This window comes from Elephas maximus, chromosome 11 (assembly GCF_024166365.1).
Source record: "Elephas maximus indicus isolate mEleMax1 chromosome 11, mEleMax1 primary haplotype, whole genome shotgun sequence".
NCBI classification, from domain to species: Eukaryota; Metazoa; Chordata; class Mammalia; order Proboscidea; family Elephantidae; genus Elephas; species Elephas maximus.
In genome coordinates, this window is record NC_064829.1 from 94776494 (window position 1) to 94848582 (window position 72089).

The 72089-nt window shown below is 40.2% G+C and overlaps 1 protein-coding gene and 2 pseudogenes across 1 annotated transcript; all 3 read right to left on the reverse strand.

Annotated features, from left to right (window-relative positions):
* Window positions 1-9558: 9558 nt before the first annotated feature.
* Window positions 9559-10464, reverse strand: LOC126086220 (vomeronasal type-1 receptor 4-like; annotated as a pseudogene).
* A 20412-nt stretch (window positions 10465-30876) lies between these two features.
* On the reverse strand, window positions 30877-40828 carry LOC126086221 (vomeronasal type-1 receptor 4-like; annotated as a pseudogene).
* Window positions 40829-51405: 10577 nt separating this feature from the next.
* On the reverse strand, window positions 51406-52209 carry LOC126085984 (vomeronasal type-1 receptor 4-like). The gene has a single exon (XM_049901900.1). The coding sequence runs from the start codon at window positions 52207-52209 to the stop codon at window positions 51406-51408; it is 804 nt and encodes a 267-aa protein (XP_049757857.1).
* Between the last annotated feature and the right edge of the window lie 19880 nt (window positions 52210-72089).

Genomic DNA, 72089 nt, shown 5'->3' on the forward strand with positions numbered 1-72089 from the left:
AATAAGCAACATCATGATAAATGGAGAAAAGATTGAAATTGTCAAGGATTTCATTTTCCTTGGATCCACAATCAACCCCCATGGAAGCAGCAGTCAAGAAATAAAAAAAGACGCATTGCATTGGGCAAATCTGCTGCAAAGGACCTCTTCAAAGTGTTGAAGAGCAAAGATCTCACCCTGAAGACTAAGGTGTGCCTGACCCAAGCCATGGTGTTTTCAATTACATCATATGCATGTGAAAGCTGGACAATGAATAAGGAAGATGGAAGAAGAGTTGATGCCTTTGAATTGTGGTGTTGGTGAAGAATATTGAATATACCATGGACTGCCAAAACAACGAACAAATCTGTCTTGGAAGAATTGTAGCCAGAATGCTCCTTAGAGGCAAGGACGGCGAGACTGTGTCTTACATACTTTGGACATGTCGTCAGGAGGGATCAGTCCCTGAGAAGGACATCATGCTTGGCAGAGTACAGGGTCAGCGGAAAAGAGGAAGACCCTCAACGAGGTGGATTGACACAGTGGCTGCAACAATGAGCTCAAGCATAACAATGATTGTAAGGATGTCTCAGGACTGGGCAGTGTTTCGTTCTGTTGTGCATAGGGTTGCTATGAGCCGGAACCAACTTGACGGCACGTAACAACAACAACAATCAAGGAACTGCCCTTCAGGTACAGATCTGAGCAGGATTCAATGATTCCCGTAGCTTTAGCTGACTCTTCTTTGCAAGCACGGAGGCATTATTACAAACAAAAGTCTAGAAATCCTGAAAATTTGGTCTATGAATCCCATAGGATAACTTGAACAGCACACTGATTCTAGAACTATAGTCATTAACCACATTAAAAATCAGGTTTCCTTATCACTTGGATTAAACCCAACAGTCACAGTCAGTGAGGATTCCATAAAAGCATGTTAGGAGCCATGGGGAAGTAGTGTAGCATCTAGGACCCCCATCTCTCTTTGCCAGCTCACCTTATACCTCATGAAATATTCCTCCTTCATGTGTGGCTTTGACACTAGGCCAGCTGCAAACTCAGAAGAATGCCTTTTTCTGACGTGGTCACTTATCCAGACTCCTGATACACCTCCTTCCTTCACAGCCTCTGTCTCCCAGATTGAAATAGAAAATACTCATCGACTCCTTCCCACTGTGTTGACGGTGGACTTAGTGTGACGATCACAGCAGACAGTACGTGTGTGCGAGGAAGGTAGCCAGACCCTGAGATATGGGTTAGTGACTCTGTGACCTCACCTTTCCACAGAACCACAATTATCATTTCACCAGAATTACAATGGCAGCTCAGACTTGGGGACCAGAGAATAGTCCTGAAAATGTTTTCTCCTGGCTGCTAATCACCAAAAACAAAAGTTTCTAGATAGAATCTCCGAAGGACCATTGGAGTGTTTTGGAGACTCTTCATTTTCCATGATCTCTGGAGGTAGACAGGGTCTCACATGGATGGAGTAGGAAATGCTGAGGTCTTACATGTGAGGGACTGGCAGCGAGATATGTGTGTCTCCCTGGAGCTCTCCTTTCCTGAGAAGTTCTATTACACATAATATGATGTTTTTTGCTGTTAAGACAATTCTGACTAATGGTGAGTAGAACTTCTCCATAGAGTTTTCAAGAATACGACCTTCCGTAAGTGTAAAAACACAGGCCTTTCTCTCGCAGTGCCTCTGGGTGGACTGAAACCTCCAACTCTTTTTAGCAGCCAAGCTCTTTGATCATTTGGACCACCCACCGACTCCAAAATACCCCTAACCAAAAAATACCATTAAGAGCTCCTTAAATGGAACATACAGTAGAGAAGAGCAGCTTAAAGTTGGGGTGAACACTCGGCAGTTATTTCTCCATTCATTTGGGATACTATGTGTCACAGACTGCCTTGTGTCCTCCCAAAATATGTGTTGGGATGCTAAGGCCTATAGCTATGGATGTAATCCCAGCTGGGAATAGTGTTTTCTTTGTTAAGTTAGTGAGACCCTACAGATGAAGGATGCTTCTTAAACCTATATGGTCTCATTAACCCAGCATGATTTTTAGATATAGAAAGAGATGATGAGACACAGAGAGAAGCAAGCTAGGGCAAGTGGTGGAAGATAGATGCCACATAAAGATTGATGTAATCTCGCATGTGACCTGGTCTGATTTCAAGAGGAGGGATGATACTCAAGATCAGCATAAAGTGATTCTTTTGAGGTGGAGGTCAGAGATACCTCCAACTGTCCAACTACTTCACTATTTCTGACACCGGCTGTTGCCCTTCATGGCACTCTCTACCTCTCTGTTGGGTACAATAATTTGTTGTTATGGCCACGTGTAACACACAGACCATACTCACAATTATGTGGTTTATTATGGAAGTAACAGGATACAACTCAGGAGAGAGGATACAATTCTTCAATCAGGACAGCTTCCAACCAAGACAGATCTCAACTACTTCTGGGCTGTGCCGATCATTTAGTCTTCTTTGGCTGGGCCTGCCGCAGGGCCTTCTCTCAGCTGTACCCCTTACCATGACTTCCCTTGGCTGTGCCCGCTACTGGGGCTTTTCTAGGCTGCACTGACTGCTTGGTCTGCTCTTGGCTGTACTAACTGCTGGACCTGCTCTCAGCTATAGTCATTGCTGGGCTTTCTCTCAGTCTCTGCCCTGCTCAGGTACGTGTATCAGCACTTTAGATTCACTGACAAGTGTTCAGAGGCACCCTACTCTACAAGCAAGTCTCCTTCCTGAAGGCGCTCAGCTTTCTCTCACTCTGTGGATCAGCAAGCTTACTGCAGCTGCCTCACACCAGCCTCCTGGTTCCCTCTGCCATTTCTCTGCTGCTGGGCAATGCTGTAGTTGCCACTGTTTCTCACTGTCTCACCCATCTCCTGTGTTACAGCTCTTTCCCTGTTGTATCTACGAGGTTCTCAGTGTGAGAACCCTGAACACGAAGGACTCACTCTGCTCCAGGCTCTTCCTGATTTTAGTCAGGTTCTCTTCAGTCTCTGTGATATTTGTCTTTATGTTCAATTCAAGGCATGGTTCTTCTACCAGGACTACTGTGGTCCAGGGAATTACTATAATGGCCCTTTTACCCATAGTCTTTGTAACTCCCACCAAATGGCTGGATGGGATTATGCAAATAAGATGCTTGTGGCCTGGGTAGGGGATTGGATAGTTTGCTAATAATGTAAATATGTTGAATGACACCATTGTGGGGGTGGGACCATGCCAATAAGATGCATGGAACACTAACAAGAGTTTTTGCCACCCCATTAGGCTTAAAGAAGACATGGGGACTGAGAGAGAGTAACTGTAACATGGAAGACAGAAAAGATGGTGGACTGCAGTAGCAACAGCAGTAGTAGCAGGAGATGGAACACGGAGACTGGTGTGAGATGGCTACTGTGGAGCTTGCTGACCAACGAAGCTAAGAGTTTTAACAGTGGCCCAAGAGGCCCCAAGCAGCGACCGGTGACAGAAAGCCTCCAGCAGGGCTTGGCTGCAGCAAGTTCCCAGCAGGGCCTGGAGCAGGGAGGTTAGAAGAAGCTGTCCTGATCAAGGAACTGTGTCCTAGTCATTCCTGTTACATCAAAGTTGGCCCCAGTCATGAGTATTATGCCATTACTTCCTGTCATGGATAGAATTGTGTCCCCAGAAATGTCTTCCAAGATGGCTAGGCCATTATTCCCAGTATTGTGTGATTGTCCACTGTGTTGGAATCCAATGTGATTTTCCTATGTGTTGTTAATCCTATTTCTATGATGTTAATGAAATGGAATTAATGTAGTTCTGTTAATGAGGCAGGCTCAACCTACAAGATTAGGTTGTGTCTTAAGCCGATCTCTTTGAGATATAAAAGAGAGAATCAAACAGAGAAACAGAGAGATCTCATACCACCAAGAAACAAGATCCAGAAGAACAGAGTGTCCTTTGGACCCCGGGTGCCTGGGCTGAGAAGCTCATCCACCGGGGGAGATTGATGACAAGGAACTTCCCCCAGAGCTGACAGAGAAAGCCTTCCCCTTGGAGGTGGCACCCTGAATCAGACTTCTAGCCTCCCAGACTATGAGAGAATAAATTTCTCTTTGTTAAAGCCATCCACGTGTGGTATTTCTGTTAGACCAGCACTAGGTGACCAAGATATTCCCTAAAACACCACTTAACTGTAAGTGTGGTTAGTGAGTTCTGTAAGATGTTGCAGCCAATTACTGAACCCCAAGATGGGAGGGAGAGTACTGAGGGGAGGAAGAGTAGTTGATTGTAGAGATGGTAGAGTGGCACAGAAGTTTGCATAACTTGGACGTTTAGGACATCTTTAACCTCTGTCTCATGGGAACTTTTTATGCTGATCTTTAAAAAAAAAGGATTCATTTAACCACTAATCAACGCTTGGTAGTACACAGTCACTTCGTTTCCATAGTAAATGACCAATTCTGAAAGGTCAGTTAATCCTATTGGGTGGTTTTACACACCCAACTTGCATAGTAGACCAGTGAATTCTTTGCAAGATTATAACCTAGCCAATCATTTTGACAGAATGATAAGCTCAAGGTCAAAAAGGCCATGTATAAGGAGACACCCATTGCCCCACAATTGTCAAGGAATCAAGGACCAGAAGCTGAAAGAGACACAATTAGCTTCCTCCACAGCTGATAGACAGCCTTTCCCTAGAGCTGGTGCCCTGAATTTGGACATTTAGGCTGCTGAAATTTAAGAAAATATATTTTTGTTTCTAAAAACCACCCATTTGTGGTATTTCTATTACAGCATGCTAGAAAACTAAAACACCAGGTATAGGATGCGACTATAGTGCATCTGGCAGGAGAGGCTATTTACTGGTATCCGGTGTTCAGTGTCAGAAAGAAGAGCCAGTCCAGCACCTTCCCCAGCATTGCTAATGTATCGATGACCTTTCGTGCCTGAAAGAAAATTTATGCTTCAAGACTGACATGAAGAAAACACTGTACCTTTATTGTTGTGTATCTAAAATACAACACAAGCTTTAGTATAAGATAATAAAACATAACAAGACCCTTGAAATTTTAAGGATATTTATTTCTCCTTGCTTCCTCCTAATAAAAAATCATCACAAGGGGTAACCAGTGGTAATAGATTTCTAGACATATTCACAATGTTTAAAATAATATTTTCTGTGTTTTGGTGAAGTTTTACACAGCTGTTTAGGTTCCCATTCAACAACTTCTACACAAATTTTTCAGTGACATTGGGTACATTCACATTCTCAATATTTCCCTTCTTCTTGTTCCATTTCCATTAATCTAGTTTCCTTGACCTCTTACATTCTCATCTGTGTTTTAAAGTAATTATTGACTGTTGGTTCTGATATAGATGCATTTTTGAAGGAGCACAGTACTCACAGGTGATATTCTTTATTTTATGAGCCCATCTGTTATTCAGGTAAAACGTGAGCTCAGGGGCTAATTGCAGTTCAAGGATTCAAGAGTATCTCAGGACAATACTCTCCGCGAGCCTTCCAGTCTAAGTGGGTCCAGCAAGTCTAGACTTTTTAGGAATTTGAGTTCTGTTGCCTATTTTTCTCGTGTGCTATTAGGGTCCATCTACTGTGGTCCTGATCAGAACAGTTGGTGGTGAAGAGCCAAGCACCATCTAGTTTCTTTGATCTCAGGGTAGATGAGACCATGGCTCTTGTAGCCTATTAGTTCTGTAGTCTAGTCACTTCTGTGAGTCTTGTTTCTTTCTTGTTTAGTCCTGTTTTATGCTGGGCTCTCTACAGAAGCAAAACCATTGATGTGTATTATATATACAGAGAGAGGGAGACAAACACAGAGTAAGAGAGATTTATATCAAACAAATTGCCGTGTGGTTGTAGAGATTGGAAAGTTCCAAGTCCATGGGTCAGGCTGGGGCTTCTCCTGATTCACATAGTTACAGGGCTGCTGAACCTAAGATCGGAAGGTAAGATGGCAGGTGCTGGCTTACTTGCTTCAGAGGCTGATGAATCTGAAGATTGGTAGGTAAGATGGCAGAAACTGGTTCACAGCTGTGGAGGCTGATGAATCCAAGACAGGCAGGTAAGCTGCTAGCTCCTGGTTCCAAGAACCAGGGGTCAGATGCAGGTTCCAGAGCGAGCAAAAGCCAGTGAGCTTTGCCAGAAAGCCTACATATATTGGATGCAGGCCAAACCCCCAAGGAAACTCCCTTTCAACTGATTGGCTGATCATAAAACTTCTCATCATGGAGTTGATTACATTATATCAAATCTCATTATGGGGTGATTAGATCATTATATAACTGCCAAACTGTATCATAACTGCCTAACTACTGAGAATCATGTCCCAATCAAGTTGATACACAACATCAACCACCCCGGTTCCAAACAAGTAGAGACGGATAGTTGTTTATTACAAGGCTGCTTGCATGCTTTTTAGACCCCAGATACTACTCACCAAACTGGGATGCAGAACATAAACTTTACGAACTCCCTTGCAATAAACTGAACAATTTTATGCATGTCAAACCTGAGTATCTCTCTGTTAATTTTCTGAGATGAAATCTGTCAGAACAATTGATGTAGTTGGTAGGATTTGTCTATAATCTAATATAGGTTAACAAAAATAGGAGCCATCAGCAATTGTTATCAGTGATTACTGGTAATATCACAATTGTCACAGTCTGCTATTCTCAGTGATGAACAAATGACATAGACAAATTACTGATTATTGTTAAATTAATATATGCTTGTGTTCATGGCAATACCTAGACTATCTAAATTTCAACAACAATGGGTGTTTAATTTGAAAATGTGATATTGGTCAGTCATACTTTCAAACTAGTATATGACTGACCAAGACTCTCTCAAGCATGGCCTTTAATTATTCTTTGACTATAATTAATATTAGGCTACTTGGTGGCATGATGGTTAAGAACTTACCTGCTACAAAAAAGGTCAGTAGTTTGACTCCACCAGCTGCTCCCTGGAAATGCTGTAGGGTGATTCTATTCTGTCCTATAGGGTCGCTATGAGTCGGAATTGACTCAACAGCAACGGGTATGGATTTTTTTTCTTTTTCAGCACACCTAACGTTGATACGGAGCCCTAGTGGAGCAGTGGCTAAACATTAATATATATAATACCATCTTAATTTTGAACAAGGGACATACTTACATGAGAGTAGTAGGGATCCTATAGGACCAAGTACTTCTGCTTTGAGGTACTTAAAACTCTCCTGTTACTTATTGTCACTTAGATCACTGTCTTCTTCCAAGCCGAGGCTCCACATGCACAGGAATCAAGTGAGTTTGATTCGTACTCTTTTCACACCTAATACATCATTGTGGTTGTTAGCTTCCATGGAGCTGACTCTGACTCATGGCCACCTTATGCACAACAGAACAAAACAGTTGCTCTGTCCTGTGTCATCCTCACAATTGCTGGTATGTTTGAGCCTATTGTTGTGACTATTGTGTCAATGTGTCCCATCGAGGGTCTACCTTTTCCTTTTTTGGAACATTGCCTCACCAAACATGATGGTTCCTCTATGGGTTAATCTCTCCGGATGGTATGTCCAAAGCAAACAATTGGTACACTATTCTATTGTGATCCATAGGGTTTACATTAGCTAATTTGTTGTCGTAGATTGCCAGGACTTTCTTCCTAGTCTATTTTAATCTGGTAACTTCACTGAAACCTGTCCATCTTGGGTGACCTTGCTGGTGTTTGAAATACTCATGGCATAGCTTCCTGCATCACAGGAACATACACGCCACCACAGTGCAACAAATGACAGAGAGATGGTAGTATGTCTGGGCAATCAGAGATGAACTTATCCTTCTCATTACACTTGTCAGCAAAACCTTGGCTCTGAGACTCTAAGATACCCTGCTCAGCATGGTGCCTTTTGCCTTCAGGCAGGTGGTCATGCAGGAGTATCTGATTCCATGTACTCCTAAATGGTGAGGTTTGCCATGACAGGACACAAACTCTGAAAGGATGTCACTTTAATGATTTACATTTGAGGAACTACTTATTCTTAAAAATCTAGCTCAAGTGCTAACTCCTCTTTAAATACTCCTTTATCACCTATCACCTTATACATTTTGTATATTTCTTTGCTTATTGTTGGTCTTCCTTTCTAGGACATAAGGGTAGGGACACTTTTTCTTCACTCAATCCCCAGAGTCTCCATCCTTGAATGTTGTCACATGGAAACATAGGCACCTCATAACTACATGGTGGATACTAAGAGCTTCCATCCCAGAGAAACTAAACACTTTCCATGTAGAGAGCCCACCTGAGATTCACACAAAAGCTTGACTTCATTCAGGGTCTCCCTTTTCTTTCCCAAATTCAATGCTGTCCCCCCATATATTAAGGCAACTGAGCATCCTAAAAGTCTGTACTAGATGACATTTACTCAAATAGTTGTGTAACCAGAAGGTATTCTGACAACAGTACTTATGTGTTTCTAAATATCATAAAATAAGTATTTTAGGCCTTTTTTTTTTTATATATTGAATGTAGGAAGACATAGATATGATTTTTGTGGTACAATCTTCCCAGGGTTTACGCCTTAAATTTGGCCTCATTATTATAGAATGTATCTTATGTAGGTAAGACTCTTGCTTTTGCCATGTTCCAACTTTACACTTCTCTGTCCATTTGAAACTTGTCAAAATTAAAAAAAACTTGATAGATTTCACTTGCTGTATGATATTGCATTTTGTATTTCAACTGTCATTATTACATACCCAATTCTCGAATACACAAAATCATTTGGTGTAATATTCTCAGCGATATAAACCCTACATAGACACCTTTCAGATTATTCATGGCTGTTTCTATGAATATGTACTTTCTTTCACCATTTAACAGCTTTTTATGCAGTGAATACCCCTATGTTAAATATTTTCGATAGGATTTTCAAAGAGTAGGGAATCCTGACATTTGTTACTACCGTTCTTTTAAGGAAACATGCTTTCCCAAGTTCATTAAAAGAAAAATTCTAGTACTAGGGCTATGAAAGTTTGACTTTACCCATGAAAAATAACCTCTAAAGCCTGCTGCCAGTTTCAGCCAACCAAAATGAGGGATTCTATATATTTTCTTTAAAATTTGTGCATTTAGTGAATTGAATATATAAAAATCTAATCATTTGTTTGTAGAAGGAGGAGGGAGAAATTAATAGGCTGAAATCTGGGGCAGGGGGAGATAATATTTTCCTTTTAAATATTGGGATGGTACTCTGTCTATTAAGCCCCTTTTAGTTGAAAACACTGTATGGGGAAATGAATAGACACTCTTTTAAGTCACCAAAGTGATTTTGCTAATTGCAGTGAACTACCTTTTCTCTTCGAATACCTGAGTGGCACCAATGGTTAAATTCCAAACACATCATTCCGTACCATCTCCTTTACCGTTGTTACACTTTATTGTTTCCTTCGGAGCAGAAGCTCAGCTCTTGCAATGCAACCCTTTCATAACTGTGCATCAAATGATGAGGGGAAGATGATCGAGGGAACAACTGAACATTGCCAAAATACATACCTTTTACATGTCTCCCAAAGGTGAGGGGATTTTGTCTATCTTATCCAAGCAAAACGCAACCTGAAGATGCTGGAAACATGGCTCATGAGAATGAAGGGGCTGACCGTTGGGAAACATGCGTGGATTAGTGCAGCTGTGTTTTCTAGCCACCAACTAGGCTTATCAGCAAGAGCCAAAAAACAGTGAAAGATGGCAGAGAAGGTGTAAAAATACACAAAGGTGCTCACCAGGAGAAGGATAGTTTTGGTAGCTCTGGACTCAGGAGAAGATCTGGAGGAGATGGTGTTCCTATGAATGTGTTGGACCTGCTTCTTGTGTTTGTACAGGATGAAGACCATGGAGGCACTGGTCCAGATCATGAACCCCAAACATACAACATCAGGGACAAATAATGCTGCATACAAGGAGTCTCTGGTTTTGTAGTGATGAACAGAAGTACAGTATCCGAAATCTTTTCTGGATGTGATATTTGTGTTGTTCCATTTGCTAATCACAAACATAGGAAAAAAGATATTTACCAGCATTTGTGTTATCCAGCACATGAAAATAGAGGGGCCAATGTGCTTGGGAGTTTTTCCCTTAAGCCCTGCCTACCTGGAGTTCCTGGGGCTGATGGTGGTGGCCTGGAAGATACTTAAGAGACAGGTGCTGGCAAGGGACACGCCCCGGCCCACTTTGGAAGTATAGGCGAAAAGCTTGCATGCAATATCATTGAAAAAACCTTTCCACCCAAAAGATACCATTGTCTGGGGGATTCCTCTAGAGAGGATGACCATGGAATTGGCTACAAATAGGTGCATGAGAATCAGTTCTGTGGGCCGTAACCTGCACCCCGTGAAGTAAAGGAAGACATAATGATAAAGAAGAGAGAAATTCCCCAGGGCTCCAACTATAGTCTGGAATAAGAAGGCAGTTCCCATTGCCAAATCCCTGACATCCATTCTGATGGTTCTCAGCGACTAATATTTGCCTTCTGAGTCAGAGAGTCCTGTATGGGAATATGAGGTGTGGGCCACATGTATCATGTCAACTGAAATCCAATATTCTCCACTTACCAGTAATTCCCACTTAGAAATAATTACTTAAAGTTCTTCCTCCATTAGGAGGCTTAAGAGCAGAATATATAACCAATAAAAATCACTTACGATATTAAAATCACTGCAATGAAGGATCTACAGGTGATTTCTTCATTTTTCACAAATTTATGGGGCAGAAAATACAACAACTTCTTTTTATAAAGGCGAGGAGAATGTAGGCACAGACCAGTTAAGTTTTTTTTGAGACCCCAAGGTGGCTGGGCTGGTAACAAAAATCGTGCATTGAACCACCATGCTGTATTAAAATGCTATATAGGTGTGTTCTTCAAATAAAACAGGTCTAAATTTAGTTTAATTTTTACATCCTACATTTCATTTTAGATTGCTGGGATTTTTAAACAATCTCAGATGTTTCATAATTTAATGTTTTGTGTGATAATTTATTATATAGTTCAATATCAATTACGAATTAAGCTTTAGATCTCTTCATGAAATGTAGATGCACCGACTGCAATATAATGCCATGACAAACTTGGCTCCTGACCAATTTGACTTAATGAACACAAGAACGGGTACATATTAGAACAAAACAAAAAGATTCATTTGCAATTTCTCCAGGAACAAAAGGTCGTTTTCACCTATAACAGTAATTAATGACCAATCTCATAAAATTCCCCAAACCATGGGACATGAAGCCCAAATACGTGATGAAATAGCGTAGTGTAGAAACGAAATTACTAAAAAATCTCAGATCATACACTTGCCTAATTATTAGTAGTTAAGTTAAAACAAAAAAAAAAAATCAAACCCGTTCCTGTGGAGTAGATTCCGACTCTCAGGGACACTACAGGACAGGGTATAATTTCCCCATGGAGTTTCCAAGGAGCGCTTGGTGGATCCCAACTGCCGACTTTTTGATTAGCAGTGGTACTTTTGTGAGACATATTAAAATATTACGGACCCATGCAACCTGAAGTCTGAAGGTAAAAAAGTTTGTATATTGTATGAATTAAAATAGGAAATGTTTGAATTAATGTCAGACTATTTTGAATCAGCGCAAATATCAATAGATACATTTCTGGCTGACAACTGTTGTGTGAAACTTATAAAGTTACCTTTCCTGAAATGCTACTTCCCTCCTTTGAAGAAGGAAAACAGTTTCACCATAATCAACACATCATGGATGTTTCTATCAAAGATAAAATTACTGTCTCCATTAAGTACTTCATACCCCCAGAGTTCGAGAGAACATTTGCATTTCAGGAACTACCATTCAGGTACAAATCTGAGCAGAATTTCATGATGCCTGTAGCTTTATCAGAGGCTTAATTGCAAGCACAGAGTTCTTACAGGCACAAGTCTGGAAATCCTGAAAATTCGGTCTATGATTCCTATAGGGTAACCTGAACAACACATTAATTCTAGAACTACGGCCATTAAGTACCTTAAAAATCAGATTTACTTCTCACTTGGGTTAAACCCAACAATCACTGTCAGTGAGGATTCCATTAAATCACATTAGGAGCGGTGGGGAAGTAGTGTAGGATCTAGGACCCCCATCTCTCTTTGCCAGCTCAGCTTATGCCTCATGAAATATTCCCCCTTCTTGTGTGTCTTTGACACTAGGCCAGCAGCAAACTCAGAAGAATGCCTTTTTCTGATGCAGTCACTTAACCAGGCTCCTGATACTTCTCCTTCCTTCACAGCCTCTGTCTCCCAGATTGAAATAGAAAATACTCACTGACTCCTTCCCATTGTGTTGACGGTGGACTTAGTGTGATGATCACGGCAGATAGTACATGTGTGGGAGGGAGGCACCCAGAACCTGAGATATGGATAAGTGATTCTGTGACCTCATCTACCCACAGAACTGCAATTATCATTTCACCAGTATTAGCAATGGCAGCTCAGACTTGGGGACCAGAGATAGTCCTGAAAAAGCTTTTTACTGGCTGCGAATTACCAAAATAATTAAAAGTTTCTAGATAGTATCTCCAAAGGGATCCTTGGAGTGTTTTGGAGACTCTTCATTTTCTAAGATCTCTGGAGGCAAGCAGGGTCTCACATGGATGGAGCAGGAAATGCTGAGGTCTGGCACATGAGGGACTGGCAGTGAGGTATGTGTGTCTCCCTGGAGCTCTCCTTCCCTGAGAAGTTCTATTACACATAATATGATGTTTTTTGCCGTTGAGACAATTCCAACAAATGGTGAGTAGAACTACTCCACAAAGTTTTCAAGGATATCACCTTCCATAAGTAGAAAGACAGGCCTTTCTTTCAAGGTCTCTCTGGATGGACAAAACCTCCAATTTTTTGTAAGCAGTCAAGCGCTTTGATAATGTAGATGACCCACGCACTCCAAATAATCTGAGAAACTGGACTATATGAAGAAGATCAGTGCATCAGAATCGGAGAAGGACTGATTAAAAACCTGCAATACTCAGGTGACACAACCTTGCTTGCTGAAAGTAAAGAGAAATTGAAGCATTTTCTGATGAAGATCAAAGACCACAGCCTTCAATATGGATTATATTTAAATGTAAAGAAAACAAAAATCTTCACAACTGGACCAATAAGCAATATCAAACCAAAACTACAAGAAATATTAAAGGACGTCCTCTGGTTAGAAAATCAATAACATCAGATAACAACCCTAGACTAGAACACAGGAAGAGCAACAAGCTACCAACCCAGATACTGAAATCACAAAAATGAATCAAAGCTAAAATGCTCAAAACAGGGAAACAGAGACATCCTTATGCAGAAGACGACAACATTAAAACAAAAAAAAAAAGACTAAAAAATTTAGTCATACATCTTTCATATGGAGAGGAAGTCAAGGTGATATAAAGAAATAAAAGATTGGTTTAAACTTAGGAAAATAGGGGTAAACATTAAGGTAACCACAAAGAATCTAACAATCCTACACATCAAAAAAAAAAACAAGAAAAACATAAAGGCTCAGCAAACGCAAAATCAACAATAAAAAAGAGGAAAAGAATGTATATGTATAAAGAAAAATGACACAGTATAGAAAATAAAGCAGAACAAAGAAACCATCATGAACACACACGCACACACAAAAACCCACATCAAAATGACAGCACTAAACTCATAAAATACCTACCAATAATTATGCTTAATGTAAATGGATTAAATGCACCAATAAAGAGAGAGAGTGTGTCAGAATAGATTAAAAAAAAAAAGCAAGATCCATTTATACGCTTCCTAAAAAAAAAAAAAAAAAAAATTTTTTTTTTTTTTTTTTACAAGAGACACACCTTAGACTTAAAGACACAAACAAACTAAAACTCAAAGGATGGGAAAAAAATATATCAAGCAAACAAGAATCAAAAAAGAACAAGAGGGGCAATACTAATTTCTGACAAAATAGACTTTAAAGTAAAATTCACCACAAAGGATAAGGAAGGATACTACGTAATGATTAAAGGGTCAATACATCAGGAGGACATAACCATAATAAATATTTACATACCCAATGACAGGACTCCAAAATACATAAAACAAACTCTAACAGCATTGAAAAGTGTGATAGACGGCACCACAATAATAGTAGAAGACTTCAACACACCACTATCACTGAAGGACAGAACATCCAGAAAGAAGCTCAATAAAGACTCAGAAGATGTAAATGCCACAGTCAATCAACTTGACCTCATAGACATTTACAGAACAGTCCTCTCACCAGCAGCCAAGTGTACTTTCTTTTCCAATGCACGTGGAACATTGTCCAGAACAGACCACATATTAGGCCATAAATCAAGAATTAATAGAATCCAAAACATTAAAATACTACAAAACATCTTTTCTGACCACAGAGCCATAGAAGTAGAAATCAATAACAGAAAAAGCAAGGAAAAAAAAAAAAAAAAAACATGGAAACTGAACAACACCTTGCTCAAAAACTACTTGGTTATATAGGAAATTAAGGATGGAATAAAGAAATTCATAGAATCAAATGAGAACGAAAGCACTTCCGATCAGAATCTTTGGGACACAGCTAAAGCGGTACTCAGAGGTCAATTTATAGCAATAAATGCACACATCCAAAAAGAAGAAATGGCCAAAATCAAAGCACTAACCCTACAACTCAAACAAATAGAGAGTAGCAAAAAAAGCCCTCAGGCACCAAAAAAGCAAATAATAAAAATTAGAGCAGAATTCAATGAAATACAGAAAAACAAATGAAAGAGTTAACAAGGCCAAAAGATTGTTCTTTGAAAAGATCAACAAAATTGATAAACCATTTGCCAAACTGACAAAATTGAACAGGAGGGGAAGCAAATAAACCAAAGAAGAAATGAGATGGGCAATATCACAACAGACCCAACTGAAATTAAAAGAATCATAGCAGAATACTATGAAAAATTGTACTCTAACAAATTTGAAAGCTTAGAGGAAATGGACATATTCCTACAAACACAGTACTTACCTAAACTAACACAAACAGAGGTAGAAAACACAAAAAGAGATTGAAAAGCTAATTAAAAAAAAAACAGACCTCGCCCTGATGACTTCACTGGAGAATTCTACCAAACTTTCAGAAAAAAGTTAACACCACTACTTCTAAAGGTACCTCAGAGCACAGAAAACGATAGAATACTCCCAAACTCATTCTGTGAAGGCAGCATAACCCTGATACCAAAACCAGATAAAGACACCACAAAAAAGAAAATTACACAGCAATATCCCTCAAGAACTCAGACTCAAAAACCCTCAACAAAATTTTGGTCAATAGAATTCAACAACATATCAAAAAAATAATTCACCACGGCCAGGTAGAATTCATACTAGGTATGCGAAAAAAAATATATATATATTTTTTTTTATTACTAAGGGATGGTTCAACATTAGAAAAACAATCAATGTAATCCATCTCATAAATAAAACAAAAGACAAGAACCACATGATCTTATCAATTGGTGCAGAAAAGGCATTCGACAAAGTCCAACACCCATTCATGATAAAAAACTCTCAGCAAAATAGGAATAGAAGGGAAATTTCTCAACATAATAAAGGGCACCTATACAAAGCCACCCCCACGTGTCTGTCAGTTTGTCATACTGTGGGGGCTTGAGTGTTGCTGTCATGCTGGAAGGTATGGCACTGGTATTCAGATACAAGCAGGGTCGCCCATGGAGGACAGGTTTCAGCTGAGCTTCCAGACTGAGACAGACTAGGAAGAAGGACCCGGCAGTCTACTTCTGAAAAGCATTAGCCAGTGAAAACCTTATGAATAGCAGCTGAACATTTTCTGATATAGTCTGGAAGATGAGCCCCTCAGGTTGGAAGGCACTCAAAAGATGGCCTCCTAAAAGTAGAGTCGACCTTAATGACGCAGATGGTGCAAGCTTTCGGGACCTTCATTTGCTGATGTAGCACAACTCAAAACGAGAAGAAACAGCTGCAAACATCCATTAATAATCGGAACCTGGAATGTATGAAGTACGAATCTAGGAAAACTGGAAATCGTCAAAAATGAAATGGAGCACATAAACATAGATATCCTAAGCATTAGTGAGCTGACATGGACTGTATTGGCCATTTTGAATCAGACAATCATATAGTCTACTATGCTGGGAATGACAACTTGAAGAGGAATGGTGTTGCATTCATCGTCAAAAAGAACATTTCAAGATCTATCCTGACGTACAACACTGTCAGTGATAGGACAATATCTATACGCCTAAAAGAAGACCAGTTAATATGACTATTATTCAAATTTACACACTAACCACTAGGGCCAAAGATGAAGAAACAGAAAATTTTTATCAGCTGCTGCAGTCCGAAATTGATTGAACATGCAATCAAGATGCATTGATAATGGCTGGTGATTGGAATATGAAATTTGGAAACAAAGAAGAAGGATCGGTTGTTGGAAAACATGGCCTTGGTGATAGAAACAATCCCGGAGATCAAATGATAGAATTTTGCAAGACCAACGACTTCTTCATTGCAAATACCTTCTTTCACCAGCATAAACGGCGACTATACACATTTTTTTTTTTTTACACATGGACCTCACCAGATGGAACACACAGAAATCAAACTGACTACATCTGTGGAAAGAGACAATGGAAAGGCTCAATATCATCAGTCAGAACAAAGCCAGGGGCCGACTGTGGAACAGACCATCAATTGCTCATATGCAAGTTCAAGCTGAAACTGAAGAAAATCAGATCAAGTCCACGAGAGCCAAACTATGACCTAGAATACATCCCACCGGAATTTAGAGACCATCTCAAGAATAGATTTGACTCATTGAACACTAGTGACCGAAGACTAGACGAGTTGTGGAATGACATCAAGGACATCATCCATGAAGAAAGCAAGAGGTCACTGAAAAGACAGGAAAAAAAGAAAAGACCAAGATGGATGTCAGAGGAGACTCTGAAACTTGCTCTTGAGCATCGAGCAGCTAAAGCAAAAGGAAGAATTCATGAAGTAAAAGAACTGAAGATTTCAAAGGGCCTCTCGAGAAGGCAAAGTATTATAATGACATGTGCAAAGAGCTGGAGACGGAAAACCAAAAGGGAAGAACACGCTCAGCGTTTCTCAAGCTGAAAGAACTGAAGAAAAAATTCAAGCTTCGAGCTGCAATAGTGAAGGATTCCATGCGGAAAATATTAAACGACGCAGGAAGCATCAAAAGAAGATGGAAGGAATACACAGAGTCATTATACCAAAAAGAATCAGTCGATGTTCAACCATTTCAAAAGTTAGCATAAGATCAGGAACTGATGGTACTGAAGGAAGAATTCATAGCTGCTCTGAAGGCATGGGCGAAAAACAAGGCTCCAGGAATTGACAGAATATCAATTGAGATGTTTCAACAAACAGATGCAGTGCTGGAGGTGCTCACTTGTCTATGCCAAGAAATATGGAAGACAGCTTCCTGGCCAACTGACTGGAAGAGATCTATATTTATGCCTATTCCCAAGAAAGGTGATAAAACCGAATGTGGAAATTATAGAACAATATCACTAATATCACACGCAAGCAAAATTCTGCTGAAGATCATTCAAAAACGGCTGCAGCAGCATATCAACAGCGAACTGCCAGAAATTCAGGCCGGTTTCAGAAGAGGATGTGGAACCAGGGATATCATTTCTGATGTCCGATGGATCCTGGCTGAAAGCAGAGAATACCAGAAGGATGTTTACCTGTGTTATATTGACTATGCAAAGGCATTCGACTGTGTGGATGATAACGAATTGTGGATAACATTTCGAAGAATGGGAATTCCAGAACACTTAATTGTGCTCATGAGGAACCTTTACATAGATCGAGAGACAGTTGTTCGGACAGAACAAGGGGGTACTGGTTGGTTTAAAGTCAGGAAAGGTGTGCGCCAGGGTTGTATTCTTTCACCATACCTATTCAATCTGTATGCTGAGCAAATAATCCGAGAAGCTGGACTATACGAAGAAGAACTGGGCATCAGGATTGGAGGAAGACTCATTAACAACCTGCGTTATGCAGATGACAGAACCTTGCTTGCTGAAAGTGAAAAGGACTTGAAGCGCTTACTAATGAAGATCAAAGACCATAGCCTTCAGTATGGACTGCACCTCAACATAAAGAAAACAAAAATCCTCACAACTGGACCAATGAGCAACATCATGATAAACGGAGAAAAGATTGAAGTTGTCAAGGATTTCATTTTGCTTGGATCCACAATCAACAGCCATGGAAGCAGCAGTCAAGAAATCAAAAGGTGCATTCAATTGGGTAAATCTGCTGCAAAGGACCTCTTTAAATTGTTGAGGAGCAAAGACGTTACCTCGAAGACTAAGGTGTGCCTGACCCAAGCCATGGTATTTTCAATTGCATCATATGCTTGTGAAAGCTGGACAATGAATAAGGAAGACTGAAGAAGAATTGACGCCTTTGAATTGTGGTGTTGGCAAAGAATATTGAATACACCATGAACTGCGAAAGAACGAACAGATCTGTCTTGAAAGAAGTATGGCCAGAATACTCCTTGAAAACAAGGATGGCGAGACTGCATCTTACATACTTAGGACATGTTATCAGAAGAGATCAGTCCCTGGAGAAGGGCATCATGCTTGGCAAAGTACAGGGTCAGCAGAAAAGAAGACAACCCTCAGTGAGGTGGATTGACACAGTGGCTGCAACAATGAGCTCAAGCATAACAACGATTTTAAGGATGGCACAGGACCCGCCAGTATTTCGTTCTGCTGTGCATAGGGTCACTATGAGTCAGAACTGACTCGACGGCACCTAACAGCAACAATGACAACAATACAAAGCCAACAGCCAACATCATCCTAAATGGAGAGAGTCTGAAAACATTCCCCTTGAGATCGGGAACCAGACAAGAATGCTCTTTATTACCACTCTTATTCAACATTGTGCTGGAGGTCCTAGCCAGAGCAATTAGGCAAGAAAAAGAAATAAAGTGCATCAAATTGGTAAAGAAGAAGTAAAAGTATCTGTATTTGCAGGTGATATGATCTTATACATAGAAAACCCTAAAGAATCCTTAAGAAAACTACGGGAACTAATAGTTCAGCAAAGTATCAGGATAAAAGATAAACGTGCAAAAATCAATTGGTTTCCTCTACACCAACAAAGAGAATGTCGAAGAGGAAATCACCAAATCAATACCATTTACAATAACCCACAAGAAGATAAAATCTTTAGGAATAAGTCTAACCAGAGGCATAGAAGACCTATACAAAGAAAATGACAAGACACTACTGCAAGAAAGCAAAAGAGACCTGCAAAAGTGGAAAAACATGCCTTGCTCATGGATAGGAAGACTCAACATTGTGAAAATGTCTATTCTATCCAAACCGATCTTTAGACACAATGCAATCCCCATCCAAATTCCAATGGCATTTTGTAATGAGATGGAGAAACAAATCACCCGCTACAAACGGAAAGGGAAGAGGCTCCAGGTAAGTAAACCGTTACTGAAGAAAAAATAAATAAATAATGTGGGAGGCCTCCCACTACCTGATTTTAGAACCTATTATACTGCCATGGTAGGGAAAACAGTCTGGTACTTGTACAACAACAGATACATAGACCAATGGAACAGAACTGAGAATCCAGATGTAAATTCATCCACTTATGAGCAGCTGATATCCAAAGGCCAAAGTCCATTACTTGGGGAAAAGACTCTCTTTAACAAACAGTGCTGGCATAACTTGATATCCATATGCAAGGAAATGAAACAAGACCCATATCTCACCCTATGCACGAAAACTAATTCTGAATGGAGCAAAGATCTAAATATAAAACCTAAAACGATAAAGATGATGAAAGAAAAAAGATAGGGACAATGCTAGGAGCCCCAATACATGGCATAAGCAGTATACAAAATATTCCTAACAATGCACAAACACCAGAAGAGAAACTAGATAACTGGGAGCTCCTAAAAACCAAACACTTACACCCACACAAAGACTTCACCAATAGAGTGAAAAAAACAACCTCCAGACTGAGAAAAAATTTTTGGCTAAGGCAAATCTGATCAGCGTCTGATCTCTAAAATCCACAAGACACTGCCAAACCTTGACAATAAAAAAAAAAAAACACATTTAAAAAATAGGCAAAGGATATGAACAGGCACTTCACCAAACAAGACATTCAGGAGGCTAATGGATACAAGAGGAAATGTTCATGATCATTAGCCATTAACCCACAGAGATGCAAATCAAAACTACAATGAGATACCACCTCATCCCAACAAGGCTAGCATTAATCCAAAATAATGAATGTTCGAAAAGCTGTGGAAAGACAGGAACACTTATATACTGCTCGTGGGAATGTAACATGGTTCAGCCACTTTGGAAATCGATTTGCTGCTTCCTTAAAAAGTTAGAAATAGAGAGGCTGGGCCAAGATGGAGGACTAGGTAGACGCTACCTCGGATCCCTCTTGCAACAAAGACTCAGAAAAACAAGTGAATCGGTCACATACATAACAATCTACGAACCCTGAACAACAAACACAGATTTAGAGACGGAAAACGAACAAATACGGGGAAGCAGCGATTGTTTTCGGAGCCTGGAGCCAGCGTCCCAGTCAGGTAACCTTGGCGCCCGATTTAGGGCAGGACCCAGGGGAGCTGACGGCACAAACAAGGGGCACAGCCCTACCCCCCTGAACTCACCCCGGGAGGGAGCCCAGCCAGTTCGCGCTGGCGGCATGGTGACGCAGCTGGTGGGAGAAGTCCCCGGGAGGCAGTGACGGGTCTTGGAGCTGGGAGTGCAGCGTCCCAGCCGGGGAATCTTGCCCCCGGGCTTTTGACTGGGCGCTGTCACGGCGCAAGCACGGGGTGCAGCTCCATTCCCCTGAACTAACCCCGGGAGAGGGCCCAGCCAGTCCGTGGAGGCGGCGCGGTGACGCGGCTGACGGGAGGAGAAGTCCCCGGGAGGCAGCGACTGATTTTGGAGTCAGGAGTGCACCATCCCAGCAGGGGAACCTTGACGCTGGGCGTGGGACTGGCAGCGGAGGATCTGACCGCGGCTTCAGTGGGCCAGATCCCTGGGGGCAATCTCCACATAGCCAGCACACGTAGGCGACACGCCCCTCGGGAATCTCAGATAAAATAGTCATTCCAAGCAAGACAAGCAACTCTGGCTATATTCTGAGGTGCTACTCTCCTATTTCTCTGATCCCTCCCCCACCCTCCCCAGGCAGCTTCACTAACATTGGAATTTTCTGAGCCAGAGGGAGAACAGCTCCGGCTCCGCAGCGGCTTTGCTTCCCCCCCCCCTTTTTTTTTTCTTTTGGTCTTTTCCTAATCCACTCTTCCGGCCTGAGAGAAGGAACCACAAAAAACCCAGGGACCAAAAATCCACCCCTAATTGGACTAAAAACACAGAACCAGCTACAGCCAAGCATATATGATCCAAATCTCAGACTTTCATCCTTACAGGGAACAAGGTGGCGGTTATAATCCAAAGGCAGTTCTGATAGGGATCTGACTGCATTTTTTTTTTAGCGGATTTTCTGGAAAAACTAGTTTCCCAGTGATGGCTCGGAGACAGCAGTCCATATTAAACCACATAAAGAAGCAGACCATGACAGCTTCTACAACCCCCCAAACAAAAGAATCAAAATCTTTCCCAAATGAAGATACAATCCTGGAATTATCAGATACAGAATATAAAAACTAATTTACAGAATGCTTCAAGACATCACAAATGAAATAAGGCAAACTGCAGAAAAAGCCAAGGAACACACTGATAAAACAGTTGAAGAACTCAAAAAGATTATTCAAGAACATAGTGGAAAATTTAATAAGTTGCAAGAATCCATAGAGAGACAGCATGTAGAAATCCAAAAGATTAACAATAAAATTACAGAATTAGACAACGCAATAGGAAGTCAGAGGAGCAGACTCGAGCAATTAGAATGCAGACTGGGACATCTGGAGGACCAGGGAATTAACACCAACTTAGCTGGAAAAAAAATCAGCTAAAAGAATTTAAAAAAATGAAGAAACCCTAAGAATCATGTGGGACTCTATCAAGAAGGATAACTTGCGGGTGATTGGAGTCCCAGAACAGGGAGGGAGGACAGAAAACACAGAGAAAATAGTTGAAGATCTGCTGACAGAAAACTTCCCTGACATCAGGAAAGACGAAAGGATATCTATCCAAGATGCTCATCGAACCCCATTTAAGATTGATCCAAAAAGAAAAACACCAAGACATATTATCATCAAACTCGCCAAAACCAAAGATAAAGAGAAAATTTTAAAAGCAGCCAGGGAGAAAAGAAAGGTTTCCTTCAAGGGAGAATCAATAAGAATATGTTCAGACTACTCAGCAGAAACCATGCAGGCAAGAAGGGAATGGGACGACATATACAGAGCACTGAAGGAGAAAAACTGCCAGCCAAGGATCATATTTCCAGCAAAACTCTCTCTGAAATATGAAGGTGAAATTAAGATATTTACAGATAAACACAAGTTTAGAGAATTTTCAAAAACCAAACCAAAGCTACAAGAAACACTAAAGGATATTGTTTGGTCAGAAAACCAATAACATCAGATACCAGCACAACACAAGGTCACAAAACAGAACATCCTGATATCAACTCAAATAGGGAAATCACAAAAACAAATTAAGATTAATTAAAAAAAAAATGCTCATAACAGGGAATCACTGAAGTCAATATGTAAAAGATCACAATAATCAAAAAGAGGGACTAAATGCAGGAGGCATAGAACTGCCATATGGAGAGTGATACAAGGCGATATAGAACAATACAAGTTAGGTTTTTACTTAGAAAAATAGGGGTAAATAATAAGGTAACCACAAAGAGGTATAACAACTCCATAACTCAAGATAAAAGCCAAGAAAAACGTAACGACTCAAGAAACATAAAGTCAAACACTACGAAAATGAGCATCTCACAATTTACTAAGAAAAACGTCTCAGCACAAAAAAGTATGTGGAAAAATGAAATTGTCAACAACACACATAAAAAGGCATCAAAATGACAACACTAAACACTTATTTATCTATAATTACGCTGAATGTAAATGGACTAAATGCACCAATAAAGAGACAGAGAGTCTCGGACTGGATAAAGAAACACGATCTGTCTATATGCTGCCTACAAGAGACACACCTTAGACTTAGAGACACAAACAAACTAAAACTCAAAGGATGGAAAAAAATATATCAAGCAAACAATAAGCAAAAAAGAAGAGGAGTAGCAATATTAATTTCTGACAAAATAGACTTTAGACTTAAATCCACCACAAAGGATAAAGAAGGACACTACATAATGATAAAAGGGACAATTGATCAGGAAGACATAACCATATTAAATATTTATGCACCCAATGATAGGGCTGCAAGATACATAAATCAAATTTTAACAGAACTGAAAAGTGAGATAAACACCTCCACAATTATAGTAGGAGACTTCAACACACCACTTTCGGAGAAGGACAGGACATCCAGTAAGAAGCTCAATAGAGACACGGAAGACCTAATTACAACAATCAACCAACTTGACCTCATTGACTTATACAGAACTCTCCACCCAACTGCTGCAAAGTATACTTTTTTTTCTAGCACACATGGAACATTCTCTAGAATAGACCACATATTAGGTCATAAAACAAACCTTTGCAGAATCCAAAACATCGAAATATTACAAAGCATCTTCTCAGACCACAAGGCAATAAAACCAGAAATCAATAACAGAAAAACTAGGGAAAAGAAATCAAATACTTGGAAACTGAACAATACCCTGCTCAAAAAAGACTGGGTTATAGAAGACATCAAGGAGGGAATGAGGAAATTCATAGAATGCAACGAGAATGAAAATACTTCCTATCAAAACCTCTGGGACACAGCAAAAGCAGTGCTCAGAGGCCAATTTATATCGATAAATGCACACATACAAAAAGAAGAAAGAGCCAAAATCAGAGAACTGTCCCTACAACTTGAACAAATAAAAAGTGAGCAACAAAAGAACCCATCAGGCACCAGAAGAAAACAAATAATAAAAATTAGAGCTGAACTAAATGAATTAGAGAACAGAAAAACAATTGAAAGAATTAACAAAGCCAAAAGCTGGTTCTTTGAAAAAATTAACAAAATTGATAAACCATTGGCTAGACTGACTAAAGAAATACAGGAAAGGAAACAAATAACCCGAATAAGAAACGAGAAGGACCACATCACAAGAGAACCAACTGAAATTAAAAGAATCATATCAGATTATTACGAAAAATTGTACTCTAACAAATTTGCAAACCTAGAAGAAATGGATGAATTCCTAGAAAAACACTACCTACCTAAACTAACACATCAGAAGTAGAACAACTAAATAGACCCATAACAAAAAAAGAGATTGAAACGGTAATCAAAAAACTCCCAACAAAAAAAAACCCTGGCCCGGATGGCTTCACTGCAGAGTTCTACCAAACTTTCAGAGAAGAGCTAACACCACTACTACTAAAGGTATTTCAAAGCATAGAAAATGACGGAATACTACCCAACTCATTCTATGAAGCTACCATCTCCCTGATACCGAAACCAGATAAAGACATTACAAAAAAAGAAAATTACAGACCTATATCCCTCATGAACATAGACGCAAAAATCCTCAACAAAATTCTAGCCAATAGAATTCAACAACATATCAAAAAAATAATTCACCCTGATCAAGTGGGATTTATACCAGGTATGCAAGGCTGGTTTAATATCAGAAAAACCATTAATGTAATCCACCACATAAATAAAACAAAAGACAAAAACCACATGATCTTATCAATTGATGCAGAAAAGGCATTTGACAAAGTCCAACACCCATTTATGATAAAAACTCTCAGCAAAATAGGAATTGAAGGAAAATTCCTCAACATAATAAAGGGCATCTATGCAAAGCCAACAGCCAACATCACTCTAAATGGAGAGAGCCTGAAAGCATTTCCCTTGAGAACGGGAACTAGACAAGGATGCCCTTTATCACCACTCTTATTCAACATCGTGCTAGAAGTCCTAGCCAGGGCAATTAGACTAGACAAAGAAATAAAGGGCATCCGGATTGGCAAGGAGGAAGTAAAATTATCTCTATTTGCACACGACATGATCGTATACACAGAAAACCGTAAGGAATCCTCCAGAAAACTACTGAAACTAATAGAAGAGTTTGGCAGAGTCTCAGGTTATAAAATAAACATACAAAAATCACTTGGATTCCTCTACATCAACAAAAAGAACACCGAAGAGGAAATCACCAAATCAATACCATTCACAGTAGCCCCCAAGAAGATAAAATACTTAGGAATAAATCTTACCAAGGATGTAAAAGACCTCTACAAAGAAAACTACAAAGCTCTACTACAAGAAATTCAAAAGGACATACTTAAGTGGAAAAACATACCTTCCTCATGGATAGGAAGACTTAACATAGTAAAAATGTCTATTCTACCAAAAGCCATCTATACATACAATGCACTTCCGATCCAAATTCCAATGTCATTTTTTAAGGTGATAGAGAAACAAATCACCAATTTCATATGGAAGGGAAAGAAGCCCCGGATAAGCAAAGCATTACTGAAAAAGAAGAAGAAAGTGGGAGGCCTCACTCTACCTGATTTCAGAACCTATTATACAGCCACAGTAGTCAAAACAGCCTGGTACTGGTACAACAACAGGCACATAGACCAATGGAATAGAATTGAGAACCCAGATATAAATCCATCCACGTATGAGCAGCTGATATTTGACAAAGGGCCAGTGTCAGTTAATTGGGGAAAAGATAGTCTTTTTAACAGATGGTGCTGGCGTAACTGGATATCCATTTGCAAAAAAATGAAACAGGACCCATACCTCACACCATGCACAAAAACTAACTCCAAGTGGATCAAGGACCTAAACATAAAGACTAAAACGATAAAGATCATGGAAGAAAAAATAGGGACAACCCTAGGAGCCCTAATACAAGGCATAAACAGAATACAAAACATTACCAAAAATGACGAAGAGAAACCCGATAACTGGGAGCTCCTAAAAATCGAACACCTATGCTCATCTGAAGACTTCACCAAAAGAGTAAAAAGACCACCTACAGACTGGGAAAGAATTTTCAGCTATGACATCTCCGACCAGCGCCTGATCTCTAAAATCTACATGATTCTGTCAAAACTCAACCACAAAAAGACAAACGACCCAATCAAGAAGTGGGCAAAGGATATGAACACACACTTCACTAAAGAAGATATTCAGGCAGCTAACAGATACATGAGAAAATGCTCTCGATCATTAGCCATTAGAGAAATGCAGTTTGAAACTACGATGAGATTCCATCTCACTCCAACAAGGCTGGCATTAATCCAAAAAACACAAAATAATAAATGTTGGAGAGGCTGCGGAGAGATTGGAACTCTTATACACTGCTGGTGGGAATGTAAAATGGTACAACCACTTTGGAAATCTATCTGGTGTTATCTTAAACAGTTAGAAATAGAACTACCATACAACCCAGAAATCCCACTCCTCGGAATATACCCTAGAGAAACAAGAGCCTTCACACAAACAGATATATGCACACCTACGTTTATAGCAGCTCTGTTTACAATAGCAAAAAGCTGTAAGCAACCAAGGTGTTCATCTACGGATGAATGGGTAAATAAATTGTGGTATATTCACACAATGGAATACTACGCATCGATAAAGAACAGTGACGAATCTGTCAAACATTTCATAACATGGAGGAACCTGGAAGGCATTATGCTGAGCGAAATCAGTCAGAGGCAAAAGCACAAATATTCTATAAGACCACTATTATAAGAACTTGAGAAATAGTATAAACTGAGAAGAACACATACTTTTGTGGTTACTTAGGGGGGAGGGAGGGAGGGAGGGAGGGAGGGAGAGGGTTTTTTACTGATTAATTAGCAGATAAGAACTGCTTTAGGTGAAGGGAAGGACAACACTCAATACATGGAAGGTCAGCTCAACTGGACTGGACTGGACCAAAAGCAAAGAAGTTTCCGGGATAAACTGAATACTTCAAAGGTCAGCGGAGCAAGGGCGGGGGTTTGGGAACCATGGTTTAAGGGGACTTCTAAGTCAATTGGCAAAATAATTCTATTATGAAAACATTCTGCATCCCACTTTGAAATGTGGCGTCTGGGGTCTTAAAAGCTAACAAGCGGCCATCTAAGATGCATCAATTGGTCTCAACCCACCTGGAGCAAAGGAGAATGAAGAACACCAAGGTCACACGACAACTAAGAGCCCAAGAGACAGAGAGGCCCACATGAACCAGAGACCTACATTATCCTGAGACCAGAAGAACTAGTTGGTGCCCGGCCACAATCGATGACTGCCCTCACAGGGAGCACAATAGAGAACGCCTGAGGGAGCAGGAGGTCAGTGGGATGCAGACCCCAAATTCTCATAAAAAGACCATACTTAATGGTCTGACTGAGACTAGAGGAATCCCGGCGGTCATGGTCCCCAAACCTTCTGTTGGCACAGGACGGGAACCATCCACGAAGACAATTCATCAGACATGAAAGGGACTGGACAGTGGGTGGGAGGGAGATGCTGATGAAGAGTGAGCTAATTACATCAGGTGGACACTTGAGACTGTGTTGGCGTCTTCTGTCTGGAGGGGGGATGGGAGGATAGAGAGAGTTGGAGGCTGCCAAAGTTTTCACGAAAGGAGAGACTGGAAGGGCTGATTTATTAGGGGGAGAGCAAGTGGGAGTAAGGAGTAAGATGTATATTAACTTATATGTGACAGACTGACTTGATTTGTAAACGTTCACTTGAAGCTCAATAAAAGTTAATTAAAAAAAAAAGTTAGAAATAAAAGTACCATAAGATCCAACAATCCCACTGCTTGGAATAAACCACTAAAAAATATATAGGAATATATCCTAGAGAAATTAGAGCTGTCGGAAGAATAGATATACGCATACCAATATTCATTGGAGCACTGCTCACAATAGCAAAAAGGTGGAAATAACCTAGGTGCCCATCAACAAATGAATGGATAAACAAAATATGGTATATTCACACAGTGGAATATTACACAATGATAAAGAACAAGGATGAACCCATGAAATATCCAATAACATGAATGAATCTAGAAGGCATTATGCTGAGTGAAATTAGTCACAAAAGGACAAATATTGTATGAGACCACTATTATTATAAGAACTCAAGAAAAGTTTTAAACAAGAAGAAAATATTCTTTGATGGTTATGAGGGTTGGGAGGGAGGGAGACAGGTATTCCCTAACTAGATAGTAGACAAGAATTGTTTTCGGTGAAGGGAAGGACAACAAACAATACAGAGGAAGTCAGCACAACTGGACTAAATAAAAAACTGAATACAACCAAACTCTTCAATAGGCAGGGTTCTAGGGACCATGGTTTCAGGGGACATCGAGGTCAATTGGCATAACAAAGTTTATTATGAAAATATTCCGTATCCCTCTTTGATGAGCGGTGTCTGGGGTCTTAAAAGCTAGCAAGTGGCCATCTAAGATGCATCAATTGTTCCCAATCCATCTGGAGCAAAGGACAATGACGAACACCAAAGACACAAGGAAGATATAAGCCCAAGAGACAGAAAGGGCCACATAGACCAGTGACTGCATCAGCCTGAGACCAGAAGAACCAAATGGTGCCTGGCTACCACCGATCACTGCCCTGACAGGAAACACAACAGAGATTCCTTGGTGGAACAAAAGAAAAGTGGGTGCAGAACTCAAATTCTAATGGACATGGGGAATACAGGTGGAGAGAAGGAGTGTGCTGTTTCATTAGGGGGAGAGCAGCTAGGAGTACATAGCAAGGTGTATATAAATTTCTGTATTAGAGACTGAATTGATTTGTAAACTTTCACTTAAAGCACAATAAGAAAAAAAAAAAAAAAGGAACTCAAATTCTAGTAAAAAGACCAGACTTAATGGTCTGACTGAGAGTGGAGGGAAGCCAGAGGACATGGCTCCCGGACTCTCTGTTAGCCCAGAACTAAAACCATTCCCATAACCAACTCTTCAGACAAAGATTAGACAAGACTATAGGACATAAGATTATCATCATTAGACAAGGATGCCCTTTATCACCGCTCTTATTCAACATCGTGCTAGAAGTCCTAGCCAGGGCAATTAGACTAGACAAAGAAATAAAGGGCATCCGGATTGGCAGGGAGGAAGTAAAATTATCAGTGGTGAGGAGTCTGCTTTTCAGCTCAAGTGGACACATGAGACTAAGTGGGCAGCTTCTGTCTGGAGGCAAGATGAAAGGGCAGAGGGGGACAGGAGCAGATTGAATGGACACGGGAAATACAGGGTGGAGAGGAGGAGTATGCTGTCACATTATAGGGAGAGCCACTAGGGTCACATAACAGAATGTGTATAAGGTTTTGTATGAGAAACTATCACTTAAAGAACAGTAACAAAAAAAAAAAAAAAGGAAAAACAAAACTGCTGGGGGAACTCCCATCCCTCCCAAAAAAATCAGCATAAAGCTGATTCCTCTGAGGCAGAGATCAGACATACCTCCACTCTCCAACTACTTCACCATTTCTGTCACTGGCCATTTCCCCTCACAGCACTCTTTACTTCTCGGGTGGGTTCAATAACGCATTGTACTGTCCACACAGAACACACAGACCATACTCATGATTATGTGGCGTATTATGGAAGTAACAGAGTAATAGGTTACAACTAGGGAGAGATGATACCATTCGTAAATCAGGACATCCAACCAAGACAGATCTCAAGTTCTTCTGGGCCATGAGGGCCACTTAGTCTTGTTTGGCTGAGCCTGCCTCCAGGCCTTCTCTCAGCTCTATCCTTTGCAAGGCCTTCTCTTGGCTGTACCCCATATTGGGGTTTCTCTCAGCTGCATCGACTGCGGGGTCTGCTCTTGGCTATGCCAATGGCTGGTCCTGTTCTCGGCTGTACTCACTGCTGGGCTTTCTCTCGTCCCCTGCCCTGCTCAGGTAACTGTATCAGCTCTTTAGATTCACTGACAAGTGTTCAGAGGCACACTGCTCCACCCATAAGTCTCCTTCCTGAAGGGGCTCAGCTCTCTCTCACTCCATGGATCAGCAAGCTTACTGCAGCTGCCTCACACCAGTCTCCTGGTTCCCGCAGTTCTTTGCTGCTGCTGCTGCTGTTTCTCTGCTGCTGGGAAGTGCTGTGGTTGCCTCTGATTCTTGCTGTCTCACACCTTCTCCTGTGTTGCAGCTCTCTCTCTGTTGTATCTAGGAGGTTCTCAGGGCAGGAACCCTGAACCCAAAGGATGCACACTGCTCTAGGCTCTTCTTGATTTTAGTGAGGTTGTCCTCGACCTCTGTGATATTGGTCTTTATGTTTAATTCATGGCATGGTTCTTCTACCAGGGCCTGTGTGGTGCAGTGAATTACTTAATATGGCCCTTTTAGCCATAGTCTTTGTAACTCCAACCAAATGGTTCGGTGGGATTATGCAACCAAGGTGCTTGTGGCCCATGTATGGGATTGGATAGTTTCCAATAATGCAAATAACATTCATGACACCCTTGTGGGGGTGGGATCATGCTAACAATGTGTATGGAACACTAACAAGGGGATTGGTCAATTTTGCCATTCCATTAGGTTTAAAGGGAGACATGCGAAGAGAGAGAAACAGGAACCATAACACAGAAGACAGGTGAGATGGTGGACGTTCGTAGCAAGAGCAGTAGCAGCAGGATACAGCAGGAACACGGAGACTGGTGTGAGATGGCTACCGGGGAGCTTGCTGACCAACAGAGCTAAGAGTTTTAACACTGGACCAAGAAGGCCCCTAACAGGGATTCTGGCAGAAGTCCTCCAGCAGGGCCAGCTTCAGCAAGGTCCCAGAAAAGCCTGGTAGGTGAGGGTAAGAAGGAGCTGTCCTGATCAAGGAACTGTGTCCTAGTTGTTCCTGTTACATCAAAGTTGACCCCAATGCTGAGTAGTAACTCATTTCATGGATAGAATTGCGTCCCCCCAAAATGTCTGCCACCATGGCTGGACCATGATTCTCAGTATTGTGTGATGGTCCACCATTTTGTCATCTGATATGATTTTCCTGTGTGTTGTAAATCCTATCTCTATGATGTTAGTGTGGTGGGATTAGGAGCAGTTGTGTTAATGAGGCAGGACCCAATCTACAAGATTAGGTTGTGTTTTAAGCCAATCTCTTTGAGATAGAAAAGACAGAATTGAACAGAGAGATGGAGGTACCTAGTACCACCAAGAGACAAGAGCCAGGAGAATAGCATCTCCTTTGGACCTGGGTTGCCTGCACTGAAAAGGTCTTCCACAGGGGAAGATTGATGAGAAGAACTTCCTCCAGAGCTGACAGAGAGAGAAAGGCTTCCCCTTGGAGCTGGCACCCTGAATTTGGACTCCTAGACTCTCAGAGAATAATTTTTTCTTTGTTAAAGCCACACACAGTGGTATTTCTGTTACAGCAGCACTAATTAACCAAGATATTCCCTAATAAACCACTTAACTGTAAGTACAGCTCATGATTCTGTGAGACATTGCAGCCAGTTACCAAACTCAAAGAGGGAAGGGAGAGTGCTGAGAGGAAGAAGCGTAGATGATTTTAGAGATGGTGGAATGGCACAGCACTTTAGAAACTTGGACTTTCAGGACATCTTTAAACTCTGCCTCATAGGTACTTTTTACACTGATCTTTAAAAAAGAAAGTATTCATTTAACCACTAAGTAACCCTTGGTAGTGCACAGTCACTTCATTTCCACAGTAATTGACCAATCCTGAAAGGTCGCTTAATCCTATTGGGTGGTTTTACACACCCAACTTGCATAGTAGACTGATGAATTCTTTGCAAGACTATGACCTAGCCAATCATTTTGACAGAAGGATAAGCCCAGGGTCAGAAAGGCCATGTATAAAGAGAAACCCTTTGGAACACAATTGTCAATGAATCAAGGAATAGAAGCTGAAAGAGACACAATTATCTTCCTCACAGCCAATATACAGACAGCCTTTCCCTGGAGACAGTGCCCTGAATTTGATCATCTAGACTCCTGAACTTTAAGAAAATAAATTTGTTTTTAAAAACTACCCCCTTGTGGTATTTCCATCACAGCATGTTAGGAAACCAAAATACCAGGTATAGGATGTGACCATAGTAAATCTGGCAGGAGAGGCTATTTACTGGCATCCAGTGTCCAGTGTCAGAAAGAGGTGCCAGTCCAGCACCTTCCCCAGCATTGCTTTGGTATCGATGACCTTTTATGACTCAAAGAGCATTTATGCTTCAGGACTGGAATGAAGAAAATACTGTACCTTTCTTTATTGTGTTATATCCAAAATATAACACATGCTTTATTATAAGATAATAAAACATAACAGGACACTTGAAATTTTAAGGATATTTGTATCTCCTTGCTTCTTCCTTCTAAAAAATTGTCACAAGGGGTAACCAGTGGTAATAGATTTCTAGACATATTCACAATGTTTAAAATAATATTTTCTGTGTTTTGGTGAAGTTTTACACAGCTGTTTAGGTTGCCATTCAACAACTTCTACACAAATTGTTCAGTGACATTAGTTTACATTCATATTCTCAGTATTTTCATTCTTCTTGTTCCATTTCCATTAATCTAGTTTCCCTGACCTCTTACATTCTCATCTATGTTTCAAAGTAATTATTGACTGTCAGTTCTCATATAGATGCATTTTTGAAGGAGCACAGTACTCACAGGTGATATTCTTTATTTTGTGAGCCAATCTGTTATTCAGGTAAAACGTGAGCTCAGGGGCTAATTGCAGTTCAAGATTTCAAAAGTATCTCAGGGCAATACTCTCAGGGAGTCTTCCAGTCTAAGCATGTCCAGAAAGTCTGGACTTTTTAGAAATCTGAGTTCAGTTGCACATTTTTCTTGTATTCTATCAGGATCCACCTATTGTGGTCCTGGTCGGAACATTTGGTGGTGAAAGCCACGCACCATCTAGTTCTTTTGATCTCAGGGTAGATGAGACCGTGGTTTTTGTAGTCTGCTTGTTCTGTAGTTTGGTCACTTTTTTGAGTCTTTTGTTTCTTTCTTCCTTGTTTAGTCCTGTCTTATGCTGGGTTCTCTACAGAAGCAAAACCACTGATGTGCATATATATACAGAGAGAGGCAGAAACACAGAATGAGAGATTTATATCAAATAAATGGCTCATGCTGTTGCAGAGGTTGGAAAGTTACAAGCCCATGGGTCGGGCTAGAGGCTTCTCCCGACTCATATACCTACATAAGCTACCAAACCTAAGATTGGAAGGTAAGATGTCAGGTTCTGGTTCACTTGCTTTGGGGGCTGATGAATCTCAAGATCGGTAGGTGAGATGGCAGAAACTGGCTCACAAGCTGTGGAGGCTGATGAATCCCAAGACAGGCAGGCAAGCTGCTAGCGCGAGTTCCAAGAACCGGAGGTCAGATGCAGGATCCAGAGTGAGCAAAAGCCAATGAGCTTTACCAGAAAGTCTACATATATTGGACGCAGGCAAACCTCCGAGGGAATTCCGTTTTGACTGATTGGCTGCTTATAAAAATCTCATCATGGAGAAGATTACATTATATCAGGTCTCATTATGGAGGTCATTACATCATTACATAGCTGCCAAACTACACCATACCCGCCTAACCACTGAGAATCATGTCCCAAACAAGTTGATACACAACATTAACCACCCCATCTCTGAACAAATAGAGACCAGTAGTTGTATCTTAGAAGGCTGCTCACGTGCTTTTAAGACCCCAGGTACTACTCACCAAACTGTGATGTACAACATAAACTTTATGAACTCCCTTGCAATAAACTGAAGGAGTTTATGCATATCAAACCTGAGTATCTCTCTATTAATTTTCTAAGATGAAATCTGTCAGAACAGTTGGTGCAGTGGCAAGATTTGTCTAAAATCTAATGTTAGTTATTAACAGTTGGAGCCATCAGCAATTGTTACCAATGATTAATTACTGGTAACATCACAATTGGCACAGTCTGCTATTATCAATGATGAAGAAATGACATAGACAAAATACTGATTATTGTTATTAAATTAATATATGCTCGTATTCATGGCAATACCTAAAAAAAAAAAAACTAGACTATCTAAATTTATACAATTGGTCTGTTTAATATGAAAATGTGACATTGTCAGTCATACTTGCTGGTATATGTCTGACCAAGACACTCTAAGACACAGCCTTTCAATTTTTCTTTGACTATATTTCATGTTAGGATACTTATGGCGTAGTGGGTATGGCTTTTTTTTTTTTTGTATACCTGACATTAATATGGAGCCCTGGTCAAGCAGTGGTTAAACATTAATATATATAAAAACATCTTAATTTGAACAAGAGGCATACTTACATGCCTCTTCAGGGATCCTATATGGCCCAGTACTTCCTCTCTGAGGTACTTACAACTCTACTATTACTTATTTTCAGTTTGGTCCTTGTCTTCCTCCCAACCTAGGATTCATACGCACAGGAATAAAGTGAGTGTGATTCATACTCTTTTCACACCTAATACATCGTTGTGGTTGTTAGCTGCCATCGAGCTGACTCCGACTCATGGCCACCGTATGTACAACAGAATGAAACAGTTGCTCTGTCCTGTGCCATCCCCAAAATTGCTGGCACGTTTGAGCCATTGCTGTGACTATTCTGTCAACCCATCCCATTGAGGGTCTTCCTTTTCCTTGTTGGCCATTTGCTTCACCAAACATAACATCTTCCTCTATGGATTAATCTCTCCTGATGACGTGTCCAAAGCAAACAAGTGGTATGATATTCTCTTGTGATCCACAGGGTTTTCATTGGCTGATATTTGGAAGTAGACTGCCAGGACTTTCTTCCTAGTCTATTTTAATCTGGAAACTTCACTAAAACCTGTCCACCTTGGGTGACCTTCCCGGTGTTTGAAGTACTCATGGCATAGTTTCCTGCATCACAGAAACAAACAAGCCACCACAGTGCAACAAAATGATGGATAGGTGGTGGCATGTCTTGGCAATCGAAGATGAACTTATCCTTCTTGTTACACTTGTCTGCAAAATCTTGACTCACAGACTCTAAGAGACCTTGCTCAGCATGGTGCCTTTTGCCTTCAGGTGGGTGGTCTTGCAGGAGTATCTGATTCCATGTACTCCTAAATGGTGAGGTTTGCCATGACAGGACACAAACTCTGAAAGGGTGTCACTTTAATGATCTTCATTTGAGGAACTACTTATTCTTAAAAATCTAGCTCAAGTGCTAACTCCTCTTTAAATACTCCTTTATCACTTATCACCGTACACATTTTCTATATTTCTTTGTTTATTGTTGGTCTTCCTTTCTAGGTCATAAAGGTAGGGACAATTTTTTTTCACTCAATCCCCAGAGTCTCCATCCTTGAATGTTGTCACATGGAAAACATAGGCACCTTGTAACTATATATTAGTTACTAAGACCTTCAATCCCAGAGAAAATAAAAACTTCCCACATAGAGAAGAAAGCTCACATCAGAATGACAGAAAAAACTTGACTTCATTCAGGGCCTCTATTTTCTTTTCCAAAGTCAATGCTGCCCCCAATTATTAAGTCAGTTGAGCATCCCAAAAGTCTGCACTAGGTTACATTTGCTCAAATAGTTGTGTAAACGGAAGATAACCTGGCAATAGTACCTATGTGTTTCTAAATATCATGAACTAAGTATATTTAGACTTTCCCATATTGCACGCAGGAGGACACAGATGTGGTGTTTGTGGCAGGGTCTTCCTGGGGTTTACTCCTTAAATTTGGCCTCTTGTTATGACAGAATGTATCTTCTGTAGGTAAGACTCTTGCTTTTGCTATGTTCCAACTTTGCACTTCTCTGTACATTTGAAACTTGTAAAAATAAATCCTGATGGATTTCCTATCTCTACGACATTGCATTTTATATTTCAATTGTTATTTTAAATAAGCAATTCCAGAATACACAAAATCATTTGGTGTAATATTCTTCAGTAATATAAACTCTAAATACACACCTTTGAGACTATTCATATTCTGTTTCTATGAATATTGAATTTCTTCCACCATTAAACAGCTTCATATGCAGTAAATATTCCTATGTTGAATATTCTCTGTAGTATTTCCCATAAATAGGGAATTGTATTTATGTTGAATATTTTCTGTAATATTTCCATAAAGTAGGGAAACCTGACCTTCTTTACTTTTGTTTTTTAAGAAAACATGCTTTCCTAATTTCATTAAAATAAAAACTCTAATACCAATGCTGGGAAGGGTGAGCTTTACCCCTTAAAGATAACCTCTAAAATCTGTTGCCAGTTTCAGCCAATGAAAATGAAGGATTTTGTATATTTTCTTTAAAATTTGTGAATTTAATGAATTAAATATACACAAACCTAACCATTAGTGTTTCATTGTAGAAGAAAGTGAGAGAAATTAACAGGCTGCCAGTTGGGATACAGAGAGATACATTTGGTTATTAAATATTGGGATGGTACTCGGTCTATTAAGCTCCTTTTAATTCAAAACATTGTTTGATATAGTGCCAGAAGATGAGCCCCTCATGTTGGAAGGCACAGAAAATACAACTGGGGAAGAGCTGCCTCAAAGTAAAGTCAACCTCAATGACATGGATGGAGCCAAGCTTTTGGGACCTTTATTTGCTGACATGGCGTGACTCAAAATGAGAAGAAAGAGCTGCAAACATCCATTAATAATCAGAACGTGGAATGCACGAGGTGTGAATCTATGAAAATTGGAAATCCTCAAAAATGAAATGGAATGCATAAACACTGATATCCTAGGCATCAGCTGAAATGCACGAGTATTGGCCATTTTGAATCAAACAATCATATGGTCTACTATGCCGGGAATGACAACGTGAAGAGGAATGGCGTTGCATTCATCATCAAAAAGAACATTTCAAGGTCCATTCTGAAGCACAATTCTGTTAGTGATAGGATAATATCCATATGCCAACAAAGAAGACCAGTTAATACGACTATTATTCAAATTCACACACCAACCACTAAGGCCAAAGATGAAGAAATTGAACATTGTTACCAACTTCTGCAGTCTGAAATTGATCAAACATGCAATCTGGATGCATTGATAATTACTGGTGATTGGAATGCAAAAGCTAGAAACAAAGAAGAAGGATCAGTAGTTGGAAAACATGGCCTTGGTGATAGAAACGAAGCCAGAGGCTGCGTTATAGAATTCTGCAAGACCAACGACTTCTTCATTGCAAATGCCTTTTTTAACGAACATAAGCGGTGACTATACACGTGGACCTTGCCAAATGGAATACACAAGAAACAAATCGACTACATCTGTGAGAAAAGACAATGGAAAAAGCTCAATATTATCAGTCAGAACAAGGCCAGGTGCTGATTATGCAACAGACCATCAATTGCTCATATGCAAGCTCAAGGTGAAAGTGAAGAAAATTAGAACAAGTCGAGGAAAGCCAAGGTATGACCTTGAGTATTTCCCATCTGAAGTTAGAGACCATTTCAAGAATAGATTTGATGCGTTGAACACTAATGATCAAAGACCAGATGAATTGTGGAACGACATTAAGGAGATCATACATGAAGAAAGCAAGGTGTCATTAAAAAGAAGGGAAAAAAAGAAATGGCCAAAATGGATGTCAGAAGAGACTCTGAAACTTGCTCTTGAACACAGAGCAGCTAAAGCGAAAGGAAGAAATGATGAAATAATAGAGTTGAACAGAAGATTTCAAAGGGCAGCTTGAGAAAACAAAGTATTATAATGACATGTACGAAGACCTGGAGATGGAAAACCAAAAGGCAAGAATATGCTCGACATTTCTCAAGCTGAAAGAACTGAAGACAAATTCAAACCTTGAGTTGCAATATTGAAGGACTGTATGAGGAAAATATTAAATGACTCAGGAAGCATCAAAAGAAGATGGAAGGAATACACAGAGTCACAATACCAAAACGAATTTGTCCATGTTCAGTCATTTCAGAACGTACCATATGAGCAGGAACCAATGGTACTGAGAGAAGTCAAAGCTGCACTGAAAGCAATGGTGACCAACAAGCCACCGGGAACTGACCAAATACCAATTGACACATTTGAACATACGGATGCAGCGCTGGACGTACTCACTCATCTATGTCACAAAATTTGGAAGACAGCTACCTGGCCAACTGACTGGAAGAGACCCATATTTATGTCTATTCTCAAGAAAGGCAATCACATTGAATATGGAAATTCTCAAACAATATCATTAATATCACACACAAGTAATATTTTGCAGAAGATCATTCAAAAGTGGCTGCAACAGTATATCAACACAAAACTGCCAGAAAATCAAGCCAGATTCAGAAGAGGATATACAACCAGGGATATCACTGCTGATGTAAGATGGATCCTGGCTGAAAGCAGAAAATACCAGAAAGATGTGTACCTGTGTTTTATTAACTATGGAAAGGCATTCGACTGCATGAATCATAACAAAATATGGACAACACTGGGAAGAATGGGAATTCCAGAACACATAATTGTGCTCATGAGGAACCTGCACATAGATCAAAGGCAGTCGTTGGGACAGAACAAGGGGATACTGTGCTGTTTAAAGTTAGGAAAGGTGTGCATCAGCGTTGTATCCTTTCACCATACCTATTCAATCTGTATGCTGAGCAAAGAATCTGAGAAGCTGGTCTGTATGAAGAAGAACGGGGCATCAGGATTGGAGGAAGTCTCATTATCAACCTGCATTATGCAGATGGTGCAACCTTGCTTGCTGAAAGTGAAGAGGACTTGAAGCACTTACTGATAAAGATCAAAGACCACAGCCTTCAGTATGGATTGCACTCAACATAAAGAAAACAAAAGTCCTCACAACTGGACTAAGAAGCAACATCATGACAAACGGGGAAAAGAAAAAAAACTGTCAAGGATTTCATTTTGCTTTGATCCACATTCAACACCCATGGAAGCAGCAGTCGAGAAATCAAAAGGCAAATTATATTGGGCAAATCTGCTGTAAAAGACCTCTTTAAAAGTGTTGAGAGCAAAGATGTCACCTTAAAGACTAAGGTGAGCCTGACCCAAGCCATGTTGTTTTCAGGCTTCACCTATGCATGTGAAACCTGGACGATGAATGAGGAAGACTGAAGAAGAATTTATGCCTTGGAATTGTGGTGCTGGAGAAGAATATCGAATATACCATGGAATGCCAAAAGAATGAACAATCCTGTCCTAGAAGTAGTACAACCAGAATGTTCCTAACAAGCAAGGATGCTAAGACTATGTCTCACATACTTTGGACATGTTGTCAGGAGGGATCAGTCCCTGGAGAAGGACATCGTGCCTGGCAAAGTAGAGGGCCAGCAAAAAAGAGGAGGACCCTCAAAGAGACGGTTGACACAGTGGCTGCAACAATGGGCTAAAGCATAACAATGATTGTAAGGATGGCACAAGACAGGGCAGTATTTCATTCTGTTGTAGAGAGGGACGCTGTGGGTTGGAACCCACTCTATAGCACCTAACAAAAACAACAACAGTTCATAATAACGTGTGGGGAAATGAGTGGACACTCTTTCAAGTCACCGAACTGATTTTCCTAATTGCAGTGAACAACCTTTGCTTTCCGAATCTCTGAGTGGTGCAAACGGTTAAATTATAAACACATCATTGCATAATATTTCCTTTACCATTGTTGTTGCATTTTGTTTCCTTGGGAACAGAAGCTCAGCTCTTGCAATGGAGCTCTTTCATGATTGTGCATCTAATGATGAGGGGAAGATGAGTGAGTAAACAACTGAACATTGCCCAAATACATACCGTTTACATGTTTCCCAAAGATGGGAGGATTTTGTCTATCTTATCAAGGCAAAACACAGTCTGGAGGCACTGGAAACATGGCTCATGAGAACAAATGGGCTGACAGTTGGGAAACATCCATGGATTAGTGCAGAGGTGTTCACCAGCCACCAATTGGGCTTATCAACAAGAGTCATATAACAGTGAAAGATGGTGGAGAAGGTGTAAAAGTAGATGAAGGTGCTCACCAGGAGAAGGATAGATTTGGTAGCTCTGGACTCAGGAGAGGATCTGGAGGAGATGTTGTTCCTATGAATGTGTTGGACCTGCTTCTTGTGTCTGTACAGGATGAAAACCATGGAGCCACTGGCCCAGATCATGAACCCCAAACCTACAACATCAGGGACAAATAACAATGCTGCATACAAGGAGTCTCTGGTTTTGTTGTGACAAACAGAAGAACAGTGTCCCAAATCTTTTCTGGATGTGATATTTATGTTGCTTTGTTTGCTAATCATAAACATAGGAAAAAAGATATTTATCAACATTTGCAGGATCCAGCACATGAGAATAGAGGGGCCAATGTACTTGGGAGCTTTCCCCTTAAGCTCTGCCCACCTGGTGTTCCTGGGGCTGATGGTGATGGCCTGGATGAAACTCAAAAGGCAGGTGCTGGCAAGGGACACACCCCGGCCCACTTTGGAAGTATAGGCAAAAAGCTTGCATGCAAAATCATTGAAAAAACCTTTCCACCCAAAAGATACCATTGTCTGGGGGATTCCTCTAAAGAGGATGACCATGGAATTGGCTACAAATATGTGCATAAGAATAATGTCTGTGGGCCTTAATCTGTACCCCGTGAAGTAAAGGAACGTATAATGGTAAAGAACAGAGAAATTCCCCAGGATTCCAACTATAGTCTGGGATAAGTAGGCAATTCCTATTGCCAAATTGCTGGCATTCATTCTGCCACTTCTCAGGGACTGTCATTTGTCTTCTGAGTCAGAGGGTCCTGCATGGGAATATGAGACGTGGACCACGTGTATCATATCAACAGAAATTCACTATTCTCCACTTACCATTAATTCCCACTTAGCAATAATTACTTCTTCTCCTACTATGAAGCTTTTAAATTTGACTGAATAACCATTAAACATCACAATATAGGAATCATTGCAATGAAGGATATAAATGTGGTAACATTATTCTTCACAAATTTGTGAAGCACACAATAATGTAACTTTTTTTTAGAGATGAGGAGAGCTTAGGCAAAGAGAGATTACGTGTTTTGTCTAAATTCATAAACTTAAATAAATGTAGATCAGGGACTTCAGGTCTGTTGAGCTGGTAACAAAAATAGTGCATTTAAACCACCATACTATATTAAAATACTATACAGGTGTGTTTTTTCAAATAAAACAGATCTAAGTTTAATTTGTTTTTACATTGTACATTTCTTTTCAGATTGGTGGGGTTTTTAAACAATTTTGGATGTGTAACAATATAATGTTTCATGTCATAATTTATTCTAGACACCAATATCAACTATGAATTAAGCTTTAGATCCCTTCATAAAATACAGATGCACCAACTCCAATATAATACCATGACAAACTTGCCTCCTGATCAATTTGACTTGATGAACGCAAGAATGGCTAGATATTAGGATAGAAACAAAAAGATTCATTTGCATTTTGCCAGGAACAAAAGGTCATTGTCACCTATCACAATAATTACTGAACAATCTCATAACATGCCCTAAACTATGGGACATGAAACACAAATATATGATGAAATAGTGCAGTGTAGAAATGAAAGTACTAAAAATTTCAAATCATATACTTGTCTATTTATTAGCAGCTGAGTTACACAAAACCAAAAAAAAACAAAAACCCAAATCTGTTGCTGTGGAGTCAATTCTGACTCATACCAACCCTTTAGAAGAGAGCAGAACTGTCCCGTAGAGTTTCCAAGGAGCATCTGTTGGATTCCAACTGTCAACCTTTTAGTTAGCAACTGTTCATTTGTGAGAGATATTAAAGTATTAGAGACCTATGCAACCTGAAATCTTAAGGCAAGAAATTTTGTCTGTTGTATAAATTAAAATAGTAAATGTTTGAATTAATGTCAGACTATTTTGAATCAGGGAAAATATCACTAGATACATTTGCACCTGACAACATTGTGTGAAACTAAACTTATAAAGTTACCTTTCCTTAAACGCTGCTTTCTTCCTTTGAAGAAGGAAAATAGTTTCACGGTAATCATCACACCATGGATGTTTCCATCAGAGGCACAATTACTGTCTCCATTAAGCACTTCATACCCCAGAGTTTGAGAAAACATTTCTAATCCAGGAACTACAATTCAGGTACAGATCTGAGGAGGATACAATGATACCTGTAGAACTATCAAACTCTTTATTGCAAGCAAGGAGGTATGCCAAGCACAAATCTAGAATTCCTGAAAATTTGGTCTATGATTCCCATAGGGTAACCTAATAGCACATTGATTCTAGAACTACAGTCATTAATCACCTTAAAAATCAGGTTTCCTTATCACTTGGATTAAACCGAACAATCACTGTCAGTGAGGACTCCATTAAATTACATTAGGAGCGGTGGAGAAGTAGTGTAGGATCTAGGACCCCCATCTCTCTTTGCCAGCTCAGCTTATGCCTCTTAAAATATTCCCCCTTCCTGTGTGGCTTTGACACTGGGCCAGTTGCAAATGCAAAGAATGCTTTTTCTGACATGGTCACTTATCCAGGCTCCTGATATTGCTCCTTCCTTCACAGCCTCTGTCTTCCAGATTGAAATAGAAAATACTCACCTATTCCTTCCCACTGTGTGGATGGTGGGCTCAGTGTGACAGTCACTGCAGATAGTCCATGTGTGGGAAGGAGGCAGTCAGACCCTGAGATATGGGCTAGTGATTCTGTGACCTCACCTCCCCATAGAACTGTGATTATCATTTCACCAGGATTAGCAATGGCAGCTTAGACCAGAGAATAGTCTCAAAAAAGTTTTTTCCTGGCTGCTAATTACCAAAACAATCAAAAGTTTCTAGATAGTATCTCCAAAGGGACCATTGGAGTGTTTTGGAGACTCTTCATTTTCTATGATCTCTGGAGGCAAAGTCTCACATGGATGGAGCAGGAAATGCTGAGGTCTGACACATGAGGGACTGGCAGTGAGGTGTGTATCTCCCTGGAGCTCTCTTTCCCTGAGAAGTTTTATTACACATAATTTGATGTTCTTCTGCTGTTGAGACAATTCCAACTAATGGTGAGTAGAACTTCTCCATAGAGTTTTCAAGGATATGACCTTTCATAAGTAGACAGACAGGCCTTTCTGTCAAGGTGCATGCCTCTGAATGGGATCAAATCTCCAACTTCTCTTTAAGTAGCCAAGCCCCGTGATTGTTTGGACCACCTACAGACTCCAAAATACCCCTAACCAAAAAATACCCCAAGAGCTGCTTAAATGGAACATACAGTAGAGAAGAGCAGCTTAAAGTTTAGGTAAACACTCGACAGAATTTTCTCCATTCCTTTGAGACACTAGGTTTTATAGACTGAATTGTGTCCTCCCAAAATAAGTGTTGGAATGCTGAAGCCTATAGCTATGGATGTAATCCCATTTGGGAATAGGGTTTTCTTTGTTATGTTAATGAGACCACACAGGTGAAGGATGGTTCTTAAACCTAATATGGTCTCATTAACACAGCATGACTTTTCTGGATATAGAGAGCTATGAGACACAGAGAGAAGCAAGCTAGGTCAAACAGGGGAAGATAGATGCCACATAAAGATTGTTGTAATCTAGCATGGGAAGTGGTCTGAATTCAAGAAGAGGGATCAGAATAAAGATCAGCATAAAGCTGATTCCTATGAGGTGGAGGTCAGACATACCTCCACTGTCAAACTGCTTCCCCATTTCTGACACCGGCCGTTCCCCCTCACATCACTCTCTACTTCTCTGCTGGGTTCAGGAATTTATGGTAATGGTCACACAGAACACACAGACCTACTCAGAATTATGTTGTTTATTATGGGAGTAACAGGTACAACTCAGGAGAGGGAATACAATTCTTCAGTCAGGACAGCTTCCAACCAAGACAGAACTCACCTACTTCTGTACCATGCCAGTCACTTTGTCTTCTTTGCTGGGCCTGCGCTGGGCCTTCTCTCAGCTGCACCCCTTGCTGGGTCTTCTCCTGACTATACCCACTACTGGGTCTTTTCTTGGCTGTACTGACTACTTGGTCCCTTCTCAGCTGTACTCACTACTGCGCCTTCTCTCAGTCTCTGCCGTGCTCAAGTAAGTGTGTCAGCCCTTTAAACTCACTGACAAGTGCTCACAGGCACCCTACTCCACCAGTACGTCTCTTGCCTGAAGTTGCTCATCTCTCTCTCACTCCGTGGATCAGCAAGCTTACTGCAGCTGCCTCGCACCAGTCTCCTGGTTCCTGACACTCTTACTGCTGCTGCCGTTTCTGTGCTGCAGGGAAATGCTGTGGTTGGCTCTGTTTCTTGCTGTCTCACACCTTCTCCTGTGTTACACATCTCTCTCTGTTGTATCTAAGAGGTTCTGAGTGCAGGAAACCTGAACACAAAGGATGCACTCTTCTCCAGGTTCTTCTTGACTTTAGTCTGGTCCTCTTCAACCTCTGTGATATGGGTCCTTATATTCAATTCAACACACGGTCCTTCTACCAGGACTACTATTGTAGAGTGAATTACTTAATATGGCCCTTTTAGCCATAGTCTTTGTAACTCCCATCAAATGGTTGGGTGGGATTATGCATATATGGTGCTTGTGGCCCACGTAGGGTATTGGACAATTTGCTTATAATGTAAATAAGGCACATGACACTCTTGTGGGGATGGGACAATACTAATAAGGTGTATGGAACACTAACAAGGGGATTGGTCAGTTTTGCCATCCCATTAGGCTTAAGGGAGACATGGGGAGAGAGAGAAAGAGGAACTGTAACACGGAAGACAGAGAGACACTGGATTGCAGTAGCAACAGCAATAGCAGCAGAAGATGGCAGGAACACAGAGACTGGTGGGAGATGGCTACTGTAGAGCTTGCTGACCAATGGAGCTAAGAGTTTTAACACTGGCCCAAGAGGCCCCAAGCAGGGACCGGTGACAGAAGGTCTCCAGCAGGGCCTGGCTGTAGCAATGTTCCAGGAGGGCCTGGCAGGTAAGGGTGAGAAGAAGCTGCCCTGATCAAGGCACTGTGTCGTTGTCGTTTCTATTACATCAAAGTTGACTCCGTTCCCGAGTCGCACCCCATTAGTTCCCTATCATGGATGGAACTGCATCCCCCAAAAATGTCTGCCAAGTTGACTAGGCCATGATTCTTAGTATTGTGAGATTGTCCACCATTTTGTCATCCAAGGTGATTTTCATATGTGTCGTAAATCCTATCTCTAAGATGTTCATAAGGTGGGATTAGTGCAGTCATGATAATGAGGCAGGACTCAATCTACAAGATTAGGTTGTGTCTTAAGCCAATCTCTTTTGAGATATAAAAGAGAGAATCCAACAGAGAGTAGCGGGACCTCATGCCACCAAGAAACAAGAGCCAGGAGAATCATGTGTCCTTTGGACCTGGGGTGCCTGCACTGAGAAGTTCCTCCTCTGTGGAAGATTGATGACAAGGAACTTCCCCTAGAGCCAACAGAGAGAGAAAGCCTTCCCCTTAGAGCCAGCATCCTGAATTCGGACTTCTAGCCTCCTAGACTGTGAGAGAATAAATTGCTCTTTGTCAAAGCCATCTACTTGTGATATTTCTGTTAGAGCAGCACTAGATGACCAAGATGTTCCCTAAGAAACCACGTAACTATAAGTATTATTCATGAACTCTGATAGATGTTGCAGCCAATTATCGAACCCAAAGATGGGAGGGAGAGTACTGAGGGGAAGAAGAGTAGTTGATCACAGAGATGGTGGAGTGGCACAGCACTTTGGAAAAGTTGGACATTTAGGATGTCTTTAACATCTGCCTCATAGAACCTTTTTATGCTGATCTTTGAAAAAGAAATTATTCATTTAACCACTAACTGACCCTTGGAATTCCACAGTCACTTCATGTGCATAGTAATTGACCAATCCGGAAAGGTCACTTAATCCTATTGGATGGTTTTATATGCCCTATTTGCATTCTAGACTAATCAATTCCCTTGCAAGATTTTGACCTAGCTAAAAAATAATTTTTTTTTTTTACCGCCAATCATTTTGGCAGAATGATAAGCCCAAAGTCAGAAAAGCCAGATATAAAGAGAAACTCATTGCACCACATTTGTCAAGGAATCAAGGAACAGAAGCTGAAATAAACAAAATTTAGCTTCCCCCACAGCCAATAGACAGCCTTTCCCTAGAGCCAGTGCCCGGAAGTTGGCCATCTAGCCTCCTGAACTTTAAGAAAATAAATTTCTGCTTTTTAGGACCACCCAGTTGTGGTATTTCCATTATAGCATGCTAGGGAACTAAAACAGCAGGTATAGGTTGTGACCATAGTGCTTCTGGCAGGAGAGGCTGTTTACTGGTATCCAGAGTTCAGTGTCAGAAAGAAGTGCCAGTCCAGCACCTTCCCCAGGATGGGTTATGTATCGATGGCCTTTTATGCCTCAAAGAACATTTATGCTTCAAGGCTGACATGAAGAAAATACCTCACTTTTCATTATTGTGGTATATTCAAAATATAACACATGCTATATTATAATAGGAAACCCTGGTGGCTTAGTGGTTAAGTGCTACAGCTGCTAACCAAAACATCAGCAGTTCAAATCCACCAGACGCTCCTTGGAAACTCTATGGAGCAGTTCTACTCTGCCCAATAGGGTCGCTATGAGTCGGAATCAACTCGATCGCAGAGGGTTTTTTATGTTATAATAAAACATAACAAGGCCCTTCAAATTTTAAGGATATTTATTTCTCCTTGCTTCTTCCTTATAAGACCATTGAAAGGGGTAACCAGTGGTAATAAGTTTTTGGACATATTCACAATTTTTAAAATAATATTTTCTGTGTTTTGTGATGTTTCACACAGGTGTTTAGGTTCCCATTCAACAAATTCTAAACAAATTTTTCAGTGATGTTAGTTATATTCACATTCTCAACATTCCCATTCTACTTGTTCCTTTTCCATTACTCTAGTTTCCCTGACCTCTTACATTCTCATCTGTGTTTTAAAGTGATTGTTGACTGTTCTCATATAGATGCATTTTTAAAGGTGCACCGTACTCACAGGTAATATTCTTTATTTTGTGAGCCAATCTGTCATTCAGCTAAATCCTGAGCTCAGGGGCTGTTCAAGGTTTCAAGAGTATCTTAGGGCAACATTCTCAGGAGGTCCTCCAGTCTAAATTGGTCCAGCATGTCTGGACTTTTTAAGAATTTGAGTTCTGTTGCACATTTTTCTCCCATTCTATCAGGAGCCACCTATTGTGGTCCTGATCAGAACATTGGTAGTGAAAGCCACATACCACCTAGTTCTTTTGATCTAAGGGTAGAAGAAACTGTAGTTCGAGTAGATTATTCTGTAGTCTAGTCACTTCTTTGAGTGTTTGGCGTCCTTCTTTCTTGTTCAGTCTTGTCTTAGGCTAGGTTCTCTAAAAAACCCAAACAAAACAAAAAAAAAGGCTGGGTTCTCTAGAGAGGCAAAACCTCTGATGCATATATACATACAGAGAGAGAAAAAGAGACAAACACACAGAGAAAGATTTTCTATCAAATAAATGGCTGATGCAGTTGTAGAGGTTGGAAAGTTCCAAGTCCATGGGTCAGGCTAGAGTCTTCTCCTGACTCACGTACTACAGGGGCTGGCGAACCTATGATCAGCAGGTAAGACGGCAGGCTCTGGCTTACTTACTTTGGTGGATGATGAATCTCAAGATGCACAGGTAAGGGAGCAGACTCCTGGCTCTCAGGACGTGGAGGCTGATGAATCCCAAGATTGCAGGTAAAACAGCAGGCCGCTGGCTCATAGCTGTGGAGGCTGATGAATCCCAAGACAGGTAGGTAAGCTGCTAGCTCAAGTTCTAAGAACCAGAGTTCAGATGTAGGATCCAGAGTAAGCAAAAGCCAGTGAGTTTACAAGAACGTCCGCATATATTGCATGAAGGCCAAACCCCCAAGGAAACTCTCTTTCAACTGATTGGCCGCACATAACAACACTCATCACGGAAATGACTACATTATATCAGAACTCATTATGGAGGTGATTACATTGTTACATAGCTGCCAAACTACATCATAACTGCCTAACCACTGAGAATCGTGTCCCAAACAAGTTGATACACAACTTTAACCACCCCAGCTCCAAACAAATAGAGACCAGTAGTTGTATCTTAGAAGGCTGCTCACATGCTTTTAAGACCCCAGATACTACCCAACAAACTGGAACGTAGAATATAAACTTTATGAACCCACTTGCAATAAACTAACAAGTTTATGCATGTCAAACCTGGGTATCTCTCTAATAATTTTCTAAGAGGAAATCTGTCAGAGAACTATTGGTGCAGTTGGCAGAATTTGTCTATAATCGAATATTGGTTAACAAAAACTGGAGCCATCAGCAATTGTTATCAATAATTAATTACTGGTAACATCACAATTGGCACAGTCTACTATTATCAATAACGAACAACGGCACAGTCGATTTACTGATTATTATTTTAAATTAATATATGCTCATATTCATGGCAAGACCTAGGCTATCTAAATTTAAACAACAATGGGTCTGTTTAATGTGAAAATGTGATATTTGTCAGTCATACTTACGAACTGGTATATGACTGGCCAAGGCACACTAAGACACAGACTTTCAAATTTTCTTTGACTATAATTAATATTAGGAGACTTGGTGGTGTAGTGTTAGCCAAAAGGTTGGCAGTTTGACTCCACTAGCTGCTCCTTCAGAACTCTGTGGGGTGCTTCTACTCTGTCCTATAGGGTCGCTATGAGTCGGAATTGACTCAACAAAAACGGGTATGGAGTGTTTTTTTTTTTTTTTTTGGGTGTACCTAACATTAATATGAAGCCCTGGTGGGGCAGCAATTAAACATTAGCATATACAATAACATCTAATTCTGAGCAAGGGTCATACTTACATAAGAGTAGCTGTCTTTTCAGGGATCCTATAGGGCCTAGTACTTCCCCTTTGAGGTACTTATAACTCTCTTGCTACTTTTTGTCAGTTTAGTCCTTGTCTTCCTCCCAGCCTAGGCTCCACGTGCACAGGAATCAAGTGAGTTTGATTCATACTCTTTTTACACCTAATACATCTTTTTGGTTGTTAGCTGCCATGGAGCTGACTCGAACTCATGGTGACCTTATGCACAACAGAATGAAACAGTTGCCCAGTCCTGTGCCATCCCCACAATTGTTGGCAAGTCTGAGCCCATTGCTGTGACTATTCTATTCCATCGAGGGTCTCCCTTTTCCTTGTTGGCCCTTTGCTTTGCCAAAAATGATTTCTTCCTCTGTGGATTAATCTCTTCTGATGATATGTCCAAAGCAAACAAGTGGTACAATATTCTATTGTGATCCACAGGGTTCACATTAGCTAATTTCTGGAAGTAGATTGCCAGGACTTTCTTCCTACTCTGTTTTAGTCTGGAAACTTCACTGAAACCTGTCCGTCCTGGGTAACCTTGCTGGTGTTTGAAATACTGATGGCATGGCTTCCTGCATCACAGAAACATACAGGCCACCACAGATGCAACAAAATGACACACAGGTGGTGGTATGCCTGGGCAATCAAAGCCAAATTTATCCTCCTCGTTACACTTGTCAGGAAAACCTTGGCTCAGAGACTCTGAGAGACTCTGCTCAGCATGGTGCCTTTTGCCTTCAGATGGGTGGTCTTGCAGGAGTATCTGCTTCCATGCACTCCTGAAAGATCAAATGTGCCATGACAACACAAACTCTGAAATGATGTCACTTTAATGATCTACATTTGAGGAAGTACATATTCTTAAAAATCTAGTTCAGGTTCTGACTCCTCTTTAAATACTCCTTTATTCTTATCACCTCATACATTTTATATATTTCTTTACTATTGTTGGTCTTCCTTTCTAGGACATAAGGGTAGGGACAATTTTTCTTCACTCCATCCCCACAGTCTCCATCCTTGAATGTTGTCTCATGGAAAACACAGGCACCTCATGACTACATGCTAGTTACTAAGACCTCAATCCCAGAGAAATCAAATACTTTCCATGCACATTAGAAAGCCCACCTCAGATTCACACAAAAACTTGACTTCATTCAGGGTCTCCATTTTCTTTCCCAAAGTCAATGCTGCCCGCCAATTATTAAGGCAATTGAGCATCCCAAAAGTCTGCACTAAGTTACATTTACTCAAATAGATGTGTAACGAGAAGATACCCTGGGAATAGCACCTACGTGTTTCTAAATATCATAAACTAAGTATTTTAGACCCTCCCATACTGAATGCAGGAAGACAAAGATGTGGTTTTTGTGGCAGGGTCTTCCCAGGGTTTATGCCTTAAATTTGCCCTCGTTATTATAGAATGTATCTTATGTAGGTAAGACTCTTGCTTTTACCATGTTCCAACTTTACAGTTCTCTGTACATTTGAAACTTATCAAAATTAAAAAAAAAAAAACTTGATGGGTTTCACTTGCTCTATGACTTTGCAATTATTATTTCAATTGTTATTATTACATAAGCAATCCTCGAATACACAAAATCATTTGTTTTAATATTCTCAGTAATATATACCCTATATAGACACCTTTCAGATTATTCATAGTCTGTTTCTATGAATATGTATTTTCTTTCACTGTTTAGCAGCTTTTTATGCAGTGAATATCCCTATGTTGAATATTTTCAGTAGTATTTTCATAAAGTAGGGGATCCTGACATTTGTTACCACCGTTCTTTTAAGAAAAAGTGCTTTCCCAAGTTTCTTAAGATAAAAATTCTAGTACAAGGGCTGTGAAGGGTTAACTTTACACCTAAAAGATAACCTCTAAGACCTGCTGCCAGTTTCAGCCAACCAAAATGAGGGATTCTGTATATTTTCTTTAAAATGTCTACATTTAGTGAATTAAATATATACAAATTTAATCATTTGATTATAGAAGGAGGAGGGAGAAATTAATAAGCTGAAATTTGGGGCGGGGGAGATATTATTTGACAATCAAATATTAGGATGGTACTCGGTCTATTAAGCCCCTTTTAGTTCAAAACACTGTATGGGGACGTGAAAGTACACTCTTTTAAGTCACCAAAGTGATTTCACTAATTGCAGTGAGCCACCTTTGCTTTCTGAGTCCCTGAGTGCCACAAACTGTTAAATTACAAACACATCATTACGTGACATTTCCTTTGCCAATGCTATTACATTTGATTCTTTCTGTGGGAGCAGAAGTCAGCTCTTGCAATGCAACACTTTCATAATTGTGCATCAAAAGATGACGGGAAGATGAGTGAGTAAACAACTGAACGTTGCGCAAAAACATGCTGTTCCCATGTCTCCGAAAGGTGAGGGGATTTTGTCTATCTTCTCCAGGCAAAACACAGCCTGCAGACACTGGAGACAGGGCTCATGAGAACGAAGGGGCTGACAGTTGGGAAACATGCATGGATTAGTGCAGAGGTGTTCACCAGCCACCAGTTGGGCTTATCAGCAAGAGCCAAATAACAGTGAAAGATGGCGGAGAAGGTGTAAAAGTAGACAAAGGTGCTCACCAGGAGAAGGATAGTTTTGGTAGCTCTGGACTCAGGAGAGGATCTGGAAGAGACAGTGTTCCTATGAATGTGTTGGACCTGCTTCTTGTGTCTGTAGAGGGTGAAAACCATGGAGCCGCTGGCCAAGGTCATGAACCCCAAACATACAACATCAGGGACAAATAACAATGCTGCATACAAGGAGTCTCTGGTTTTGTCGTGACGAACAGAAGTACAGTATCCGAAATCTTTTCTGGATGTGATATTTGTGTTGTTCCATTTGCTAATCACAAACATAGGAAAAATGATATTTACCAGCATTTGTGTTATCCAGCACATGAAAATAGAGGGGCCAATGTACTTGGGAGTTTTTCCCTTAAGCCCTGCCCACCTGGAGTTCCTGGGGCTGATGGTGGTGGCCTGGAAGATACTTAAGAGACAGGTGCTGGCAAGCGACACACCCCGGCCCACTTTGGAAGTATAGGTAAAAAGCTTGCATGCAATATCATTGAAAAAACCTTTCCACCCAAAAGATACCATTGTCTGGGGGATTCCTCTAGAGAGAAGGACCATGGAATTGGCTACAAATAGGTGTGCGAGAATCAATTCTGTGGGCCGTAACCTGCACCCCATGAAGTAAAGGATGATATAATGATAAAGAAGAGAGAAATTCCCCAGGGTTCCAACTATAGTCTGGGATAAGCAGGCAGTTCCTATTGCCAGTTCCCTGACATCCATTCTGATGGTTCTCAGCAACTGATATTTGTCTTCTGAGTCAGAGAGTCCTGTATGGGAACATGAGCTGTGGGCCACATGTATCATGTCAACTGAAATCCAATATTCTCCACTTACCAGTAATTCCCACTTAGAAATAATTAATTAAAGTTTTTCTTCCATTAAGAGGCTTAAGAGTAGAATGTATAATCAATAAAGATCACTTACAGTAAAGGAATCACTGCAATGAAGGATATACATGTGTTATCTTTATTCTTCACAAATTTATGAGTCAGACAGACAATACTACAACTTCTTAATAAAGAAGAAGAGTGCTTAGACACTGAGAGGGTAAGTTTTTTTGTCTGAATCCATACACTTAAATGAAGGCAAATTAGAGACCCAAAGCTGGCTGGGCTGGTAACAAAAATAGTGCATTGAACCACCATGCTATATTAAAATGCTATGTAGGTGTGTTCTTCAAATAAAACAGATCTAAATTTAGTTTTATTTTTACATCCTACATTTCACTTTAGATTGCTGGGATTTTTAAACAATCTCAGATGTTTCATAATATAATGTTTTGTGTAATTATTCTATAGGTCAATATCAATTATGAATTAAGCTTTAGATCTCCTCATGAAATGTGGATGCACCGACTACAATATAATGCCATAACAAACTTGTCTCCTGACCAATTTGACTTAAGGAACATTTTCATTTTTCTAGGAACAAAGGTTCATTGTCACCTGTCACAGTTATTACTGAACAATCTCATAATATGCCCAAAACTATGGGACGTGAAACACAAATACGTGATGAAATAGTGTAGTGTAAAAATGAACTTACTAAAAATGTCAGATCACATACTTGTCTATTTGTTAATAGCTGAGTTAAGTAAAACAAAAACGAAAAAAATCAAGCCCGTTGCCGTGGAGTGGATTCTGACTCACAGGGACACTATGGGACAGAGTAGGACTGCCCCATAGACTTTCCAAGGAGCACCTGGTAGATTCCAACTTCTGACCTTTTGGTTACCACCTGTACTTTTGTGAGAGATATTAAAATACTAGAGACTCATGCAACCTGAAGTCTGAAGGCAAGAAAGTTTGTGTTTTTGTATGAATTAAAATACTAAATGTTTGAATTATTGTCAGACTATTTTGAATCAGGGGAAGTATCACAAGATACATTTCCTCCTCACAATTTTGTGTGAGACTTATAAAGTTAACGTTCCTTAAAAACTGCTTCCCTTCTTTGAAGAAGGAAAACAGTTTTACCATAATCAACACACCATGGATGTTTCCATCAGAGACACAATTACTGTCTCCTTTATGCACTTCATACCCCCAGAGTCCGAGAGAACATTTCTATTTCAGGGACTACCATTCAAGTACAAATCTGGGCAGGATTTGATGATGCCTGTAGCTTTATCAGAGGCTTTATTGCAAGCATGCAGGTATTATAAACACAAGTCTAGAGATCCTGAAAGTTTGGTCTATGATTCCCATAAGGTAACCTGAACAGCAAATTAATTCTAAAACTATAGTCAATAACCTCCTTAAAAATCAGGTTTCCTTGTCACTTGGATTAAATGCAGCAATCACTGTCAGTGAGGATTACGTTAAATTACATGAGGAGCCATCAGGATATAGTGTAAGATCTAGGACCCTCGTCTTTCTTTGCCAGCTCAGCTTACGCCTCATGAAATATTTCCCCTTCCTGTCTGGCTTTGACACTAGGACAGCTGCAAACACAGAAGAATGCCTTTTTCTGACATAGTCTCTTATCCAGACTCCTACTACTCCTCCTTCCTTCATACCCTCTGTCTCCCATATTGAAATAGAAAATACTCACCGATTCCTTCCCACTGTGTGGATGGTGGGCTCGGTGTGACGGTCACAGGAGATAGTACCTGTGTGGGAGGGAGGCAGCCAGACCCTGAGATATAGGTTAGTGATTCTGTGACCTCACCTCCCCACAGAACTGCAATTATCATTTCACCAGTATTAGCAATGGCAGCTCAGACTTGGGGACCAGAGAATAGTCCTGAAAAAGTTTTTTCCTGGCTGCTATTTACCGAAAACAATTAAAAGTTTCTAGATAGTCTCTCCAAAGGGACCATTGAAGTATTTTGGAGACTCTTCATTTTCCAGAATCTCTGGAGGCAGACAGAGCCTCACATGGATGGAGCAGGAAATGCTGAGGTCTGAGACATGAGGGAATGGCAGCGAGGTATGTGTGTCTCCCTGGAGCTCTCCTTCCCTGAGAAATTCTGTTACACATAATCTGATGTTTTTTGCTGTTGAGACAATTCCAACTAATGGTGAGTAGAACTTGTCCATAGAGTTTCCAAGGATATGACCTTTCATAAGTAGAAAGACAGGCCTTTCTTTCAAGGTCTCTCTGGGTGGACAAAAACTCCAAATTTTTCTAAGCAATCAAGTGCTTTGATAATTTAGACCACTCACGGGCACCAAATAATCTGGGAAACTGAACTATATGAAGAAGGCCAGTGCATCAGAATTGGAGAAGGGGACTGATTAAAAACCTGCGATACACAGATGACACAACCTTTTTTGTTGAAAGTGAAGAGAACTTGAAGCATTTACTGATGAAGATCAAAGACCACAGCCTTCAGTATGGATTATACTTTGACATAAAGAAAACAAAAATCCTCACAACTGGTCCAATAAACAATATAATGATAAATGGAGAAAAGATTGAGTTTGTCAGGGATTTCATTTTATTTGGATCCACTATCAACACTCATGGAAGGAGCAGTCAAGAAATCAAAAGACACATTGCACTGGGCAAGTACTCTTCAAAAGTCCTCTTTAAAATGTTGAAAAGCAAAGATGTCACCTTGAGGACTAAGGTGTGCAGGAGCAAAGCCACGGTGTTTTCAATGAGCCCATATATATGTGAAAGCCTGACAATGAATACGGAAGACTGAAGAAGAATTGACACCTTTGAATGTGCGGTGTTGGTGAAGAATGTTGAATTTAGCATGGGCTGCCAAAACAATAAACAAATCTGTCTTGGAAAAACTACAACCAGAATGTTCCTTAGAGGCAAAGATGGCAAGACTTCATCTTACATAATTTGGACATGTTATCAGGAGGGATCAGTCCTTGGAGAAGGACATCACACTTGGTGAAGTAGAAGGTCAGTGAAAAAGAGGAAGACCCTCAACTTGATGGATTGACACAAAGGCGGCAACAACGGACTCAAGCATAGCAAAAATTGTGAGGATGGTGCAGGACCAGTCAATGTTCCATTCTTATGCATAGGGTCACTACAAGTCGGGATCAACTTGACGGCACCTAACAACAACAAGATGGACTCCAAAATACTGCTAACCAAAAAAATACCCCTAAAAAAAAAAAAATTTTTTTTTAAGAGCCCCTTAAATTGAACATACACTACAGAAAAGCAGCTTAAAGTTTGAGTGAACACTTGACAGCATATTCTCCATTCCTTTGGCATACTAGGTTTTAGAGACTGAATTGTGTCGTTCTAAAACATATGTTGGAATGCTAAGGACTATAGCTATGGATGTAATCCCACCTGGGAAAAGGGTTTTCTTTGTTATGTTACTGAGACCATACAGGTGAAGGGTGCTTCTTAAACCTATATGGTCTCATTAACACAGCATGACGTTTTAGATATAGAGAGAGCTGATGAAACACAGAGATAGGGAAGCTAAGGCAAATGAGGAAGAGAAATGCCACATAAAGATCATTGTAATCTAGCTTCTGAACTGGTCTGATTTCAAGAGGAGGGATGAGATTACAGATCAGCATAAAGGAGATGTGGGGCTAAGATGGGATAGTAGTCAGATGCTTCCTGTAGTCCCTCTTACAAAAAAGATCCGAAAAAAAACAAGTGAATACATTATATATGATGATCTATGAGCCCTGAACATCAACAGCAAAGTTGAGGAATTGGACTGAGCGGAACAGGGAGGGAGAGATGATTCAGAAGCAGTGAGGATTTGCCAGACTTGGCCCAGTGGAAACCAGCACCGTGCAGGCTAGGACAGGCTGGTGCCATTGATGAGACAAAAAGTGGCATGTGGAATGCATTTTCCATATTGGGAGAGTCCGAGTGGCAGAGAGCCTACTCGTGCCTCCAGAAACAGCAAAAACCAACACTCAATCAGCAAAAGATAAGTGCACACATCTTATCTACCACATGGATCAAAACACTGCTTTGGGAAAAACCTGTCTCCAACTTACCTGCCCCCTTCCCACTGTGCATGGGGTCCAAGCTGGCTTTTGAGATTGCTGTGTATCCTGGGCCAGAAGTAGGACCCCTCATGCACCCTGGGCCATTCTCTTGGCCTTGGAGAGGGAACAAATTAACAAACAGGGGGAAAATAATCTGCCGGCTCCTCTAAGATGAGAACTCAGGCAGAAACAGTTCCTTTGCCTAGGCACAGGCATAAGTGGTCCATGGACTTTTAATCCCTTTCACCTCTGCATAGACTTGTGTGGGCCCATTTCAACAGCATAGGCCCTCATTAGTACAGTACAACAGGGTATATACCTGAAGATTAACTTCTGCTGTTTCAGCTATATGGTGGAGAGGCATGTTTGTGACATATGACAGCACTCTGCCTAATAAGCAGGGTCCTCACCTACCCACATCTGTGGCCTGAGGACTGATGGCTTCACCCATGCCACCTAGCCACCTGCAACAGGGTTCCCAGAATAAGTGGTGCCTCCCAGTCCTTACAGCCATCAGCATTGGGTGCCCATAGTTTGGCTGCAAACCCACCCACCTACACGTTCTAGGGAACAGGGACTTGCTTGCTTCACAGACACTCAGGGGTAGTTGTCAACCCCTGCCTTGTTCAGTGTGTGGCCCTCTACTGCAGCCAGATAACTGTGCTTACACCAATCACCCTTGGTGCACCACACACTTGACGACCAACTACCTAGACACCTGAGCTGAATCCATACAAGAAAAGCAAATGGATTCCTGGGCTCACATACCTAGTTACAGCCCTAACCACCTGGTGACAGGACGTTAGAGCTTCAAATACACAAATAACCAAACTAGCTCACTTGAGCTCCCTTTTTGGGAGTATCAAAACAAAGCAAAACAAGAAGCTAGGACACAGTGAGAAAACATAAAGTAAATATATACAATAACTTATTGCTGGCTCGGAGACAACAGTCAATATCAAATCATATAAAAAGGCAGACCATGATGGCTTCAGCAAGCTCCTAAAACAAAGACTCAAGAAATCTTCCTGATGAAGATAATTTTCTGGAATTACTAGAGGTAGGATATAAAAGATTAATATACAGAACGCTTCAGGAGATCAGGAAAGAGATAAGGCAAAATGCAGAATGAGTCAAGGAGCATACAGACAAAGCAAGAGAGGAAATTAAGAAGATTAGAGAAGAGCATTATGACAAATTTAATAGGCTGGAAGAATCCATAGCAAACAGAAATGCAGAAGATTAACAATAAAAATCAGGATTAGATAACTCAATAGAAAGTCATAGGAGCAGAATCGAGGCAAAGGAAGTCAGAATTAGTGACATTGAAGACAAAGTGCTTGACACCAAAATATTTGAGGAAAAATCAGATAAAAGAATTAAAAAAAATGAAGAAACCAAAGAATCATGTGGGACTCTATCAAGAGGAATAACCTATGAGTGATTGGAGTACCAGAACAAGGAGGGATAACAGAAAATACAGAGAGAATTGTTGAAGATTTTTTTGGCAGGGAACTTCTCTAATACCATGAAAGATGAGAAGATATCTATTCAAGAGGCTTATGGATCCATACACAAGGTAGATCCTAAAATAAAGTCACCAAGACATATTATAATCAAACTTGCCAAAACCAAAGGTAAAGAGAGAATTTTAAGAGTGGCTAGGGATAAATGAAAAGTCACCTACAAAGTAGAGTCAATAAGGCTGAGCTTGGACTGCTCAGCAGAAACCGTGCAGGCAAGAAGGCAATGGGATGACGTTTATAAAGCCTTGAAGGAAAAAAATTGCCAGCCAAGAATTATATATGCAGAAAAACTGTCTCTCAAATATGATGATGAAATTCTGACATTTCTAGATAAACAGAAGTTTAGGGAATTTGCAAAAATCGAACCAAAATTACAAGAAATACTAAACAGAGTCCTTTGGTTAGAAAATCAATAACATCAGATGACATCCTAAGCCTAGAACACAAGACAGAGGAACGAGCTACCAACCCAGATACTGAAATCACAAAAATGAATCAAAGCTAAAATGCTCAAAACAGGGAAACAGAGACATCCTTATGTAAAAGATGACAAGGTTAAAACAAAAAAGAGGGACTGAAAAATGTAGTCATAGCTCTTTCATATGGGCAGGATGGCAAGGTGATACCAAGAAATAAAAGATTGGTTTAAACTTAGAAAAATAGGGATAAATATTAAGGTAACCACAAAGAATCTAACAACCGTATACATTGAAATAAAAAATGAGAAAAACATAAAGACTCAGCAAACACAAAATCAACAACAATGAAAAAGAGGAAAAGAATATATATCTATATATATATAAAAGGAAAAGTGACACAGCACAGAAAATAAAGCAGAAAAAAGAAACCATCAAGAACACACACACAAAAAAACACATCAAAATGACACCACTATCTAAAAATCATCCACAGAGATTGGAGGTGGATCTTACTACCATCAAGAAGAATCTGGAGCAGAGCTTGTCCTTTGGACCCAGGGTCCCTGTGCTGAGAACCTTCTAGACCCAAGAGCCAGAGAGAGCTGTTCTACTGAAGTCGGCGCAGGACAGTGCAAGATGGCACGAGACAGTGGTAGCAGAACAAGCGGTGAGAACCAGGAAATTGGTGTGAGACAGCTGTAGTGGGCTTCTTGGCAACCCACAGAGTGAGACAGCTGAGCGCCTTCGGGCAGGAGGCTTGCTGGCAGAGTGCTTCTGGGCACTTGGCTCCAGACCTAAAGAGCTGTACCACTTGCCTGAACAAGCAAAGCCAGTAGAAGGGCCTGCTAGCCCAGCTAAGAGGAGGCTAGCCTAGCTGAGGAGTGCAACCTGCCTGCAGGCATAGCTAAGAAGAAGCTGAGAGCTGTCTTGGCTGGAAGCTGTTCTTATTGACAAACTGCATCCTATCTCCAGAGCTGTGTCCTGTTACTTCCAAGTTGGTCCTGATCTTGAGTTGTAGCCTGTTACTTCCCTAACAAATCCTATAACTGTGAAAAAAATGACATCACTAAACTAAAAAAAAAAAAAAAACAAACTCATACCTACCAATAATTATGCTTAACTTAAATGGAATACATGCACCAATAAAGAGACAGAGAGTGGCAGAATAGATTAAAAAAAAAAAATCCATCTATATGCTGCCTACAAGAGATACACTTCAGATTTAAAGACACAAACTAAAACTAAAAGGATCGAAAAAAATATATCAAGAAACTAACAACCAAAAAAGAGCAGAAGTGGCAATATTAATTTCTGACAAAATAGACTTTAAAGTAAAATTCACCACAAAGGTTGAGGAAGAACACTACATAATGATTAAAGGGTCAATACATCAAGAGAACATAACCACAATAAATATTTACACACCCAATGACAGGGCTCCAAAATACATAAAACAAACTCTAACAGCATTGAAAAGAGTGATAGACAGCTCCACGATAATAGTAGGAGACTTCAACACGCCACTTTCGTTGAAGGACAGGACATCCAGAAAGAAGCTCAATAAAGACATGGAAGATCTAAATGTCACTATCAATCAACTTGACCTCATAAACATATACAGAACAATGCACTCAACAGCAGCCAAGTATACTTTCTCTTCCAACTCACATGGAACAGTTTCCAGAAGAGACCGCATAATAGGCCATAAAGCAAGCCTTAACAGAAGCTAAAACATGGAAGTACTACAAAGCATCTTTTCTGACCACAGAACCATAGAAGCAGAAATCAATAACAGAAAAAGCAAGGAAAAAAAAAAAATCAAACACATGGAAACTGAACATCTTGCTCAAAAACTATCTGATTATAGAAGAAATTAAGGATGGAATAAAGAAATTCATAGAATCAAATGAGAATGAAAACACTTCCAATCAGAATCTTTTGGACACAGTTAAAGCAGTGCTCAGAGGTCAATTTAAAGCAATAAATGCAAACATCCAAAAAGACAACAGGGCCAAAATCAAAGCATTTACCCTGCAACTTGAACAAATAGAGAGTAGCAAAAAAAGCCCTCGGGAACCAAAAAAAAAAAAAAAAGCAAATAATAAAAATTAGAGCAGAATTCAATGAAGTAGAGATAGAAAAACAATTGAAAGAATTAACAAGACCAAAAGCTTGCTCTTTGAAAAGATCAACAAAATCGATAAATCATTGGACAAACTGACAAAAGACAAACAGGAGAGAAAGCAAATAACCTGAATAAGAAATGAGATGGGCAATATTACAACAGACCCAACTGAGATTAAAAGAATTGTATACTATGAAAAATTGTACTCCAACAAATTTGAAAACCTAGAGGAAAAGGACACATTTCTAGAAATGCACTACCTACATAAACTAACACAAATAGAGGTAGAACAACTAAATAAACCTACACCAAAAGAAAAGATTAAAAAGGTAATTAAAAAACACCCAACCAAAAAACCCTGGTCCTGTTGGCTTCACTGGAGAATTCTACCAAATTTTAAGAGAAGAGTTAACATCACAACTACCAAAGGTATTTCAGAGCATAGAAAATGATAGAATACTCCCAAACTCATTCTGTGATGCCAGCATAACCCTGATACCAAAACCAGGTACAGACACCACAAAAAAAGAAAATTACAGACCAATATCCCTCATGAACTTATATGCAAAAATCCTCAACAAAATTTTAGCCAATAGAGTTCAACAACATATGCAAAAAATAATTCACCATGACCAAGTGGAATTCATACCAGGTATGCAGGGATGGTTCAACATTAGAAAAACAATCAATGCTATCCATCTCATAAATAAAAGACAAGAACCACGTGATCTTATTGATTGATGTGGAGAAGGCATTTGACAAAGTCCAACACCCACTCATGATAAAAATTCTCAGCAAAATAGGAACAGAAGGGAAATTCCTCAATATAATTAAGGGCATTTATCAAAGCCAACAGCCAACATCATTCTAAATGGAGAGAGTCTGCAAGCATTCCCCTTGAGAACGGGAACCAAACAAGGATGCCCTTTATTACCACTCTTATTCAACATTGTACTGGAGGTCCTACCCAGAGCAATTAGGCTAGAAAAAGAAATAAAAGGCATCCAAACTGGTAAGGAAGAAGTAAAAGCATCTCTATTTGCAGATGATATGATCTTATACATAGAAAACCTTAAAGAATCCTCAAGAAAACTACTGGAGCTAATAGAAGAGTTCAGCAAAGTGTCAGGATACAAGATAAACACGCAAAAATCAGTTGGATTCCTCTACACCAACAAACAGAATGTTGAAAAGGAAATCACCAAATCAATACCATTTAAATAGCCCACAAGAAGATAAAATACTTAGGAATAAATTTAACCAGAGGCATAGAAGACCTATACAAAGAAAACTACAAGACACTACTGCAAGAAACCAAAAGAGACCTGAATAAACGGAAAAACATACCTTGCTCATGGATAGGAAGACTCAACATTGTGAAAATGTCTATTCTATCCAAAACAATCTGTAAATGCAATGCAATCCCAAGCCAAATTCCAATGGCATTTTATAGTGAGATGGAGAAACAAATCACCCACTACATATGAAAGGGAAGAGGCTCCAGATAAGTAAACAATTACTGAAGAAAAAAATAAAGTGGGAGGCCTCACACCACCTGATTTTAGAACCTATTATACCACCATGGTAGGGAAAACAGTCTGGTACTTGTACAACAACAGGTACATAGACCAATGGAACAGAGCTGAGAACCCAGATGTAAATCCATCCACTTACGAGCAGCAAATATGTACTGATATTTGACAAAGGCCCAGATACGTTAATTGAGGAAAAGACAGTCTCTTGAACAAACGGTGCTGGCGTAAGTGGATATCCATCTGCAAAAAAAAAAAATGAAACAAGACCCATATCTCACCCTATGCACAAAAACTAACTTAAAATGTTTCGAAGATCTAAATATAAAACCTAAAACGATAATGATCATGAAAGAAATAAATAGGGACAATGCTAGGAGCCCTAAAACATAGCATAAGCAGTATACAAAATATTCCTAACAATGCACAAACACCAGAAGAGAAACTAGATAACTGGGAGCTCCTAAAAACCAAACACATATGCCCACCCAATGAAGGACACCAAAGACACAAGGAAAATATGAGCCCAACAGACAGAAAGGGCCACATAGACCAAAGATTCCATCAGCCTGAGACCAGAAGAACTAGACGGTGCCTGGCTACCACCAATGACTGCCCTGACAGGAAACACAACAGAGTGTCCTTGGTGGAGCAGAAGAAAAGTGGGGGTGGAACTTAAATTCTAATGGACATGGGGAATGCAGGGTGAAGAGAAGGAGTGTGCTGTTTCATTAGGGGGAGAGCAACTAGGAGTACATAGCAAGGTTTATACAGATTTTTATATGAGAGACTGAGTTGTAAACTTTCACTGAAAGCACACACACACAAAAAAAACTGAAATTCCAGTAAAAAGACTAGATGTAATGGTCTGACTGAGAGTGGAGGGAAGCCAGAGGACATGGCTCCTGGACTCTGTTAGCCCAGAACTAAAACCATTCCTGAAGCCAACTCTTCAGACAAAGATTAGACAAGACTATACAACATAAAATGATAATGGTGAGGAGTCTGCTTTCCAGCTCAAGTGGACACATGAGGCGAAGTGGGCAGCTCCTGTCCGGAGGCAAGATGAGAGGGCAGAGGGGGACAGGAACTGATTGAATGGACACGGGAAATACAGGGTGGAGAGGAGGAGTGTGCTGTCACATTATAGGGAGAGCCACTGGGGTCACATAACAGTATCTATATAATTTTTATATGAGAAACTGACTTCAATTGTAAACTATCACTTAAAGCACAATAATTTTTTGAAAAAAAAGGAATAACAAAATTCCTGGGAGAACCCTCCTCCCCCCTCCCCCCGGCAAAAAAAGATCAGCTAAAGCTAACTCCTTTGAGGCAGAGATCAGACATACCTCCACTCTCCAACTACTTCACCATTTTTGACACTGGCCATTTCCCCTCGCAGCACTCTTTACTTCTCTGTTGAGTTCGATAATTCATTGAATGGCCACACAAAACACACAGACCATACTCACAATTATGTCATTTATTATGGAAGTAAGAGGATACAACTCAGGAGAGAGGATACAAGTCTTAAATCAGGACAACTTCCAACCAAGACAGGTCTCAGGTTCTTCTGGGCCATGTGGGTCACTTAGTCCTATCTGGCTTGGCCTGCCTCCGGGCCTTCTCTCAGCTGTACCCCTTGCCAGGCCTTCTCTTGGCTGTACCCCATACTGGGGTTTTTCTCAGCTGCACTGACTGCCAGGCCTGCTCTCGGCTGTACCAATGGCTGGGTCTGCTCTAGGCTGTACTCACTGCTGGGCTTTCTCTCGGCCTCTGCCCTGCTCAGGTAAGTGTATCAGCTCTTTAGATTCACTGACAAGTGTTCAGAGGCACCCTGCTCCACCAGTAAGCCTCCTTCCTGAAGGGGCTCAGCTCTCTCTCACTCCATGGATCAGCAAGCTTACTGCAGCTGCCTCACACCAGTTTCCTGGTTCCCGCAGTTCTTAGCTGCTGCTTCTGTTTCTTTGCTGCTGGGAAGTGCTGTGGTTGACTCTGATTCTTGCTGTCGTACACCTTCTCCTGTGTTGCAGCCTTCTCTCTGTTGTATCTAGGAGGTTCTCAGGACAGGAAACCTGAGCACAAAGGACACACACTGCTCCAGGCTCTTCTTGATTTTAGTGAGGTCGTCCTCAACGGACTCTGTGATATTGGTCCTTAATGTCAGTTCAAGGGATGGTTCTTCTACCAAGACCACTGTAGTGCAGTGAATTACTTAATATGGCCCTTTTAGCCACAGCCTTTGTAACTCCTACCACATGGTTGGGTTGGATTATGCAACTGAGGTGTTTGTGGCCCACGAATGGGATTGGATAGTTTCCGATAGTGTAAATAATGTGCATGACACACTTGTGGGGGTAGGACCATGCTAATAACACATATGGAACACTAAGAAGTGCACTGGTCAGTTTTGCCATTCCATTAGGCTTAAAGGGAGACATGCAAAGAGAGAGAGACGAGAACTATAACACAGAAGACATGAGAGATGGTGGAGTATAGTAGGATATGGCAGGAACACTAAGACTGGTGTGAGATGGCTACTCTGGAGCTTGCTGACCAACAGAGCTAAGAGTTTTAACAGTGGCCCAGGAAGGCCCCAAGCAGGGATTGGTGGCAGAGGCCTCCAGCAGGGCCCAGCTTCAGCAAGGTCCCAGAAAGCCTGGTAGGTGAGGGTGAGAAGAAGCTGTCGTGATCAAGGAACCATGTCCTTGGTTGTTCCTGTTACATCAAAGTTGACTCCAATCCTCAGTAGTACCCCATTACTTTCCTGTCATGGATAGAACTGTATTCCCAAAAAGTGTCTGCCAACTTGGCTAGGCCATGATTCTCAGTATTGTCTGATTGTCCACCATTTTGTCATCTGATAAGATTTTCCTATGTGTTGTAAATCCTATCTCTACGATGTTAATGAGGTGGGTTTAGGAGCAGTTGTGTTAATGAGGCCAGACTCAATCTACAAGATTAGGTTGTGTTTTTTTTTTAATAATTTTTACTGTGCTTTAAGTGAAAGTTTACAAATCAAGTCAGTCTCTCACACAAAAACCCATATACACCTTTCTACACACTCCCAATTACTCTTCCGCTAATTAGACAGCCCGCTTTCTCCCTCCACTCTCTCTTTTCATGTCCATTCCGCCAGCTTCTAACCCCCTCCACCCTCTCATCCCCCCCACCCCAGGGAGGAGATGCCAACATAGTCTCAAGTGTCCACCTGATCCAAGAACCTCACTCCTCACCAGCATCCCTCTCCAACCCATTGTCCAGTCCAATCCATGTCTGAAGAGTTGGCTTTGGGAATGGTTCCTGTCCTGGGCTAACAGAAGGTCTGGGGCCCATGACCACCGGGATCCTTCTAGTCTCTGTCAGACCATTAAGTCTGGTCTTATAAGAATTTGGGGTCTGCATCCCACTGCTCTCCTGCTCCCTCAGGGGTTCTCTGTTGTGTTCCCTGTCAGGGCAGTCATTGGTTATATAGCCAGGCACCATCTAGTTCTTCTGGTCTCAGGATGATGTAGTCTCTGGTTCATGTGGCCCTTTCTGTCTCTTGGGCTCGTAATTGCCTTGTGTCCTTGGTGTTCTTCATTCTCCTTTGATCCAGGTAGGTCGAGACCAATTGATGCATCCTAGATGGCTGCTTGCTAGCTTTTAAAACCCTAGACGCCACTCTTCAAAGTGGGATGCAGAATGTTTTCTTAATAGATTTAATTATGCTAATTGACTTAGATGTCCCCTGAAACCATGGTCCCCAGACCCCCGCCCCTGCTACGCTGGCCTTCGAAGCATTCAGTTTATTCTGGAAAATTCTTTGCTTTTGGTTTAGTCCAATTGTGCTGACCTCCCCTGTATTGTGCGCTGTCTTTCCCTTCACCTAAAGTAGTTCTTATCTACTATCTAATTAGTGAATGCCCCTCTCCCACTCTCCCTCCCCCCTCTTGTAACCACAAAGGAGTGTTTTCTTCTTAGTTTAAACTATTTCTCAAGTTCTTATAATAGTGTTCTTGTACAATATTTGTCCTTTTGCAACTGACTAATTTCACTCAGCATAATGTCTTCCAGGTTCCTCCATGTTATGAAATGTTTCACAGATTCCTCACTGTTCTTTATCGATGCATAGTATTCTATTATGTGAAAATACTGTAATTTATTTATCCATTCACCCGTTGCTGGGCACCTTGATTGCTTCCATCTTTTTGCTGTTGTAAACAGTGTTTCAATGAACATGGGTGTGCATATATCTGTTCGTGTAAAGGCTCTTATTTCTCTAGGATATATTCCAAGGAGTGGGATTGCTGGATCATATGGTAGTTCTATTTCTAGCTTTTTAAGGAAGCACCAAATTGATTTCCAAAGTGGTTGTACCATTTGACATTCCCAGCAGCAGTGTAGAAGTGTTCCAATCTCTCCACAGCCTCTCCAACATTTATTATTTTGTGTTTTTTGGATTAATGCCAGCCTTGTTGGAATGAGATCAAAATCTCATTGTAGTTTTGATCTGCATTTCTCTAATGGCTAATGATCACGAACATTTCCTCATATATCTGTTAGCTACCTGAATGTCTTCTTTAGTGAAGTGTCTATTCATATCTTTTGCCCATTTATTAATTGGGTTATTTGTCTTTTTGCAGTTGAGTTTTTGCAGTATCATGTAGATTTTAGAGATCAGACACTGATCAGAAATGTCATAGCTAAAAACTTTTTCCCAGTCTGTAGGTAGTCTTTTTACTCTTTTGGTGAAGTCTTTGGATGAGCATAGGTGTTTGATTTTAGGAGCTCCCAGTTATTCAGTTTTTCTTCTACATTCTTTATAATGTTTTGTATACTGTTTATGCCATGTATTAGGGCTCCTAACGTTGTCCCTATTTTTTCTTCCATGATCTTTATCGTTTTAGATTTTATATTTAGGTCTTTGATCCATTTTGAGTTCGTTTTTGTGCAAGGAGTGAGGTATGGGTCTTGTTTCATTTTTTTGCAGATGGATATCCAGTTATGCCAGCACCATTTTTTAAAAAGACTGTCTTTTCCCCATTTAACTGTTTTGGGGCCTTTATCAAATATCAGCTGCTCATATCTGGATGGATTTATGTCTGGATTCTCAATTCTGTTCCATTGGTCCATGTACCTGTTGTTGTACCAGTACCAGGCTGTTTTGACTACTGTGGTGGTATAATAGGTTCTAAAATCAGGTAAAGTAAAGCCTCCCACTTTGTTCTTCTTTTTCAGTAATGCCTTATTTATCTGGGGCCTCTTTCCCTTCCATATGAAGTTGGTGAGTTGTTTCTCCATCTCATTGAAGAATGTCATTGGGATTTGGATCGGAATTGCATTAAATGTATACATCACTTTTGGTAGAATAGACATTTTCACAATGTTAAGTCTTCCCATCCACGAGCAAGATATGTTCTTCCACTTAATGTAAGTTTCTTTTGGTTTCTTGCAGAAGTGTACTGCAGTTTTCTTTGTATAAGTCTTTTACATCTCTAGTAAGATTTATTCCTAAGTATTTTATCTTCTTGGGGGCTACTGTAAATGGCATTGATTTGGTGATTTCCTCTTCGATGTTCTTTTTGTTGGTGTAGAGGAATCCAATTGATTTTTTGTAGTTTATCTTGTATCCCGATACTCTGCTGAACTCTTCTATTAGTTTCAGTAGTTCTCTGGAGGATTCCCTAGGGTTTTCTCTGTATAAGATCATGCCATCTGCAAATAGAGATACTTTTACTTTTTCCTTGCCAATCTGGATGCCCTTTATTTCTTTTTCTAGCCTAATTGCTCTGGCTAGGACTCCCAGCACAATGTTGAATAAGAGTGGTAATAAAGGGCATACTTGTCTGGTTCCCTATCTCAACAGGAATGCTTTCAGGCTCTCTTCATTTAGAATGATGTTGGCTGTTGGCTTTGTGTAAATGCCCTTAATTATATTGAGGAATTTCCCTTCTGTTCCTATTTTGCTGAGAGTTTTTATCATGAATGAGTGTTGAACTTTGTCAAATGCCTTTTCTGCATCAATTGATAAAATCATGTGATTCTTATCTTTTGTTTTATTTATGTAGTGGGTTACATTAATTGTTTTTCTAGTGTTGAACCATCCCTGCATACCTTGTATGAATCCCACTTGGTCATGGTGAATTATTTTTTTGATATGTTGTTGAATTCTATTGGCTAGAAGTTTGTTGAGGATGTTTGCATTTACATTCATGAGGGATATAGGTCTATAATTTTCTTTTCTTGTGGTGTCTTTACCTGGTTTTGGTATCAGGGATATGGTGGCTTCATAGAATGAGTTTGGTAGTATTCCGTCCTTTTCTATGCTCTGAAATACCTTTAGTAGTAGTGGTGTTAACTCTTCTCTGAAAGTTTGGTAGACCTCTGCAATGAAGCCATCCAGATCAGGGTTTTTTTTTGTTGGGAGTTTTTTGGTTACTTTTTCAATCTCTTCTTCTGTTATGGGTCTATTTGGTTGTTCTACCTCTGTTTGTGTTAGTTTAGGTAGGTAGTGTGTTTCTACGAATTCATCCATCTCTTCTAGGTTTTCAAATTTGTTTGAGTATAATTTTTTATAGTAATCTGATATAACTCTTTTAATTTCAGTTGGGTCTGTTGTAATATCGCCCATCTCTTTTCTTATTCAGGTTATTTGCTTCCTCTCCTGTTTTTCTTTTGTCAGTTTGGCCAGCGATTTATCAATTTTCTTGATTTTTTCCAAAAAGCCAGCTTTTGGTCTTATTAATTCTTTCAATTGTTTTTCTGTTTTCTATTTCTATTTCAGCTCTAATTTTTATTATTTGTTTTCTTCTGGTGCCTGTGGGTTTCTTTTGTTGCTCTCTTTCTATTTGTTCAAGTTGTAGGGATAATTCTTTGATTTTGGCCCTTTTTTCTTTTTGGATGTGTGCGTTTATTGATATAAATTGACCTCTGAGCATCGCTTTTACTGTGTCCCAAAAGTTCTGATAGAAAGTGTTTTCATTCCCACTGGATTCTCTGAATTTCTTTATTCCATCCTTAATGTCTTCTATAATCCAGTCTTTTTTGAGCCCCTAGGGCATTGTTCAGTTTCCAAGTATTTGATTTCTTTTCTCTGCTTTTTCTCTTGTTGATTTCCACTTTTATGGTCTTATGGTCAGAGAAGATGCTTTGTAATATTTCAATGTTTTGGATTCTGCTAAGGCTTGCTTTATGACCTCATATGTGGTCTATTCTAGAGAATGTTCCATGTGCACTAGAACAGAAAGTATAGTTGGTTGCTGTTGGGTCAAGGATTCTGTATATGTCTACGAGGTCAAGTTGGTTGATTGTGGCATTTAGATCTTCCGTGTCTTTATTGAGCTTCTTTCTGGATGTCCTGTCCTTCAACGAAAGTGGTGTGTTGAAGTCTCCTACTATTTTTGTGGAGCTGTCTATCTCATTTTCCAATGCTGCTAGAGTTTGTTTTATGTATCTTGCAGCCCTGTCATTGGGTGCATAAATATTTAATATGGTTATATCTTCTTGGTGTATTGTCCCTTTAATCATTATATAGTGTCCTTCCTTATCCTTTATGATGGATTTAACTTTAAAGTCTATTTTGTCAGAAATTAATTTTGCCGCTCCTACTGTTTTTTGATTGTTGTTTGCTTGATGTATTTTTTTCCACCCTTTGAGTTTTAGTTTGTTTTTGTCTCTAAGTCTAAGGTACGTCTCTTGTAGGCAGCATATAGACAGATCTTATTTCTTAATCCATTCTGCCACTCTCTGTCTCTTTATTGGTGCATTTAGTCCATTTACACTCAGGGGAATTATGGATAGGTATGAATTTAGTGCTATCATTTTGATGTCTTTTTTTGTGTTGACAATTTCTTTTTCCCGCTTGATTTTATGTTCTGAGTAGATTTTCTTCATTTATGTCCTTTCCTCATATTTGTTGTTGTTGATTTTGTTTCTGCTGAGTCTATATTTTTCCCTTGTATTTTGATGAATAGGATAGTTTGTCTCCTTTGTGGCTACCTTATTATTTACCCCTATTTTTCTAAATTTAAAACTAACTTTTCTTTGTATCACCATATCTTCCTCTCCATATGGAAGGTGTATGATTACATTTCTTAGTCCTTCTTTATTATTTTAATGTTGTCTTCTTTTATATAATAACATCGCTGTTACCCTGTTTTGGGCTTTTTTTTTTTTTTAATAATCTTGCTTTTTTTTTTGAATTTCCCTGTCTGCGTTGACTTCTGGTTGCTCTGCCCAGTGTTCTAGTCTTGGGTTGATACCTGATATTTATTGACTTTCTAACCAAAGAACTCCCTTTATTATTTCTTATAGTTTTGGTTTGGTTTTTACAAATTCCCTCAACTTGTGTTTATCTGGAAATGTCTTAATTTCACCTTCATATTTAAGAGACAGCTTTGATGGATATATGATTCTTGGCAGGCAATTTTTTTCCTTCAATTTTTTAAACATGTCATCCCATTGCCTTCTTGCCTGCATGGTTTCTGCCGAGTAGTCCGAGCTTATTCTTATTGGCTCTCCTTTGTAGGTGAGTTTTCATTTATCCCTTGCTGCTCTTATAATTCTCTCTTTATCTTTGGTTTTGGCAAGCTTGATTATAATATATCTTGGTGACTTTCTTTTAACATCTACCTTATGTGGAGTTCAATGAGCATCTTGGATAGATATCTTCTCATCTTTCACAATATCAGGGAAGTTTTCTGCCAACAAATCTTCAACAATTTTCTCTGCATTTTCTGTTATCCCTCCCTGTTCTGGTACTCCAATCACTTGTAGGTTATTTCTCTTGATAGAGTCCCACATGATTCTCAAGGTTTCTTCATTTTTTTTAATTCTTTTATCTGATTTTTCTTCAAATATATTAGTGCCAAGTGATTTATCTTCAAGTTCAGAAATTCTAGCTTCTACTTGCTCAATTCTGTTCCTCTGATTTTCTATTGAGTTATCTAATTCTGTAATTTTATTGTTAATCTTCTGAATTTCTGATTGCTGTCTGTGGATTTTTCCAGCTTATTAAACTTTTCATTATGTTCCTGAATAATCTTTCTAATTTCTTCAGTTGCTTTATCTGTGCATTCCTTGGCTTGTTCTGCATATTGTCTCATTTCCTTCCTGATGTCTTGAAGGGTTCTGTATGTTAAACTTTTGTATTCTGCATCTGGTAATTCCAGGGATGCACTTTTATCTAGGAGATCCCTGGATTCTTTGTTTTGAGAGCCTGTTGAGGTGATCGTGGTCTGTTTCTTTATGTGACTTGATATTGACTGCTGTCTCCAAGCCATCTATAAAGTTATTGTATTAGTTTATGCTTGCTTACTGTGTCGTACCTGCTTGCTTTGTTTTGTTTTGGTATACCCCTATGGGTTGCTTGAGTGAGCTAGCTTGATTATTTTTGCCTTTGGAGCTCTGGTGTCCTGTCCCCAGCTGGCTAGAGCTGTTATCAGGTATATTAGTCTAGGAGTCCATTCAATTTTCTTGTATGAATTCAGCTCAGGTTTCCAGGTCGCTGATCAAGTGTGTGGTACAGGCTCTGTCCTACAGTCTTAGAGGGGCAGGGGTGATTGGCATATATACCGGTATCTGATTGTAGCAGGAGGTCACGCTCTGAACAAGGCAGGGGGCTGAGAACTGACCCCCAAGTGTCTCTGAACAAAATGCATCTCTGTTCCCTAGAGAGTGCTGGTGGGTGGGCTCTGCAGAGGGACCATGGGCACCCAAAGTTTTTGGTTGTAAGGACTGGGAGGTACCAGTTATCTTTGGACCCCTGTCGCAGGTGGCTGGAGGACCTGAGTGGAGCTACCAGTCCTTAGGTCCATGATGTGGGTAGGTGAGAACCTTGTTTAATAGGCAAAGCAATGTCAAACATCAAACACCCACCTCTCCACTGCATAGCTGAAATGGTTGGAGTCTGCCAACAAGGGCCTCTTCTCCCAAAATAGGCCCACACAGGTCCATGCAGAAGGGAAAGGTGCTCAAGATCC

Coding starts and splice junctions, on each gene's coding strand:
- LOC126085984 (XM_049901900.1), bottom strand. CDS start 52,209: ATGGGGTGCAGGTTACGGCCCACAGAATTGATTCTCGCACACCTATTT.